This window comes from Oncorhynchus clarkii, unplaced genomic scaffold, assembly GCF_045791955.1.
Source record: "Oncorhynchus clarkii lewisi isolate Uvic-CL-2024 unplaced genomic scaffold, UVic_Ocla_1.0 unplaced_contig_13633_pilon_pilon, whole genome shotgun sequence".
Taxonomy (NCBI): domain Eukaryota; kingdom Metazoa; phylum Chordata; class Actinopteri; order Salmoniformes; family Salmonidae; genus Oncorhynchus; species Oncorhynchus clarkii.
The window spans coordinates 117,546-178,003 of NW_027261082.1; the positions used below are offsets into that span (position 1 = coordinate 117,546).

General features: G+C 41.1%; 2 protein-coding genes across 3 annotated transcripts; both read right to left on the reverse strand.

Annotated features, from left to right (window-relative positions):
• Positions 1–6,312: 6,312 nt before the first annotated feature.
• LOC139404696 (myosin-7-like) lies at positions 6,313–35,042 on the reverse strand. Its single transcript, XM_071147308.1, has 40 exons — positions 34,931–35,042; positions 34,760–34,805; positions 33,057–33,265; positions 31,527–31,670; positions 31,279–31,435; positions 31,162–31,189; positions 30,972–31,077; positions 24,711–24,803; positions 24,263–24,326; positions 24,076–24,174; positions 23,539–23,642; positions 22,792–22,930; positions 22,572–22,690; positions 22,217–22,366; positions 21,955–22,125; positions 21,517–21,826; positions 21,347–21,420; positions 20,953–21,158; positions 20,730–20,853; positions 20,082–20,218; positions 19,737–19,992; positions 19,273–19,515; positions 19,009–19,185; positions 18,769–18,914; positions 18,597–18,687; positions 17,703–18,092; positions 17,471–17,597; positions 17,255–17,373; positions 16,973–17,169; positions 15,056–15,239; positions 14,526–14,691; positions 10,715–10,839; positions 10,319–10,627; positions 10,008–10,211; positions 9,610–9,906; positions 9,354–9,458; positions 9,159–9,254; positions 8,927–9,061; positions 7,330–7,378; positions 6,313–6,440 (listed from the first exon to the last, which is right to left on the reverse strand). Exons 3-39 carry the CDS (start codon positions 33,255–33,257, stop codon positions 7,358–7,360), a joined length of 5,814 nt encoding a protein of 1,937 aa, XP_071003409.1. The 5' UTR covers positions 33,258–33,265; positions 34,760–34,805; positions 34,931–35,042; the 3' UTR covers positions 6,313–6,440; positions 7,330–7,357.
• A 10,445-nt stretch (positions 35,043–45,487) lies between these two features.
• On the reverse strand, positions 45,488–60,216 carry LOC139404695 (myosin-6-like). Of its 2 annotated transcripts, none has more exons than XM_071147305.1 (40): positions 60,112–60,216; positions 59,940–59,981; positions 58,721–58,929; positions 58,231–58,374; positions 57,983–58,139; positions 57,866–57,893; positions 57,670–57,775; positions 57,428–57,520; positions 56,944–57,007; positions 56,757–56,855; positions 56,241–56,344; positions 55,924–56,062; positions 55,705–55,823; positions 55,352–55,501; positions 55,090–55,260; positions 54,615–54,924; positions 54,445–54,518; positions 54,067–54,272; positions 53,844–53,967; positions 53,169–53,305; positions 52,824–53,079; positions 52,354–52,596; positions 52,090–52,266; positions 51,850–51,995; positions 51,684–51,774; positions 51,202–51,591; positions 50,968–51,094; positions 50,752–50,870; positions 50,470–50,666; positions 49,505–49,688; positions 48,683–48,848; positions 48,289–48,413; positions 47,898–48,206; positions 47,587–47,790; positions 47,189–47,485; positions 46,933–47,037; positions 46,738–46,833; positions 46,485–46,619; positions 46,109–46,157; positions 45,488–45,616 (listed from the first exon to the last, which is right to left on the reverse strand). In XM_071147305.1, exons 3-39 carry the CDS (start codon positions 58,919–58,921, stop codon positions 46,137–46,139), a joined length of 5,814 nt encoding a protein of 1,937 aa, XP_071003406.1. In that variant the 5' UTR covers positions 58,922–58,929; positions 59,940–59,981; positions 60,112–60,216; the 3' UTR covers positions 45,488–45,616; positions 46,109–46,136. The 2 variants fall into 2 exon arrangements, with proteins under 2 accessions (XP_071003406.1, XP_071003408.1); XM_071147307.1 differs by having other exon boundaries at positions 59,940–59,978; positions 60,112–60,209.
• Between the last annotated feature and the right edge of the window lie 242 nt (positions 60,217–60,458).

Sequence of the window (60,458 nt, forward strand, 5' to 3'; positions counted from 1 at the left end):
CCTCATAATCCCCCTTTTTACACCCCCAAGGGGTGTAACCACACCATCCGATATACTAGGTTGCTGATGAACCCAGGAACTTTAAACCTTTATTTTGTGAATATATGAAGTGATGCACGTCCCTTTGTTGATTAACATATATATAAACTGGAGTTTTTGATTCCCCCTTTTGGTGTCACTCATTATCCTTTATTTCAGCGGTCCCAACATAGTAATATGTTAATAGCATTTCATGAAAATAATAAAAAGTTTATTATTAATAAAACATTATTATTATTATTTATTTTTTTACAGAAAAACAGAAAAGAAAAATCAACCAAGAAAAATAGGGAAAAAAAATCAACAAATGATATATGCTTTTGTCTCCCCCTTTTGACACCCATAAAGGGTGTCACTTATCAAAAACAGGATAAAACTTTATTGTTTATTGACATGTAAGATATAGGATAACTTTGGTCATGGAAAACAGAGTAAAGCAGAGCAAAGCATTATTATAAACCATCTGGTCCTCTCAGCTACTCCTATCCTGCACCAGGTGGGCTCCTTGCCACCCAGGGACTCTAAACCTTCACATAAGAGAGGACAAGTTATATCGTACAAGTTATGTATTTAAGAAGTTATCATTCCACGACCTCACCCACAGCAAACCAGGGGTCATCCTCAGTCAGCCCCATCCTCCCCTGAAAGCATGATTCAGTATCAGCATCTCCAACTGGAGCATCAAGCAAAGGCATCATGCCTGAAGCCTTCACCACATCTGTAACAGACTTCTTAAAACACGGTATGATGCAAGCAGCACAACACATCAATAACAAAAATACAAGAATTAGGGTCAGAAATCCAGTAACCACCATACTAGTGTACTTACCAAACCAGGCTCCCAACCAAGAGAACAGTCCAGACTCCTCCACCCCCGCCATGGTCCTCATCTCAGCAGATAGTGCATCAAGCCCATTAAGGGCCTTAGATATACTACCATCTGGACTGGTGTTATTAGGAATAAACATGTAACATTGTTCACCGAACATCTTACAGACACCTACCTGACTGGCAATAAGCATATCCAAAGCAAGTCTATTCTGTCTGGCAACCCTAGATGTGGCCTCAAGCTGTTCAGACATACCAGTGAGTGCATCACGGGGGTAATTCACAAAACGCTGTTGATCATAGTAGATGTAATTAATCCATGCAGTCTGTCTAGCATCCACTATGGCTGGACCCATAATAGGTAGTAAGTGTCAGAGTCCATCATTCCTACCCAAGGCCTGAAACTCATGAGGAACCCCCACTGGCACCCCCAACAGGTTAGTGTGTATGTCAACTACATCCTCTGTCCATGGAGCACTACGTCAATGTCTCCCATGGGATGGAATGTTTTCAGGTCCCCTGGATACAGAACCCAACAGCTGCTCAGCAGTAACATCAACAATGGTCAGTGGAATTATCAAACTGGTCAGAGCACACGTACCTTGCCAGTATCCTTTAAGAATGGGTCTCAGCACTCTTTTGGGTCCACAGATCCACCACACATCAGCCAGACCACTAGTTTGGTTTAGGCCTGTAACTGGCCAAGTGGAATTAATGGTTATGTTACTACTGCAATCAGCTTCAGGCAATCTCCCATAATCAATGCCATTACCTGTACCCGTGAGGGGCCCGATGAGGAGATACTGTAGGAAACACAAGGCTCAAAGAGGAACAGAGAGTTGAATTGGGCTGAACCTGGTAAAAAACCTCTCAGAATACACAACCACCCCTCTCCTTCTCCTATAGCAAATGGGTGTGTAGCCAGAACAGGTCTAGCATGACTACAAATAATGCAGTCATTCTCAGGGTTTTAGCTGTATACCTCATATAGGACAGCCACAAATTGTCACTACCATCAAAACCAGTCTCAGTGCCTAATTAATCAATAGCTGAATAGTCTCTAACATTAATTACCTGAATGGGATTTAACACAGTGGTGGTAGGTGGCAGGTTCGGTCCAGGGGTGGTAGAGGAGTGTGTCTGGCTCTGGTTCGTCTGGGACCTCTGGTTTTGGCAGCAACTTAATAAAAAAACACACCCATCGTGTCTGTCCCAAGTGCCTGCATCAGAGAGCTTAATAGTTTTGATGGTTAGTAGGATTTCATCACCTTTACAAAGTTCAACAGTGCTCCCAGGTTTCCCCCATATCATGGAAAACCTATCCACCTTTGTGGGATCCCCTATGCTATAAGGATACCCTCTTCTCCAATCCCAGAACTGTCCCAAATTGGTTATCATGTAATCCCCATACGGACATCCTCCCCCATTACACAGGTACACTGACACTCCTGTAAAGCCCCACCCTCTCCCCGAGAACACATCACTAGCAAGAGCCAGACACACTCCTCTACCACCCCTGGACCGAACCTGCCACCTACCACCACTGTGTTAAATCCCATTCAGGCAATCTCCCATAATCAATGCCATTACCTGTACCCGTGATGCAACTGTAATTGCCCCCATATACCTTAACACCCCAAGGGGCCCGATGAGGAGGTGCTGTAGGAAACACAAGACTCAAAGAGGAACAGAGAGTTGAATTGGGCTGAACCTGGTCAAATTTGGCAGCATTTTCACTTTTGGATGAATAGCGTGCCCAGTGAACTGCCTCCTACTCTGTCCCAGATGCTAAAATATGCATATTAGTATTATTATTGGATAGAAAACACTCTGAAGTTTCTAAAACTGTTTGAATGATGTCTGTGAGTATAACATAACTCATATGGCAGACGAAAACCTGAAAAAAATCCAACCAGGAAGTGGGATATCTGAGGTTTGTAATTTTTCAAAGCTTGGCCTACCGAATACACAGTGTCCATGGAGTCAAGTTGCACTTCCTACGGCTTCCACTAGATGTCAACCGCCTTTAGAAACTGGTTTGAGGATTCTACTATAAAGGAGGGGCTCATGAGACCTGTTTGAGTCAGTGGTCTGGCAGAGTGTCTCAGGCTCGTGACGCGTGCCCCCGACAGAGTTAGCTCTTGTTCCAGTGCTTTTCTTCAGACATAGGAATTCTCCGGTTGGAAGCTTATTGATGTTTTATGTTAAAAACATCCTAAATATTGATTCCATACATCGTTTGACTTGTTTCTACGACCTGTAACAGAACTTTTCGAGTTTTTGTCTGGACGAAGTGCTCGCTCCTCATGAAGATGGATTACTGGGCTGAACACGCTAACAACAAGTGGCTATTTGGACATAAATGATGGACTTTATGGAACAAATCAGTCATTTATTGTCGAACTGGGATTCCTGGGAGTGCCTTCTGATGAAGATCATCAAAGGTAAGTGAATATTTATAGTGTTATTTCTAACTTCTGTTGACTCCAAAATGGCGGATATTTCTCTGGCTGGATTGGGCTCTGAGCGCCGTTCTCAGATTATGCTTTTTCCGTAAAGTTTTTTAAAATCTGACACAGCGGTTGCATTAAGGAGAAGTCTATCTTTAATTCTGTGAATAACAGTTGTATCTTTTATCAATGTTTATTATGAGTATTTCTGCAAAATCACCGGATGTTTTGGAATCAAAACATTACTGCACGTAACGCGCCAATGTAAACTGAGATTTTTGGCTATAAATATGCACATTATCGAACAAAACATACATGTATTGTGTAACATGATGTCCTATGAGTGTCATCTGGTGAAGATCATCAAAGGTTAGTGATTAATTTTATATATATTTCTGCTTTTTGTGACTCCTATCTTTGTCTGGAAAAATGTCTGTGTGTTTTTTTGACTTGGCTATGACCTAATATAATCATCATATGTTGTGCTTTTGCTGTTAAGCATTTTCGAAATCGGACACGATGGGTAGATTAACAAGAAGTTTATCTTTCATTTGCTGTATTGGACTTGTTAATGTGTGAAAGTTACATATTTATAAAAAATAGGAGGGAGCCTTTTCAGCGGAATGTTGTTGAGGGGTTCCGCTAGAGGAACGCCTGCGCTAGAAAGGTTAATTAGTAATGCAGTCATTCACGAGGCAAGAGGGGGACTGCCTGGAGTCAGTTCGCTGAGGCAATAGATAATCTTTGGGAGAGGTGAGAGACCGAGTAAGTGAAGGAATAAAGTTTTGGTGGCAATAAGCTTTGAAATATAGCATAATTTGCATGTTATCATAAACAAAGTACCAGGGTAGTGAATTGATGATAGCTTCAGCTGTAAGCTAGCAAGACAAGTTAGCCTACAAAGCTGGAAGTTACCGGCATCTTCTTGCATTGTAAAGTGTTCTAGCCTGTATGGACATTGTTTTGTGAATAGTAATGAACAGTTTCAACATTCCTACATGTTGTGTCGCATTATTCAAATGTGGTACGGCGATTTTGCACTATAAGGGGGACATCGGCTGCGCTGATAGACAGAGTGGAATTTTATTTTACCCCTTTTTCTCCCCAATTTCGTAGTATCTAATTGATAGTTACAGTCTTGTCTCATCGCTGCAACTCTCATACGGACTCGGGAGCTTACAAGCATACAAGTATCTAAGTATCTGACTGAGCGGTGGTAGGCAGAAGCAGGCGCGTAAACATTCATTCAAACAGCACTTTCGTGCGTTTTGCCAGCAGCTCTTCGTTGTGCGTCAAGCATCGCGCTGTTTATGACTTCAAACCTATCAACTCCCGAGATGAGGCTGGTGTAACCGAAGTGAAATGGCTAGCTAGTTAGCGCGCGCTAATAGTGTTTCAAACGTCACTCGCTCTGAGCCTTCTAGTAGTTGTTCCCCTTGCTTTGCATTGGTAACGCTGCTTCGAGGGTGGCTGTTGTCGTTGTGTTGCTGGTTCAAGCCCAGGGAGGAGCGAGGAGAGGGACGGAAGCTATACTGTTACACCGGCAATACTAAAGTGCCTATAAGAACATCTAATAGTCAAAGGTATATGAAATAAAAATGGTATAGAGGGAAATAGTCCTATAATTCCTATAATAACTACAACCTAAAACTTCTTACCTGGGAATATTGAAGACTCATGTTAAAAGGAACCACCAGCTTTCATATGTTCTCATGTTCTGAGCAAGGAACTGAAACGTTAGCTTTCTTACATAGCACATATTGCACTTTTACTTTCTTCTCCAACACTTTGTTTTTGCATTATTTAAACCAAATTGAACATGTTTCATTATTTACTTGAGGCTAAATTGATTTTATTTATGTATTATATTAAGTTAAAATAAGTGTTCATTCAGTATTGTTGTAATTGTCATTCTTACAAATAAATAAATAAATAGAAATTGGCCAATTAATCGGTATCGGCTTCTTTGACCCTCCAATAATCGGTATCGGCGTTGAAAAATCATAATCGGTCGACCTCTAATGTGTAGTAGGAAACACTGTACACCAGGCGACCGTTACAGTGTGAATGCGTCCGGCCCGCCACACGAGTCACTAGAACGCGATGGGACAAGGACATCCCTGCCTGGCCAAACAAAAAGTGTGGTTGAGAGAATGCCATGAGTGTGCAAAGCTGGCATCAAGGCAAAGGGTGGCTACTTTAAAGAATCTCAAATATAATACATTTGTATTTGTTTACACTTTTTTGGTTACTACATGATTCCATATGTGTTATTTCATAGTTTTGATGTCTTCACTATTATTCTACAATGTAAAAAATAGTAAAAATAAAGAAAAACCCTGGAATGAGTCGATGTGTCCAAACTTTTGTTTGGTACTATATGTCAATAGATAGATAAACCATTTTTATATAATGTGAGTGCTAGTGGGAAAGTCACTTTCTGTCCAGCATGCCACTGGGCCATGTGATTAGAAGTCAATTTGAATTAAACAACCAAATTAGATTATAGAACATACCAGAAATATTGAAATGGAATCAACACCAACCCTGACAGATGTCTATACCAGTGTCACGACTTCCACCGAAGTCGGCTCCTCTCCTTGTTCGGGCGGCGTTCGGCTATCGCTGTCACCGGCTTTCTAGCCATCGCCGATCCATTTCTCATATTCCATTGGTTTTGTCTTGTTCCATTACACACCTGGTTTTCATTCTATAATTACTGCATGTATTTATCCTCTGTTTTCCCTCCATGTCTTTGTGTGTATTGTTTGTTTGTGATGTGGATTATTGTCGGGCGCTTTACTTTTGCCATGTTCTGTGTTTTTGGCACGTTATTGTTTTTATGTGCTGTATTTTGTGGAATGGAATTAAAGTGCGCATGTTTACTACACTCTGCTCTCCTGCACCTGACTTCGCCTCCCGTACACACCTTCGACAACCAGATATGAAAAACCGTTGTCATACAGGTAACATGTTACAAGGAATACACAGAGGGGCTATTTTAAATTGAGTTTATTCTTTATTCTGCTCATGTTACATGGAGAATATAGAAAACTAAAGCACTACAGTCAGGACATTTTCAGAAAGGTCCATCTGAGAGCTTCACTCTTCATCATGTTCTTTCTGTGACAAAGAAGATAAAGGTTGAGAAAATGTGCTTCTGAAAACGTTATTATTAAATACTGTTCTTCATTTATGTTTAAATCTTACAATCAAATCTTATAATAAATAATTTACAAAAACAGTTTTGCTTGCCATTGCACAGAAAGTGACCACTGAAACCATTATGCTTTAGAAATAATGTTTTAAAATTGTTAAAAGTAAACAATAATCCAATTCATATTTGATTCTGTTTTATAATGAGTGTACATAACATTAGGAATACTTCATAATATTTAGTTGCAACCCCTTTTGCCCTCAGAACAGCCTCAATTAATCTCATTCCACAGGGATGCTGGACCATGTTGACTCCAATGCTTCCCGCAGTTGTGACAAGTTGGCTCGATGTCCTTTGGCTGGTGGACAATTCTCAATACACACAGGAAACTGTTGAGCGTGAAAAACCCAGCGTCGTTGCAGTTCTTGACAAACTCAAACTGGTGCGCCTGGCACCTACTACCATACCCCGTTCAAAGGTACTTAAATTTCCGTCTTGCCCATTCACCCTCTGAATGGCACACATACACAATCCATGTCTCAACTGTCTCTTGGCTTTAAAATTATTCTTTAACTGGGCTCCTCCCCTTCCTCTACACTGATTGAAGTGGATTTAACAAGTGACATAAATAAGGGATCATAGCTTTCACCTGGATTCACCTGCTTAGCCTATGTCATGGAAAGCGCTGGTGTTCCTAATGTTTTGTACACTCAGTGAGTATAAAAATATGTCATGTCAATGATAGTATAGCTGTTTGACATCAAATACTTACAAAGCTATTGAGGTGGAAGCTGTTGACATGAGGGAATTTGAAAATTATAATCAATATAATTATTTTTGATGGAAAGAACTGACCTGAGAGCTGGCATCACAACTCTTGGTCTCACTCTTCATCCTTTCCTTTCTGTGACAGAGAAGATGGATTGATCATGAGCATTTTTTTTATATTACTGTGTGAAGGAAAACATTTGATACTGCCATATACTGTGTGCTTAAAATTATATGGTTGGAAACTTCAACAGGTATATACAGTATGTATATTATGGTAAATGGTTTGTGTTAGTTTTTAGAAATCTGTATTTTTAAAACCATCAGACCATCAAAAAAATGTTTTAAACCATTTAGTTTTGCGTTTTATATTGGAAGTCCACAGGTTTCTTTTGCTTCAATAGAGTGATCAGGGGCATGCAACTATAGTTTTCCTTTCCTACACATTCAGCAGAAAAAAGCTTCATTTTCAAGCTCCCGAGTGGTACAGGGGTCTAAGGCTCTGCATCTCAGTGCTAGAGTTGTCACAACATACGCTGGTTCGATTCCAGGCTGTATCACAACCGGCTGTGTTTGGGAGTCCCATAGGGTGGCGCACAATTGGCCCAGTGTTGTTAGGGTTTGGCTTGTGTAGGCCGTCATTGTAAATAAGAATTTGTTAACTGACTTGCCTAGCTAAATAAAGGTAAAAAAAAAAATGATGATGACAACAGAAGTGCAATGCTATTTTAGAGCAATTATGTGCAATTAAATAATTCAATGGTCCCAAAAAAATAAGTTATGAAATCTGTTACATTTTTTGCCTAATTCAGTTTTTTTCGAAAATCATTTTTTCCCATTTTGTCAATCCAGGTTTCTGTTTTTTGCCCAGTTTTTTTCTGTTTTTTGCTCTCAAAATTGCACATTTTTAATAGAAAAACAACTAAATTGGATGTTCTAAGTCCACAGCAATGGTTTAACTACATCAGGAGACCACTTTTGAGGTCTGGGAAAAATCTAATACATTTTCATTTTTGGGTTCAGATACCATTTAATTAAACTGGGCACCAGCAAGAGACTTGTTTGGTTAGTGGTGTTTCTGTACCACACATGTAATTACGGAGTTTGCTAAAAAAAAATTGCCACTGGATTGATGCAAATTATTATATTATATACCAGGTAGGCTTACTTTGTAGTTAACATTTAATTGATAACTCTTTTGGGAAACCCTTTCCATCTACCAGATGACGGTTATCATTATTAGCATCATCGCTAACAGCTACACAAAGTGGTAAACAAACACGCACACAAAGAAAGGGGCATTCCTGCGTTGCCTCTTCAGAAAGTTTAAGGAAAATACGAATCACTGATGGATTTTGTTAATGTATTATGATAATCTTGGGCAATACATTTATTTGATTTCCTACTAAGTTCAATAGATTGCTGCTCTTCAACTACAGGATGTACTGCAGAAAATTGTTAAACCTGTTTGTGGCACAAATTCAAGGTGTAATCTAAAACAATTTTAGGATGAGACACAATTAAATTAACGGGGAACTCCTCTAAAAAACAGGAACATAAATAACGATAATGATGTAATATGCCTTAAAGCTATTCCAAGTTTAGTTTTTTGCCATCTACACTACAGTACATGGGATGTTTGCAAATGATCCTTTTAGACTCTTGAAAAAGTAACTTTACTGACCTTGGAGCCGGAATCACGACTCTTGGCTCTCATCTTGTTAACCTGAGACTCAGCAATATCAGCCCTCTCCTCTGCCTCATCCAGTTCATGCTGAATCTTGCGGAACTTGCCCAAATTAGAATTGGCTTGTTCTTCCTGTGAAATGTTTTAAGCATGATTTAAGTTTTTAGAAAACACAACAATTTGAGAATTACAGATGTATTAGTTGGATGATGGAACATTTTCTACTTACAGCCTCCTCTGAAGTTCTCTTGTAGGATTTGACCTTCAGCTGCAGTTTGTCCACCAGGTCTTGAAGACGGGACAAATTCTTACGGTCTTCCTCAGTCTGTCCCCAAAAATAAAGGAAATAATTGTCATTGGTGTGTCTTACATTTGATTCTTAGCATGTTAATAGTGCACTGTCAAATTAAAATATATGATGTACCTGGTAGGTGAGCTCCTTGATGCGTCTCTCATATTTACGGACACCTTTCACAGAATCACTGCTCCTCCTTTGCTCCATTTCCACTTCACTCTCTAGCTCCCTCACCTAGAAAGAAATTATGAATGTTAACACATTAATTCCATTTACGTTGTTAGTTACCACTGCTTTTAATATTAAAGCTAGAAATATGACTATAAATATGAAAAAATGATTTAGAATTAATAGAAGATTATGTAGCTGGGCCTCAGACACTTACTCTGGACTCCAGCTTCTGGATCTGCTTCTTGCCACCTTTCATGGCAATTTGTTCAGCTTCATCCAGGCGGTGCTGCAGGTCCTTGATGGTCTGCTCCATGTTCTTTTTCATGCGCTCCAGATGAGAACTGGTGTCCTGCTCCTTCTTCAGCTCCTCTGCCATCATGGCAGCATCAGTAATGGCCTTTTTGGCCTTTTCCTCAGCATTTCTGCACTCCTGCACAGCCTCCTCCACTTCATTCTGAAGCTGGGATGTGTCACCCTCTAGCTTCTTCTTCTGGCTCAACAGGCTGGTGTTCTACACATATATATGACAAATTCCTTTTAATATAACCTCAGCAAATCTCAAATCGCAGACATTTTGAGGAGAACACAAATTGTTATCTATTACCGTCTTACCTGTGAGTGCAGCAGCTGAACTCTCTCACTAACATCCAGCAGTTCCTGCTCAGCCAGTTTGCGGCCTCTCTCAGTCTGCTCCACCATGGCTCTCAGCTCATCCAGTTCAGCCTGCATCAGGTTGTTGCGTCTCTCTACAATAGCAATGTTCTCCTTCAGATCATCATTGCCACGAAGAGCATCATCCAGCTGCATTTGAGAATCCTGTAGAGAGAATTTATGATTTTACTATATTTTGTTTCACAGTGTGGTTTGGCTTTTTGTGAAGGCACAAGCAATGTTTTTAATTCACAATGGTGTGGAGGTGTTACCTTCAGATGGGAATGAAGACCCTTAAGTTGCTTCTGGGCCTCTGCTGCCTGCCTGTTGGCCTGGCTGAGCTGGATCTCCATCTCATTGAGATCTCCCTCCATCTTCTTCTTCAGCCTGAGAGCTTCATTCCTGCTGCGAGTCTCTGACTCCAGGGAGCTTTGCAGGGTATCCACCACTCTCTGCTGGTTCCTCTTATTCATCTCCATCTCCTCATCCTTCTCCACCAGCTTCCGTTCAATGTCAGCTTTGACCTGATTGAACTCCAGCTGTGCTCTCAGGATCTTGCCCTCCTCATGCTCTAGGGAGCCCTATGAGACCACAGCCACCCATAGTTTAGAAGATTTTACAATTCAATTCTGGTACTTTCACTATCAGTAAATATTTTCTATTCTTACCTCAGCTTCCTCTAGAGCAGACTGTATCTCAGCCTTCTCCTGCTCCAGCTGTTTACGGATTTTCTCCAGCTCATGGATGCTCTTTCCTCCCTCACCAAGTTGCTCAGTCAGGTCAGAAATTTCCTCTGTGGAAAAATTTAATTGTTCATCAGAATATTTGTTATCTCTGATGTTGTTGTATTTTCCATCTTTAATTGTCTAGGTTATGCTATTTAGTGATAAGAAGGAGAAGAAGACGAAGGATAATAAAAATAAGAAGAAGGATAATAAATTGACCCAGTTTCCCCAAGTGTTATTCCGCTACCAAATATGTTTTATTATGATCATTTATATAAACTCAATTTAATTATACTTATTCTCTTTTACAGAAAGTGAATAGATTTGATAGTGACAGAGTCACACATTGTATAAGATACAGGGATGCAAACTAGTCACCTTTAGGCGAAATTAGTTTTGAATCCAAAATAGGTAACATACTTGATTCGTATAGATCCGATGATCATTTTTTATAAATGTTTTTGTCTAATATGGACGTTTTGATCACTACTGACTAGAGGTCGACCGATTATGATTTTTCAATGCCGATACCGATTATTGGAGGACCGAAAAAGGCCCATACCGATTAATCGACCAATTTTTATTTATTTATTTATTTGTAGTAATGACAATTACAAGAATACTGAATGAACACTTTTATTTTAACTTAATATAATATATCAATAAAATCAATTTAGCCTCAAATAAATAATGATACATGTTCAATTTGATTTAATTAATGCAAAATCAAAGTGTTGGAGAAGAAAGTAAAAGTGCAATATGTGCCATGTAGAAAAGCTAACGTTTAAGTTCCTTGCTCAGAACATGAGAACATACGAAAGCTGGTGGTTCCTTTTAACATGAGTCTTCAATATTCCCAGGTAAGAAGTTTTAGGTTGCAGTTATTATAGGAATTATAGGAATATTTATCTCTTTACCATTTGTATTTCATATACCTTTGACTTTTGGATGTTCTTAGAGGCACTTTAGTATTGCCAGTGTAACAGTATAGCTTCCGTCCCTCGGCTCGAACCAGGAACACATCGAAAACAGCCACCCTCGAAGCATTGTTATCCATTGCTCCACAAATGCCGCGGCCCTTGCAGAGCAAGGGGAACAACTATTTCAAGGTCTCAGAGCGAGTGCCGTCACCGATTGAAACGTTATTAGCTTGCACCCCACTAACTAGCTAGCCATTTCACATCGGTTACACCAGCCTAATCTCGGGAGTTGATAGGCTTGAAGTCATAAACAGCTCAATGCTTGAAGCACAGCGAAGAGCTGCTGGCAAAACGCACGAAAGTGCTGTTTGAATGAACGCTTACGAGCCTGCTGCTGCCTACCACCGCTCAGTCAGACTGCTCTATCAAATATCAAATCATAGACTTAATTATAATATAATAAAACACAGAAATACAAGCCTTAGGTCATTAATATGGTCAAATCCGGAAACTATAATTTTGAAAACAAAACGTTTATTCTTTTAGTGAAATACGGAACCGTTCTGTATTTTATCTAACGGGTGGCATCCCCAAGTCTAAATATTGTTTTTACATTGTACAACCTTCAATGTTATGTCATAATAATGTACAATTCTGGCAAATTAATTACGGTCTTTGTTAGGAATAAATGGTTTTCACACACTTCGCAACGAGCCAGGTGGCCCAAACTGCTGCATATACCCTGACTGCTTGTACGGAACACAATTTGACACAATTTCCCTAGTTAAAAGAAAGTCATGTTAGCAGGCAATATTAACTAAATATGCAGGTTTAAAAACATATACTTGTGTATTGATTTTAAAGAAAGGCATTGATGTTTATGGTTAGGTACACATTGGTGCAACGACTTTTTTCACGAATGCGCTTGTTAAATCATCACCCATTTGGAGAGGTAGGCTGTGAATCGATGAGAAATGAACAGGCATCGCATCTATTATATGCTACTCAGGACACGCTAGATAAACTAGTATTACCATCAACCATGTGTAGTTAACTAGTGATTATGTTAAGGTTGATTGTTTTTTATAAGATAAGTTTAATGCTAGCTAGCAACTTTCCTTGGCTTCTTGCTGCACTCGCGTAACAGGTAGTCAGCCTGCCACGCAGGCTCCTCATGGAGTGCAATGTAAGGCAGGTGGTTAGAGCGTTGGACTAGTAACCGGAAGGTTGCAATATCGAATCCCCGAGCTGACGAGGTAAAAATCTGTCGTTCTTCCCCTAAACAAGCAGTTAACCCACAGTTCCTAGGCCGTCATTGAAAATAAGAATGTGTTTTTTAACTGACTTGCCTAGTTAAATATAGGTTTAAAAAAATTATACATTTGGCCACAATCGGTGCCCAAAAATAGATATAGATATAAACTAATGTTTTCCCTCTATGTGGTTAATTTTCAGAATGAAAGAATTTGGTGAAAATGAGGCGTTGCTTGTTAAACAAGTGGTTTCAGGAATCAAGTGTAGCTGGAGCTGGGCCTGGCTTAAGTTGGATGCCACTATAGTGGTGAAAGGAACACCATACACTTTCCCTTTTTCTCACATTTTGTTGTGTTGAACTTCACATACTGTAACATTTTGTGAGTATTTTACTTTTTACTCAGTGAATGTTATATATTTCTTTTGTTTTGACTTGTTATCCCTTTTTTGTGATATCCAATTGGTAGTTAGAGTACTGTCCCAACGCTGCAACTCCCATACGGACTCGGGAGAGGCGAAGGTCGAGAGCCATGCGTCCTCAAGCAGTGCGAAACTGCACTGCTTCTTGACACACTGCTCGCTTAACCCGGAAGCTAGCCGCTCCAATGTGTCAGAGGAAACACCATACAACTGGCGACCAAAGTCAGCATGCATATACCCAGCCCGCAACAAGGAGTCGCTAGAGCGCGATGGGACAAGGACATCCCGGCTAGCCAAACCCTCCAAATAAACCCAGACGACGCAGGGCCAATTGTGCGCCGCATCATGGGTCTCCCTGTCGCGGCTGGCTACGACACAGCCTGGGATCAAACCAGGGTCTGTAGTGACACCTCTAGCACTGCGATGCAGTACCGTAGACCACTGCGACTATAATCGTAGTCACTGTAATAGAGCAGAAATAGAATGGATGTTTGTTTTTTCCCAAGTGCAATATTTAGTGTGTGTTTGTGGTCACATGCGTTCTATTATAAAGGCTGTCATGGCTAACTGCAGTATCAGTTGTTTATTCTGTGGACTTGAGTGTCATTTGCAGTAAAGCCTAGGCAACAAATAACATTTGATAGCTTTCCTTAACATTTTTAGCCATGAGTTAGGTTCACATTAACCACGTTTTAGTTTACACAGAGACTGATCATGTCGATAATAATCTTTGTGGTGTAATTAGTACACAGTTTAAACCTGCATTTCAAGAAGGGATCAAGCCTGAAAGTCACTAGAAATGTTCACTTTAAAGCAGCAAGTTTCTTTGCAAAAAAAAACGTGTCACCTTTTTGGGCCCTCACTGAAGATGACTTCCCAAACAAAGTACAATTGTTTTAACTCCTCGACTTTAGAAGGTCATGGCTCAGCTTCTGAATGTCATAGAGACAACCAAATACATTCCCGTGTTCATCAGAGTTGTGCCTTTCTCTGTCAGTTTGCTGCTTGTTTTCTATCCTAAAGCATCGCGGATGTATGCATTGTTTTAGATCAGTGTAACAATTGTGAATTGTGCCCTTCAAATCAAGGAAGGTCCCGCCCCCCCCCATGAAACGTGGGCTCCCCCTATGCCATGCATCTAATAATGCATATCCTCTGACCTTGAAGGTTCTTGTTCTCCCTTTTCATGGACTCCAGATGATCCAGAGATTCCTCATAAGAGTTCTTGAGTTTGAAGAGTTCAGTGCTGAGAGATCTGGCCTCTTTCTGGGAGCTCTCCAGCTCAGTCTGAGCCTCTTCAAACTTCTGCTTCCACTCAGCCAGGACCTAGAAAGATAAGTGGTTTCAGTACAGTATATGATTAGGACAAGATGTACTTTATTGTCCATTAACTTACAGAGGAAAGACGGTCACAACCCAAGCCCCCGAGACACACAGTTGCAAGAAGCAATGGGTCAGCCGCAGTTCTGTGCCCCTGAAGCAATTATAGGGGGTTAAGTGCCTTGCTCAAGGGCACAACTGCAGGCTATGGTAGGATGATGTCAGCAAACCTCCGGTTACTGGCTTACTCTGCACCAGGTTTTCCAGTCTGAAGTTGCTGGCCTACTTCTCTAACCACTAGGCTACCTGCTGCCCCTATCATGTACTATAATGAAGGTTAATTGGACTTGTCTACAATTAATTGTCTTACCTTGTCGAAGTTCCTTTGCTTTTTGTCCAGAGCGGCAGCAGCTGCATTGGATCTCTCCACATCCACCATGAGATCTTCAATCTCATTCTGGAGTCTGTGTTTAGTCTTCTCCAGGGAGGAGCATTTAGCATTAACAGCTTCCACAGCCTCCTCTGCATCCTGCAGACGCTGAGCCAGCTTCTTCCTGGATTAACATAGATGAGAAATATTTAAGACATCTGCCTTTTTTGTACGGTGCATTCGGAAAGCATTCAGACCACTTGACTTTTTCTACATTTTGTTACTTTACAGACTTATTCAAAAATGTATTAAATTATATATTTTTCTCATCAATCAACTCAATACACAATAATCAATCCACACAATAACCCATAACGACAAAACAAAAACAGGTTTTTATCAATTTTAGCAAATTTCTTAAAAAAAAAAAAAACTTATTTACATAAGTATTCAGACCCTTTGCTATGAGACTCGAAATTGAGCTCAGGTGCATCCTGTTTCCATTGATCATCATTGAGATGTTTCTACAACTTGACTGGAGTCCACTTGTGGTAAATTCAATTGTTTGGACGTAATTTGGAAAGACACACACCTGTCTATATAAGGTCCAACAGTTGACAGTGCATGTCAGAGCTGAAACCAAGCCATGAGGTCGAAGGAATTGTTTGTAGAGCCCTGAGAGAGGATTGTGTCGAGGGACAGATCTGGGGAAGGGTACCAAAAAATATCTGCAGCATTGAAGGATGCCAAGAACACTGTAGCCTCCATCATTCTTAAATGAAAGACGTTTGGAACCACCAAGACTCTTCCTAGAGCTGGCCGCCCGGCCAAACTGAGCAATCGGGGGAGAAGGGCCTTTTGTAGGGAGGTAACCAATAACCCCGTGGTCACTCTGACAGAGCTCCATAGTTCCTCTGTGGAGATGGGAGAACCTTCCAGAAGGACAACAATCTCTGCAGCACTCCACCAACCAGGCCTTTATGGTAGAATTTCCAGACGGATGCCACTCCTCAGTAAAAGGCACATGGCAGCCTGCTTGGAGTTTGCCAAGAGGCACTTAAAGGACTCTCAGACCATGAGTATAAGATCCTCTGGTCTGATGAAACAAAGATTGAACTCTTTGGCCTGAATGCCAAGCGTCATGTCTGGAGAAAACCTGGCACCATCCCTACGGTGAAGCATCGTGGTGGGATGTTTTTCAGCGGCAGGGACTGGGAGACTAGTCAGGATTGAGGGATAGATGAACGGAGCAAAGTACAGAGAGATCCTTGATGAAAACCTGCTCAAGAGCACTCTGACCTAAAACTGGTGCAAAGGTTCACCTTCCAACAGGACAATGACCCTAAGCACACAGCCTAGACAACACAGGAGTTGCTTCGGGACAAGTCTCTGAATGTCCTTGATTTGCCCAGCCAGAGCCCGGACTTGAACCTGATCGAACATTTCTGGAGAGACCTGAATATAACTGTGCAGCGACGCTCCCCACCAAAGCTTGAGAGGATCTACAGAGAAGAATGGGAGACACTTCCCAAATGCAGGTGTGTCAAGCTTGTAGCGTCATACCGAAGAATACTCAAGGCTGTAATCGCTGCCAAAGGTGTTTCAACAAAGTACTGAGTAAAGGGTCTGAATATTAATGTAAATCGGATGTTTCAGTAATTTTTTTGCTATTCATTTCTAAAAACCTGTTTTTGCTTTGTCGTTATGGGGTATTGTGTGTAAATTGATTAGGGAAAAATACAATTTAATCCATCTTAGAATAAGGCTGTAACGTAACAAAATGTGGAAAAAGTCAAGGGGTCTGAATAATTTCCGAATGCGCTCTATGTCAGGTAATACAAGTATCATTCATGTACATATGTGTGTCACTAATTCAGCCAAGGTTGAATAGCCTTAAAAGTAAGAAAACGTCCTTACTTTGCATCTTCAAGCTCCTCGGTCTTCTGGATGGCATCAGTTTCATACTTGGTTCTCCACTGAGCCACTTCAGCATTAGCCTTGGACATGCCACGCTGCAGTTCAGACTTGGCCTCCTGCTCCTCCTCATACTGCTCCCTCAGCAGATCTGAGTCATGGCGAGCAGACTGCACTGCATGGGCAAGTGCGTTCTTTGCCTGGTAAGGACATTTTGTAAAGAATCAAATTATGCCGGAGGTTAAATGAAGTCGATTATTGACACTGCATTTTTAGTATAAATACCTTGACTTCCTCCTCCAGTTGTCTCTTGAGGTCTTCAATCTGCTGAACGTTGGACTGCTTACCTCTGGTCAGTTGGGAGACCAGAGAGTCCTTCTCCTCCAGCTGTCTGGCAAGTTCACCTGTTTTAATGCAATTCTAATTATTTAAAATTATATTTCTTATTTGGTTATTTGTTGTTGCTGTTCATGTGAATGTCCAGATTTTTAGTTAATATACCATTCTCAGTTTGAAGCTTTGCTTTCTGCATGGTGAAATCATTGATGGATCGCTGTCCTTCCTCAGCTTTCGTCCTGTATTCACTCATCTGGTCCTCGAGAGTGCGGCACATTTTCTCCAAGTTTGTCTAAAAACAGATTTGTTTTTTGAATGACAGAACACCGTCACTAGATTGCATCATTTAAAAGCATGTGCAGATAACACGTTTTGATTGCTTAGTGATACCGCATACTTTAGACTTGACAATCTGCTCCATGTTGGAGGCCACATCGTCCAACTCCAGCCTGAGCTCACTCTTCTCCTTCTCCAGCTTCTGCTTCACTCTCTGAAGGTTGTCAATCTGCTCTCCCAGGTCAGCCACACTGTCAGCATTTTTCTTCCTCAGAGTGGCAGCTGTAGCCTCATGCTGCAGAGTAGCCTCTTCAAGGTCTCTGCGCACCTTCTGAAACTCAGCCTCCCTCTTCTTGTTCATCTCAATCTGGGCAGCAGTGGCTCCACCTGCTTCCTCCAGTCTCTCACTGATCTCTTCCAGCTCTCTGGCCAAGTCTGCCCTCTGTTTCTCCACCTTGGCACGGGCAGCTCTCTCAGCCTCAAGCTCTTCCTCCAACTCCTCAATGCGGGCCTGCAATGGAGGGAATTACGATTTACAGAACAAGTGTCAAGTGTACAATGGTGGAAAGAGTACTGAAATATCCTTCTCAAGTAAACGTAAACGGTCAATAATTTAAAAAGTACTTCATTAAACTTGATAACCTTAGCAAAAGGAGCTAATTATCTGAATGTTGTTACACATATTTTCCATGCATTAAATTGAAAAAGTACTCTAGGAAATGAATGTACAGTAGGATCTAAGTTAGTTTATTTTATGAATTTCAACAAGGCAATATTTTAAAATAAATTAAACATTCAAAGCAATTAAAATTGGGGGTGCAAGGATTACTGAAATATTTTCCTTAAGTAGAATACTGTTACAAAACATTTTCCTCAACTAGAATAAAATGACTGACTTTGAAAAATACTCGGAAAAGCTACTAAATTACATTAACGAGAGTAGTTGTAATTTGTTACTTTACCACTCTGCAAGTGTAACAGAAAGATTCCCTTTTCAATAACGCTATTGAAATACCTGCAGCTCCTTCAGTTTTTTCTGGAGTTGGGCACCCATGGCCTGCTCATCCTCAATCTTGCTGTTGAGTTGGCTCATCTCAAAGTCCTTCCTATTGAGAAGAACATGCTTATTGAGAAAGCATTTTCTACTGAATAATATTCTATAAGCATTTTTTGATTTGTGATCTTACTTCTTCATTCTCTCCTCCATTTGCTGCTTGTCGTTCTCCAGGTCCATTAGGCTCTCCTGGGTCAACTTCAAGTCTCCTTCCAGCTTTCTTTTGGCTCTCTCAAGGTCCATCCTCACCTTCTTCTCTTGCTCCAGAGACCCTTCAAGCTGATAAAGGATATATTAAACAATATTGTGCTGTAGGCTATTTTAGGATTTTACTTATTTTGTTGTAATTTTTTATTTCCTATTTGGTACTCACATCATCAACTTGCTGTTCCAGTTTGGCTTTGGCCTTGGTCAGCGTGTTGACCTTGTCCTCCTCACTCTGCAGGTCATCCAACGTTTGCTGATGAGCCTCCTGCAGAGCCTTCTTCTCCTTGGTCAGCTTAGCAATGATTTCGTCCAGAGCTGCCATCTCTTCAGTAAGATTTTTAACCTAAGGAAATGGATCAATGTCTTTACGTTTTCATCCAAAACAATCAATTGGAGTTTTAACAATACAATAATGAAGAACAACTTTTACCTTGTTCTCTGTGGCATGCTTTTCCTTCTCCACTTTAGCCAGAGTGAGCTCCAGATCATCAATGTCCTTCTTGAGTTCTGAGCACTCATCTTCCAGCTTCCTCTTCTTGGCAGTCAGCTCTGAATTCATCTCCTCCTCATCCTCCAGTCTTTCTGTCAGCTCTTTGGCTTTGGCCTCAAGCTGGATTTTGCTCTTGATCAGACCCTCACATCTCTCTTCAGCATCACCAATAGTGTCTTCTGACTGTCAATGTGTCAATATATTTTAAGTGTATCAAATTCTCCAAAGCTCACTAGTTTGTTTGGTGGCAAAATATTTGGAGACTACAAATGCTCCGCTGATTGTACATACCTATTTAGCAAATCATGTCTCCTCTTTCTCTGTTTTTACATTTCTCTAGTTAGCTAAGGCAATTTTGACAAAGGATTTGAGTGCAGCAATGTAACGGTAGTTCAGTTACTCACAGTTTGGACAGCGATCTGCAGGTCATTCTTCTCTTGGATAAGGGAGACCATCTTCTCTTCCAGCTCCTTTCTACGGGCTTCACTTTTAGCATAAGCCTCTTTAAGCTTCAGGAATTCTTCCTTCATGTTTGCCATCTCCTTCTCAGTCTCTGCTGACTTCAGCAGAGGTTTAATCTTGAAGTACATCTTCATCCAGGGCCAATTCTTGACACCCATGAAGGCACGAATGTTCCATTGGATCACAAGCAAGGCGTCCCTGTGAAATGGAACAGAAGTAGCTTCTTATACACCCTTTTCCACCTCCACCATATTGTCTGCAGAAGTTTTATCTACTCTTATTCCAACCTGCGTTCAACAATTTTCTGGAACTCAATTCTGGCAAGTAGACCACGTGATCGGGCCTGCATTCCAGTGATGATAAGAGCGAGACGGTCATCTCTCATCTCCTCAAGGGTACCCAGGAGACCAGCCTTGAAGAACACCTAATGAGACACAAAGGCCATAATGTGGTGGTTGGATCATCTTGTATTCGGTAGGATTGTATTTTTCTGCCAGTTGACCACAAATAACTTGAATGTGTTATCCCCCATGTTTATAGTCATGTTTAGATTGTTGATGTCTTGCCTCTGTGCGAAAAAGGCACAAATTGACCACAAGGTGGCCTTAGAATGAGAAATGTATTTTACAACCAGCATGTTGACCAAGATTTAAAACATTTGGCATGGTTTATCTCAACCAGTATGTGCACAATGCTTTTAATATCTTATATGTAGCCAGATCTGGATTTACTACATGGTGGCGCTACACCAAGTATATATTTGTATCTCTTGACTTGATCCATTTGGCCTAGAGACAGATGATATGTAGTAAGCATGATCAGTGGTATATCAGCAAGTGGCATTGCGCCGGTCGACCTGATGGTGTTGTATTCTTAATGTCATGCTTGGACCCCATAATTGCTGCTGTTGTTTTTCATCTATTTAGAGAACGTACCTTCGTGTGTCCTAATCTGTACTGGGTGTGGTCAATGTCCAGAGAGCCCAGCAGTTTTTCTGCTGCCTTCATGTTGTCCATGAACTGACCCTCAGGGATAGCATTTGGATTGAGGATGCGGTATCTGAATTTAAATCAGAAAGCAATTATCTTCAAAAATGGAACACTTGAATAGGTAAACAGGTGAATTTATTTTGGACAGGAAATGCATAATGGTTTGTACCTTTGTTTGAAGTCAGCATACAGGATCCTGTTGGGGAAGCCCTTTCTGCAGATCCTGATGCCTTCCAGCACACCGTTACAGCGCAGCTGGTGCATGACCAGAGGATTCTCCATGGCCCCAGGAGTCTTGGTCTCGTTGGGGATGAGGCAACGCACAAAGTGAGGGTGAGTAGACCTCAAGTTGGTCATGAGTTTACCCAAGTTCTCCTGTAAGTATGACAAATGTAGAATTTTCCATAAATGACTCCCAGTACCTCACGAGTCATAACGTCATTTAATGCTAACATGCCAATCCACAACAAACTGACATGTCAAATTTGGCACAAATATAGTACATTTGTTATTTTCTGCCATTTGAAAACATCAGAAGTATATTGATTTAAAGTCAGATCTACCCTGTGCAATGCAGACACAGTCTGGAAGGAAGAGCCTTTCTTCTTCTTTCCTCCAGCCGCTTTTTCTTCAGGTGCTGTATGATAATGACATCAATTAAATATACTATTGTCATGTACATTTATATTTATTTCTGTGGTTTGTAGTCTTTGCCGATAAAAACACATCGTACCTCCTTCTGCACCAGCATAGCCCACAAAGAGGTTGGCCAGGAACTTAAGACTTGACTTCTGGAACAGTCCGACCACAGTCTCATTCAGCGGGTCCTTGTTCTTCACCAGCCAGTTACCAATGTTGTAATCAACAGTGCCAGCATAGTGAACCAGGGAGAAATGTGCCTCTGGTCTACCCTTAATAATCCTAGGCTTCTGGAAGCATGCATTCTTTCCCAGATGGGTGTCATACAGCTTAGCTTTGAATGTAGAATCACTGGCCTTGGGGAACATGCACTCCTCTTCAAGGATGGACATGATACCCATGGGCTGAAAGGGGAAAATAAATTAGAATAATTTGTTGTTGAAGCACATTTATGAAGATTGCCCGTGTAATGTTTGAAATCCTAAAGATTCAATCATATAAATTAAACTACTGCAAAACTGAAGACACCAACCCTTTCAATGAGGTCAATGCAGGCAGCCAAGTCCATGCCGAAGTCAATGAACTCCCAGACGATACCCTCTTTCTTATATTCTTCCTGCTCCAGCACAAACATGTGGTGGTTGAAGAACTGTTGCAGCTTCTCATTAGTGAAGTTGATGCACAGCTGCTCAAAGGTGTTGAACTGAAATAGAAGTTTACAGTTACTTTATTTTGTCAGCTGTAATGTTTTAGATGAATTGTTTCATGACGTGGCCTTTTGTCAAATCACTCACATCAAAGATCTCAAAGCCAGCAATGTCCAGCACACCAATGAAGTGCTGGCGAGCGTTCTTCGTGTCCAGTGAAAGGTTGATTCTTATCACCATCCAGAGGAACATGTTCTCGTAAATTTTCTTTGCCAGTGCACCAATGGAGTAGTTAACCTAAAAAAATATTGAGAAAATAATTTACCAAAACATAGACTCCACATAAACGCATAGGGATAGTTTCCCTGACGTATATCAGGCCTTGGACTAAAAGGCATCATCAATGGGGAATCACAGGCATGAACATTTTAGCAACTCTAGACCGAAGTTTTATGCTCAAAATTATTATCTCCTGGAAATGTACAACTTTTTTGAGACTCACCTGGTCGACACTCTGACCTTTGGTGACCCACTCATTTCCTACTTTGACCCTTGGGTGACACAGCCCCTTGACCAGGTCAGCAGAGTTCAGGCCCATCAGATATGCAGCTTTGTCAATATCTGGAAAGGCAAAGTTTTATGGTTGGAGGAGGCACTCTTGAGCGTCAGATTTTTCAGATAATACTTTATGTTAAAGTGAGAGGTTTTTAATCAGTGCTCACCCTCAGTGCCATCTGCCTCTGCTTGCTCCTCCCGCTGCTTATTCTTGAACTTCAGGTTGCCGTAGTGCATGATGGCCCCAGTCAGCTTATAAATGCCATTAATCTCTTCTTGGGAGAATCCAAGCACATTAAAGGCATCCTAGTTTCGAAATAAAAGCCATTGTTTTGTATTGGAGAAAGAGTTGGATACAACTGGATTATTATCACATACAGTACGTGTACAAAACATTAGGAGCACCTGCTCTTTCCATGAAATAGACTGACCTGGTGAGTTCAGTGAATGATTTCATCCCTTATTAATGTCACCTTCAATCGGTGTAGATGAAGGGGAGGGGATAGGTTAAAGAAGGATTTGAAACAATTGAGGCATGGATTGTGTATGTGTGTCATTCAGAGGTTGAATGGGCAATACAAAAGATTCAAGTGCGTTTAGAACGGGGTATGGTAGTAGGTGTCAGGAGCACTGGTTTGAGTGTCAAGAACTGCAACTGCTGCTGGGTTTCTCACGCTCAGCAGTCTTCCGTGTTTGTCGAGAATACCCAAATGACATCCAGCCAATTTGACACAATTTTCAGAGGCATTGGATTCAACATGGGCCAGCATCCCTGTGGAACGCTTTTGACACCTTGTTGAGTCCATCCTCCAATGAATTGTAGGCTGTTCTGAAGGCAAAAGGGGATGCAACTCAATATTTGGAAGGTGTTCCTAAGGGTTTGACGCTCAGTGTATACAGTATGTTTTACTCACATCAGTAGCCATTAGCTCATCTGCATCATTAATGGAAGTTACAGCAATCTCTCCTTGGGAGATGAAGGCGTAGTCATAGGGATTGCTGGTGATGAGTAGCATCTCTGAAAATATTTGAACAGCACAGTTTAATTTCTGTTCAGGCTGTAGAATAGGACATAACATACTATTAGGAAAATTGGCGTTGTACAAAAGTAACAAAACAACAGTAATATTAGAAATAGACAGGACGGCAAATTAGTCTTAATCAAGTTTAGAAAAACTGCACCTGGAAATTGTTTTTCGTGCATCAAAATGTCAATGTTGTGTGCTTAAATGGCATTTAAATAATTGCAACTTTCTCATAGACAACGGAAATATTAAGGCATAAATCACAATACATTATGTTGTGAGTTTTACAGTTGGGAATGAGGGGTAGCACACTGCATGCGCTGGCTGTACCATAAGAATTTAATTGGAATTCATCAGAAATGTTCAGTTTAATTCAGAATGGACCTCAAGCCTGCTCAGTACACAGTTTGATGATTTAATACTCACCCAGCAGTTCTGGTTTCTTTTGGGACAGGATCTGGTAGAAGATGTGATAATCTCTCTCAGCCTTGAGCTGGAAAGTTACACGTGACTTCTCCAGAAGATCTGATCAGTATGGAAAAGTGCTTTTGGTATTAATGTGTTTCCTGTCAAAGAGACCTTCAATTCTGAGCAAATATACTATTGTACTCACAAGTCTCAATGTCAGCAGACGAAAGCTTCCCACTGACTCCAAAATGAATTCGGATGAATTTACCCTGTAAGTTATTGTCAACAGCAGAAATGAATGAGCACACCAGATCTGGGAGTAGTAGTTGTTTTCTTTTTGAATACCTTCGGTGTGCTTGATTGAGCTTGAATGGGTTTAAATCCCACCTATCTGGTAGGCTCAATTAAACACTGAAAGTATTTGAAATAAAACAAATAGTATTTAAACCCAGGTCTGTTGCACACATACAGTCCCAAAAGGGAAGATTAGCTGATGGACCCGAGGAAGATTAGCTGACGTCATGACATCAACTAATGGGGATCCTAATAAAATTCTTATCTTTATAAAATTCAAATCGAGAAGATAACAGATAAGATTAAAATATAGGATAAGATATGAATGGTCTTTGACTGCAAACAAAGACCAAACTTACGAATCGAGAGGAGTTGTCATTCCTGATGGTCTTGGCATTACCAAAAGCCTCCAGGGCAGGATTGGCCTGGATGATTTGATCTTCCAGTGTCCCCTAGAAACCAACATCCATACAGTGTGAAAATGCTGCAATGAACACCAATACTACATTAATAAAATGGGATCTAATCAAATGGCTTTTTTTGCATTGCCCCTTTTACAACCCTGCTACTCTCTGTTATCATCTATGTATAGTCACTAATAACTACCTACATGTACATATTACCACAACTAACCAGTGCCCCCGCTAATTGACTCTGTACCGGTAACCACTGTATATAGTCTCACTATTGTTATTTTACAGCTGCTCTTTAATTACTTGTTACTTTTATTTCTTATTTTCATCTGTATTTTTTTTAAACTGCATTGTTTGTTAGGGGGCTCGTAAGTAAGCATTTCACTGTAAAGTGTTGGATTCTGCGCATGTGACTAATAAAATTTGATTTGATTTGATATGCTCAACCAGCCATGAATTTTTTTAAATTTAGGATAGATATTGATGATCACAGGGCTCGACATTAACGCTTGGACAAGAAGAATGTAGATTTAAGTTGTCCGACTGGACAAGGAAAAAGAATCACAGAATAACCACAATGTGTGTCATCAGTGGATCAGTGTCCTCTGGATGCAATGTGTTGCACACTGTTCTCCCAATCTCTGCAGAGCAAATCAGAGTATAATTATTGTAGGCCTTCATTGACGGGCATGAGCGGTCTTTCAATCATGCAGTTGCGAGAAAGCCACATTGCTAGTTAGTGAGTTATTTCCGCAATTATACCAACATTTTGATCAGCAATGAAAATCCTGGAAAATGTCATGTTGTTTCTTACTTCCGGCGCCGACAGAGATGGCCGCCTCGCTTCGCGTTCCTAGGAAACTATGCAGTTTTTTGTTTTTTTACGTGTTATTTCTTACATTAGTACCCCAGGTCATCTTAGGTTTCATCACATACAGTCGAGAAGAACTACTGAATATAAGATCAGCGTCAACTCACCATCAGTACGACCAAGAATACGCTTTTCGCGACGCGGATCCTGTGTTCTGCCTTACAAACAGGACAACGGAGTGGATCCTATGCAGCGACCCAAAAATACGACTCCGAAAAAGAGGGAAACGAGGCGGTCTTCTGGTCAGACTCCGGAGACGGGCACACCGTGCACCATTCCCTAGCATTCTTCTTGCCAATGTCCAGTCTCTTGACAACAAGGTTGATGAAATCCGAGCAAGGGTAGCATTCCAGAGGGACATCAGAGACTGTAACGTTCTTTGCTTCACGGAAACGTGGCTTACTGGAGAGACGCTATCCGAAGCGGTGCAGCCAACAGGTTTCTCCACGCATCGCGCAGACAGGAAAAAACATCTTTCTGGTAAAAAGAGGGGCGGGGGCGTATGCCTTATGACTAACGTGACATGGTGTGATGAAAGAAACATACAAGAACTCAAATCCTTCTGTTCACCTGATTTAGAATTCCTCACAATCAAATGTAGACCGCATTATCTACCAAGAGAATTCTCTTCGATTATAATCACAGCCGTATATATCCCCCCCCAAGCAGACACATCGTTGGCTCTGAATGAACTTTATTTGACTCTTTGCAAACTGGAAACCATTTATCCGGAGGCTGCATTCATTGTAGCTGGGGATTTTAACAAGGCTAATCTGAAAACAAGACTCCCCAAATTTTATCAGCATATCGATTGCGCAACCAGGGGTGGAAAGACCTTGGATCATTGTTACTCTAACTTCCGCGACGCATATAAGGCCCTGCCCCGCCCCCCTTTCGGAAAAGCTGACCACGACTCCATTCTGTTGATCCCTGCCTACAGACAGAAACTAAAACAAGAGGCTCCCACGCTGAGGTCTGTCCAACGCTGGTCCGACCAAGCTGACTCCACACTCCAAGACTGCTTCCATCACGTGGACTGGGACATGTTTCGTATTGCGTCAGACAACAACATTGACGAATACGCTGATTCGGTGTGCGAGTTCATTAGAACGTGCGTTGAAGATGTCGTTCCCATAGCAACGATTAAAACATTCCCTAACCAGAAACCGTGGATTGATGGCAGCATTCGTGTGAAACTGAAAGCGCGAACCACTGCTTTTAATCAGGGCAAGGTGTCTGGTAACATGACCGAATACAAACAGTGCAGCTATTCCCTCCGCAAGGCTATCAAACAAGCTAAGCGTCAGTACAGAGACAAAGTAGAATCTCAATTCAACGGCTCAGACACAAGAGGCATGTGGCAGGGTCTACAGTCAATCACGGACTACAGGAAGAAATCCAGCCCAGTCACGGACCAGGATGTCCTGCTCCCAGGCAGACTAAATAACTTTTTTGCCCGCTTTGAGGACAATACAGTGCCACTGACACGGCCTGCAACGAAAACTTGCGGTCTCTCCTTCACTGCAGCCGACGTGAGTAAGACATTTAAACGTGTTAACCCTCGCAAGGCTGCAGGCCCAGACGGCATCCCCAGCCGCGCCCTCAGAGCATGCGCAGACCAGCTGGCCGGTGTGTTTACGGACATATTCAATCAATCCCTATACCAGTCTGCTGTTCCCACATGCTTCAAGAGGGCCACCATTGTTCCTGTTCCCAAGAAAGCTAAGGTAACTGAGCTAAACGACTACCGCCCCGTAGCACTCACTTCCGTCATCATGAAGTGCTTTGAGAGACTAGTCAAGGACCATATCACCTCCACCCTACCTGACACCCTAGACCCACTCCAATTTGCTTACCGCCCAAATAGGTCCACAGACGATGCAATCTCAACCACACTGCACACTGCCCTAACCCGTCTGGACAAGAGGAATACCTATGTGAGAATGCTGTTCATTGACTACAGCTCGGCATTCAACACCATAGTACCCTCCAAGCTCGTCATCAAGCTCGAGACCCTGGGTCTCGACCCCGCCCTGTGCAACTGGGTACTGGACTTCCTGACGGGCCGCCCCCATGTGGTGAGGGTAGGCAACAACATCTCCTCCCCGCTGATCCTCAACACTGGGGCCCCACAAGGGTGCGTTCTGAGCCCTCTCCTGTACTCCCTGTTCACCCACGACTGCGTGGCCACGCACGCCTCCAACTCAATCATCAAGTTTGCGGACGACACAACAGTGGTAGGCTTGATTACCAACAACGACGAGACGGCCTACAGGGAGGAGGTGAGGGCCCTCGGAGTGTGGTGTCAGGAAAATAACCTCACACTCAACGTCAACAAAACTAAGGAGATGATTGTGGACTTCAGGAAACAGCAGAGGGAACACCCCCCTATCCACATCGATGGAACAGTAGTGGAGAGGGTAGCAAGTTTTAAGTTCCTCGGCATACACATCACAGACAAACTGAATTGGTCCACTCACACAGACAGCATTGTGAAGAAGGCGCAGCAGCGCCTCTTCAACCTCAGGAGGCTGAAGAAATTCGGCTTGTCACCAAAAGCACTCACAAACTTCTACAGATGCACAATCGAGAGCATCCTTGCGGGATGTATCACCGCCTGGTACGGCAACTGCTCCGCCCTCAACCGTAAGGCTCTCCAGAGGGTAGTGAGGTCTGCACAACGCATCACCGGGGGCAAACTACCTGCCCTCCAGGACACCTACACCACCCGATGTCACAGGAAGGCCATAAAGATCATCAAGGACATCAACCACCCGAGCCACTGCCTGTTCACCCCGCTATCATCCAGAAGGCGAGGTCAGTACAGGTGCATCAAAGCTGGGACCGAGAGACTGAAAAACAGCTTCTATCTCAAGGCTATCAGACTGTTAAACAGCCACCACTAACATTGAGTGGCTGCTGCCAACACACTGACACTGACTCAACTCCAGCCACTTTAATAATGGGAATTGATGAGAAATGATGTAAATATATCACTAGCCACTTTAAACAATGCTACCTTATATAATGTTACTTACCCTACATTATTCATCTCATATGCATACGTATATACTGTACTCTATATCATCGACTGTATCCTTATGTAATACATGTATCACTAGCCACTTTAACTATGCCACTTTGTTTACATACTCATCTCATATGTATATACTGTACTCGATACCATCTACTGTATCTGCCTATGCTGCTCTGTACCATCACTCATTCATATATCCTTATGTACATATTCTTTATCCCCTCACACTGTGTACAAGACAGTAGTTTTGGAATTGTTAGTTAGATTACTTGTTGGTTATTACTGCATTGTCGGAACTAGAAGCACAAGCATTTCGCTACACTCGCATTAACATCTGCTAACCATGTGTATGTGACAAATTTGATTTGATTTGATTTGATTTGGTTGCATCACCTACATGTGCCAGTGGGCATTTGCCAGAGGAGAGAGAGAGACAACAACAGACAGTGGCAACCCATCATTCAATGCAGGTGGGGCAGAGACCCACCTGTTTTGAGCCCTACATGTTTAGCTAATGTATTTATTTATTTTCCCATTTTGAGTGTCATTTTGGAATTAATTCACGTTACATATTAGTTTGCAAACAATGTTAAAAATAAAATAAATAATTTAGTTAATAAAGCCGGATACAAACATGTTCTCTTGAGTAAGACAGGTCCAAATAGTTTCAGCCTAGCTCAGTGCTTCCTGTGGTGGAGGGGCAGCCAGCGAAAGCACAGAGCATAGACGTTGGTCATTTTCTCTAGTTGCGCTGTGATTGGCTGTGTTCTGTCACTCATGGGGACACTAGCTCATCGCAGAATCTTCAGGGAGAGCTAGGTAGTTCAAGCCCCCCCCTAGGGTGCTGCCATAGATTTACATTAGATGTGCCTGTCCAAGAAGGCTCAAGGTCAAGATAAAATGATGTCAAATCACGTTATATCTACAGTAGCTTTGATTGGACTGTTGTCAACATCATACTTTCAAAATCTTAGCTAGCTAGCTAGGCAAGTAGTCACCATCATGAATCACGTCGACAATCTTTTCAATCTCTGTCATATGAAGATAAATTATACACAAAACGTATTGGTGCTCATCGGTCATTGGACATAAACATTACACAAAAGTCATACATCGCAAATTCAACAATGGAAGGAAGGAATTGGAAGGAATGAGTGGCTAATTGCGATGCAAAACAATTAACTATTTTGCTTCCCCTGCCTGCAATTCATTGGAGAGGGTGTGTGGTCCAAGTCTGGGTTTAAGGGTTGAAAACATCTGTCTGAAATGGTCTCTTTTCCGAGCTTAAAAGGATAAACATTCACAAGCAACACCATGGGCCAGAAATGGTTGAATACATTTGCCACTCTGTCAATCCATCATGGATTCTGCCTGGTTCAAAACCACTCGGAACTCAGAACTGGGAAATCTCCGACTTCAGTGTGTTCAAGACAACTGGGAACTCTGGGCGAAAAAATGAATTCTGACTGGGAAATTGTGTTTTGAACAGTCGTCAAACTCGGAACTCCAGTCAGGAACTTGGATCTCTTTCTAGAGCTCTGACTTCCAGACCTAAAGATCCCTGATATCATGATTCAACCCTGTTTTTTCAGAGTTCCCAGTTGTCTTGAAAGCACTGTAAATCCAGAGAATGACAGTCTTTGATGACAATCTACAGAACAAAAATTTACTAATGTTCAATAATGGCTAAAAAGTCAAAACGGCATTTGTCATTATTGAAGAAGAATGCTTTTTATCGAGTTACACAAATCCACAAGGAGTCAGTAGAAGAAACCACATGTATTTAAGCAAGTCAGCCATATCAGCTATGTTTTTTTAAAATGAGGCTAAATGTAAGAAACCTCCGCAGCTTTATGTAGGCCCTAACAGTTTGTGGGCACTGTTTGTCACCGTTTTAGTGCAATTAATGTATTGTGTTGTGTAGTGGCTTTGCTGGCATATATCCCAAAACATGTTATAGAGTTTGCCCACCAAGATTTACATGCTAACTAGATAACCAGCCAAACTACACAATATGTTTTGAATTGGCTATCTCGCTAGTTAACTATTTAGCAGGTATTAATGACATTGTCATGTCCGATGTCCTAAAATAACTTTCCACCAGCACTCCTGTGTCACCGCAACTGGCTCGACAGGTCATAGACAGGCCACCTGTACCCGCGCACATTGACTCGGTACTGGTACACCCTGTATATAGCCTCGTTCTAGTTATTTTATTGTTACTCTTTTCAAGGACAAGTGACTTGAGCTTTCGGACAAGTAAAACAAAAGTTTTACTTGCATTCTATTTTCTGTTTACCTTTTTTTCTTCTGCAGCACTTTTCTTTCCACTGACAGCAGCAATGCTGGCAAAATACTGGATGACCCTCTTGGTGTTCACAGTCTTTCCAGCACCGGATTCTCCGCTGGGATTGAAATACAAATGTCTCAGAATTTATCTTAATTTTAAATAGCCTCAAATCAATATAACCTTTGGTTGATGTACTTACGTGATAAGAACAGACTGGTTTTCCCTGTCTGTTGAAAGAGAAGTATCAGTAAATGTGTCATTATATAAAAATGATTTGATATGCCAATGTAGATGAAAAGGAAAAGTGATATTTTACCTGACAACATGTACTGGTAGGCATTGTCAGAGATGGAGAAAATGTGAGGAGGAGCTTCTGTCCTCTTCTTGCCTCTGTATGCATTGACAACAGACTGATCGTACACTGGCAGCCACTTGTAGGGGTTGACAGTGACACAGAACAACCCTGAGTAGGTCTGTGGAAGACGAGAGAGATGCAGATTTAGTTTCATTCATTTGAATGAATGTTTGATTTAATGGAGATATTAGCAGTCAGGCTTGACTTACATAGATCATCCAGGCTGCGTAACGCTCTTTGAGGTTAAACAGCACAGCAGGCTCGTGCAGGAAGGTGAACATCGCCATGTCCTCAATTTTATCAAACTTTGGCGGGTTCTGGGGGTGAACGTCATCCTCCTTCACAGTAACAGTCTGAAAGATGGGCAAATTAAATGATTTTGTTTCATTTTCAAGGTGAAGAAGTATTCACTTTTGAGACAAATCCTATCTTGATTTTTCACAAATTATCAATTGACATGTAATGCCTGATTTGCATGAAAGTTAAAGATCTCAAGTCAGGATTCTGCACTTAGTTTTAGATATATAGTGTACAACAATGTGGACACCCCTTCAAATGAGTGGATTCAGCTATTTCAGCCATACCCGTTGCTGACAGGTATATAAAATCAAGCGCACAGCCATGCAATCTCCAGTAGAGCTCTGTGACTTTAAACTTGGCACTGTCGTAGGGGATGCCACCTTTCCAACAAGTAACATTTTTGCCCTGCTAAAGCAGCCCTGGTCAACTGTAAGTACTGTTATTGGGAAGTGGAAACGTTTAGGAGCAACAACAGCTCATCGCGGAGTGGTAGGCCACACAAGCTTACAGAACGGGACCGGCGAATGCTGATGAGGGTAGCTCGTAAAAATGGTCTGTCCTCGGTTGTAACACTCACTACCGAGTTCCAATCTGCCTCTGGAAGCAACGTCAGCACAAGAACTGTTCGTCTGGAACTTCATGAAATAGGTTTCCATGGCTGAGCAGCCGCACACAAGCCTAAGATCATATGCATCGCCAAGCGTCAGCTGTAATGGCGTAAAGCTTGCCGCCATTGGACTCTGGAGCAGGGAAAACACATTCTCTGGAGTGATAAATCAGGATTCACCACCTGGCAGTCCAACTGACGAATCTGGATACCAGGAGAATGCATTGTGCCAACTGTAAAATTTGGTGGAGGAGGAATAATGGCCCGGGGCTGTTTTTCATGGTTCGGGGTAGGCCCCTTAGTTCTAGTGACTGGAAAACTTAACGGTACAGCAAACAATGTCATTCTAGACAATTTGGCGCTTCCAACTTTGTGGCAACAGTTTGGGGAAGGCCCTTTTCTGTTTCAGCATGACAATACCCCCGTGCACAAAGCGAGGTCCATACAGAAATTGTTTGTCAAGATTGGTGTGGAAGAACTTGGCTGGCCTGCACAGAGCCCTGGTCTCAACCCCGTTGAACACCTTTGGGATGAATTGGAACTCTGACTGCAAGCCAGGCCTAATCGCCCAATATCAGTGCCGATTTCACTAATGAGTGCCCGACCTCACTAATGCTCTTGTGGCTGAATGGAAGCATGTCTCCGCAGCAATGTTTCAACATCTAGTGGAATGCCTTCCCAGTGGACTGGAGGCTGTTATAGCAGCAAAGGGGGGACCAACTCCATATTAATGCCAATGATTTTGGAATGAGATGTTCGACAAACAGGTGTCCACATACACTACATGACCAAAAGTATATTTTAAGAAGATTTTTAATAGTAAAATATTTACCTTTCCAAACTCAGTATCAACGGTGACTTTAGCCCCATCTCTGCTGGTGATTGTGGCCTTGACGTACTCAACCTCAGGGTCTGGCACATAGCACTCTCTCTTTATGTCAAAGGGTCTAGTCTGGCATTCCATACGCTCCTTGTCTGACTTACGCAGATAGGAAGCTGCGGCACCAAACTCTGCCATCAAACTGTCCCCCATTCTTAAACCTGTGCAGACAGAAACAGAGCATTGAATGCAGTATGGATATTATTTACACACAGTACCAGGTTGAAATTAATGCCAACCCCAAACTCTGCCATCAACATGTCACACATTCTTAAATTTGTGAAACAGAGCTTTGAATGCGTACAGTGGGGTTCAAAATGATTGACACCCTTGACTGTAGAAAATAAATTGTATTATTTTATACTAATACAATTACATAGAGGAAGAGATTTTTGTTTTTTTTCCTCAAAAAGGTAGGGATCAAAATGATTGACACCTAAAGATTCTTATAAATGAAGTAGTCAAAAGTTTAGTAATTGGTCCCATATTCCTAGCATGCAATGATTAAATCAAGCTTGTGACTCTACAAACTTGCTGGACGCATTTGCAGTTCGTTTTGGTTTTGTTTCAGATAATTCTTTGCCCAATAGAAATTAATGGTAAATAATGTATTGTGTCATTTTGGAGTCACTTTTATTTACAATAAGAATAGAATATGTTCTAAACACTTCAACATGTATGTGGATGTTTTACAGCCCTTTGATTTTGCCTTAATACTTCACTAAATTAATTTTAAAAAGTCGGTCCCAAACATTTCCCCCAAAGACCTAAATTAATTGGAATATTGGATATTAGTATCACTTTATGTCTGTTTTGTATATGAACAGTATACTGTACCAGCATGGCAGACCAATAGAACTTTAAAATATATGGAGTGGCTGTGGATCCGACTTTTTCTGGATTTTTGTCCGCTGTGCTAAAACATCCGGAGCTTCCCGAAGCCTCTGCGCATGTGCGGATCACGTGCTGCACGTGTTCATATTCTCACCTTTAGATGCAGCGAACAGGCTACTCAGGCGAATGGTCACGGTGCTTGTTATGTGATCTTGCAGACACTGATTCAGCTTTGATCTAATTTTATTATTAAACAAGCGCCATTCGCTTGAGTAGCCTGTTCTCTGCTCATAAAGTAGAGAATATACACTTTCGCAGAACGGGATCTGCGCATAAGCTTCGGAAAGCTCTGCATCTTTGAGTGAGGCCGAAAAAGTTGGATTCGCAGCCACGGTCCAAAATAATAGCATAAAAAAGACATGAGGGTCGAGGCAGAACACCGGTGGGCTACCAGATTTAGAACCCTAGATTGATAAGACTTTATCTGAACAATATGAAGGTCAGCAAACCAATAACACATTGAAAATAAACCAAAACGTGTGAGGTTCACACCAGACCAAAAGTAGCTAGGTCCACTGTAGCTCAAATCTACAGCTTGTGTTAGTGATGACACTGACTACATGTACGGAAAGACGTATTGTGCATCATATACAAGTTGACTAGATTGATGAGTAGACAACAAAATAAAACATTAGTATAGTAATATATAGTTGTCATGGAACACATTGAAAGTCTTCATGCAAACCACTAAGAGGCGGGTTGTAAAACCTATATTTAAAAACCTATATACCTATATACTAATAGAAGACTATTAATCTTACCTGTCCTTGGTCACACCTTGAATACGTTTGGTGGAAAGGATCTCGACTGAGAATGAAATAGACGAATACAAAGACAATATCAATCAACTGAACACATATGTGTGGTAATGACAATTGTTTGGTCCTGTGATGATTATCTTTGCCCTCAGCAGACTGCCTCTATATGCTTACCTTCAGGATGTCCAGTGCCTTGTGTCTCCCCCTAGTCTGTCTCCCCTGGTCTCCATCACTCTATATAAAGAGTGTTACTCAGCCCTATATGGAGATGGGCCATCTATTGTAATAAATGAGTCTGATTATTTTAGAAGATCTGTATTTGGAAGTAGAGGGTGTGTTTCTCAGACCAATGAGGTGGGAGGAGGGGAGCAAAATCCCAAGGTGCATGTACAGCATCACCCTTTGCTGTAACTCCTTTTTTGGATTGTCACTTTACGAGATGGCTACATGACGACGTTAGGACATTTCAGAGACTATTTTAGCACCCTCCTTTATAGAGCAGTTTCAGGCACCATGTATATCCAACACTTATCAATCTGGTATGTTTGAGCATTGGAAATCCCTTGCATTTAGTGTTTTGGTGCAATATGTCAGCAATGCCAGTAAGGGGGAGTAGTCATTTTTTGAGTTTTGCATTTTATGTTCTAGTAAATGTTTGGCAACAAACTTGGATGTCTCTTATGAACACTTTTGTTGTTTGCGTGTTGTGATCGCTTAAGGTCATTGAGATGACATGATAGTCTTCTTGCATGGTGTGAAATCATTGCAAGACAACTGCAGCTGTCCTCATTTGTTCACAAAGGCAAGGTCACTGTCCTTTGCATTGTCGCCGAGATTCCCATCTACTGTAAGCATAACCCTAGGCCCCATCTTGTTGACGTGGCATTGTCTACTTTTTATCCTTGAGGACAAATATAAACCTGTGAAATTCTTATTGGATTCCTTCTCCTGTGACCCTCACCATGTGACATTGTAATAGCTGCAACCTTTTCATGTAAATATTTCCAGGCCACAAATGGAAGAACACAAGCCACCTTCCTCAAGCAACTCATGTTGGGGGACTCAACATCAAATAAAATGTTATTTATCACATGCTTCGTAAACAACAGGCGTGGACTAACAGTGAAATACTTACTTACATGAGTTGTTAACAAAACGTACACCCAGGGCGTCAAACTTACACCCAGGGCGTCATACCTAAGTTTGAAAGAAAGAAAGATATTTTTTTATTTTACAAATAATTATTTAGTGCTCCTTCAAGAAAAAATGTGTCCAGCAGGCCAGATACTCATAAAGCTTTCACTTTCAAAGACAATATCACATTTAAATGTTGGAAAATAGCCTTTTATAGTTTTACCCCCTTATTTATTAGCATCTTTCGTGTAAATGATGGTTCAACTCAGTCTTAATACAATTCTATTCTCACAAAAACATTTCATTCTATTCCACTCTCTCCCTTTAAATTTCCATTAGACTAAGTGGATATCTGATAAGGTGCTGAGACAAGGGGCATGGGGTCTTAGATTTGTAAGTGCCACACTGTTAAAGATCAAGATAGCTGTCAGGGCATCATGTACAATATGGGGAAAGTCAAGCTGTTAAGGTGATGCTGTAGGGGTGACTAATCTGGAAAATGTGTTACCTCCTTCAAGACCTGTGCATTATAGTATACTGGAGGCCTTTAGACTCAACTTCACACCTTGTGCCTCACTTCAGCCTTGAGGTTCTGCAATAGCTTCCAAAGCAGAACATACCATCTCCTGCCCTTCAATGACTTGCTAAGGGTCCCATTCCCAGCTGTCGTGTGTTTGTGTGGAGGGGAGAAGGGGTGGCTGTGCCCTCCACTATTGTCTCAGTGTGTGTGGCCTGGTGGCTGGGTAAGTGTGTGTGGCCTGGTGGCTGGGTAAGTGTGTGTGTGTGTGTGTGTGTGTGTGTGTGTGTGTGTGTGTGTGTGTGTGTGTGTGTGTGTGTGTGTGTGTGTGTGTGTGTGTGTGTGTGTGTGTGTGTGTGTGTGTGTGTGTGTGTGTGTGTGTGTGTGTGTGTGTGTGTGTGTGTGTGTGTGTGTGAGGTCTCGCTATATGGTGTCAATTCCTAACCTATTCTCCTGTCATCCTTTTTCTCCATAGAATGACAGACTGCCAGTCCATCTCCATGGCTCCCCCAGGCTGAGACCATCTCTTTCCTCACCAAGGCACGTGGGCTCCCTGACAGGGAGTGAGTGAAGGAGGTAGGCTAGTAATGCAGGAGCAGCCTCCAAAAACCTTCCTCTAGCAAGATAATCAGCACTGACCAAGGTAAGTCATAATGACATTATCTGTAACTCGTACATAACTGTCAGTATGTGGTATTCAATGTGTAGGTGCAGTGATTTCATCTTTTAAGAAATAAGTGTGGCTATTATTATCAAATTGGAAATTAGTGAGTGACATGGTCTGTATCCCAAAGACGGAACGAAAAGCCTTTATTTTACAGGACCTTACTCCCAATTAGTTTTTGGTATAGATCATTTGTTGTGAGTTCTGATAACTTACCAGTAGTGGCATTAGAAGCCAGTAAAGAGGTGGATAATAGTTCAGTTTATTTTCTACCTTCCCCAAGTGGACAAAATTGGAAGTACAGGGAGAACTGCAGCCCAGGAGGTCACTTCACAGTCCCTGTACTTTCACCCTTACTGTAGGAAGGGTAACAGATGAAATATGACCTTCTTTTAGTTATTATTTTTTAAAGATTTTTTATTAAAGGTAAGTATAACACTTTTCAAAACTATACTGAACAAGAATATAAAAGCAAAATGCAACAATGTCAATGGTTTTGTTGAGTTCAAATAAGGAAATCAGTCAATTTAAATAAATTCATTAGACCCTAATCTATGACATGACTGGGCAGGGGTACAGCCCACCCAGTGGGGAGCCAGGCCCAGCCTCTCCAAACAAAAGGGCTTTATTACAGACGGAAATACTCCTCCGTTTTATCAGCTGTCCGGGTGGCTGGTTTCAGATGATCCCGCAGGTGAAGAAGCCGGATGTGGAGGTCCTGGGCTGGTGTGGTTACACGTGGTCTGAAGTTGTGAGGCCGGTTGGACATACTACCAAATTCTCTAAAACGATGTTGGAGGTGGCTTATGGTAGAGAAATTAACATCAAATGATCTGTCAACAGCTCTGGTGGACATTCCTGCAATCAGCATACCAATGGTACGCTCCCTCAAAACTTGAGACATCTGTAGCATTGTGTTTTATTTGACACAAGTACACATTTTATGGTTGCCTTTTATTGTCCCCCAGCACAAGGTGCAATTGTGTACTGATCATGCTGTTTAATCAGTTTATTGATATGCCACACCTGTTAGGTGGATGGAATTTCTTGACAAAGGAGAAACGCTCTATAATATGAATGTAAACAAGTTTGTGCACTAATTTTCAGAGAAATACGCTTTTTGTGCATATGGAACATTTCTGGGATGTTTTATTTCAGCTCTTAAAACATGGGACCAACGCTTTACATGTTGTGTTTGTATTTTTGTTCAGTATATTTCATGTAAAATAAATTGTATATGAATTATCAAAACATTTACTACCATGAAAGTCCTTAAAATATGGTTAAACATACACGCAGAACCAAGGCTACTATAAAATAATCAATTACTTAACAGCTTTCCAAAATACAGGGTATTCATCAGAACTGCTCTGTGATGTATTGATATTATCCTGTGATTACATTATTGGTGGATTATTAAACAAACTAATTGGTCAATTAAACTTTTGCAGTTCACCGTCAATAATAAAGTTATTGAATACCAAAACTGTTTTCAGTGAGAAGTTAGGGCTGGTCAAAAGCCAAAAAAGCCAGGAAATTAAAATAAACATCACAGTTCAACCTCACCCATGCAATACCAAGGTTTTCCAGCACTCAGCTGTGATACTTGCTACATTAAAGTGTAGAATACTACTACTAAATTATTAGAGTAGGGGTTTTCAAATCCATCCTTCCCTGGAGGTCTGCTGGTTTTATGTTGTACCTGATAATTAATTGCACCCACCTGATGTCCCAAGTTAAAGGGAAGAATATATATATATATTTTTTTTAAGTAGAGGATCTGGCTATGAAGTCCAGATTTGAATTAGAATGTAGTAGAGCATACTACATAAAGAAGGAATATTACATTAATAGACATGCATAATAAGTTTAAAGGTCCAGTGCAGACATTTTTATATCGCAATATCAAGTCATTTCTGGGTAACAGTTAATGTAACGCTTTTCTTCCGTTGAAGGAGAGGACCAAAGCTCAGCGTGGTTAGTGTTCATCTTATTTAATAATAAATTCAAACTGAACACTTCAAGTTACAAAAACAACAAATGTGTTAACCGAAAACAGTACGGTGTGGTGTAAAACACAGACACGGAAACAATCACCCATAAAAACACAGTGAAACCCAGTCTGATTCTCAATTGGGGCGGCAGGGTAGCCTAGTGGTTAGAGTAAGTAACCGAAAGGTTGCAAGTTCAAACCCCCGAGCTGACAAGGTACAAATCTGTCGTTCTGCCCCTGAACAAGGCAGTTAACCCACTGTTCCTAGGCCGTCATTGAAAATAAGAATTTGTTCTTAACTGACTTGCCTAGTTAAATAAAGGTTAAATAAAAAATCAGAGACAACTAACGACACCTTCCTCTGATTGAGAACCATACAAGGCCGAACACAGAAAAACAACCTAGACACACAAAACATAGAATGCCCACCCAGCTCACGTCCTGACTAAAACAAGGAAAACACAAAAGAACTATGGTCAGAATGTGACAGTTAAACAAACAACAAACTATTAAAATGGTCAAAAATAGACAAATAAAGCTTCTTAGAAAATAGTAATTTAAAGCAAGAATTTTGCTAGGACTGTCTGGGAATGGTCTGAGTGGGAAGGGGAAAACTGAAAACTAGCTGTTATTGGCAGAGGTTTGGAACTCTCTTTCTTATTGGTCTATCAACTAATTTACTGTTGCCAATGTCAACAGGCAGGCCAAAACTCCATCCCACCAACAAAATGGAATATTACGTTGCTGAGTGCTTTTCTCTGATTGAGATGGACAGATTCTGAGGTACATTGATATCTGAGATAAATAAAGCAATTTAAGATCATTAGTAATAATAATTACTACAATGTTCGTCCTTGAACGAAAGCATCACTAAAGGTGAATGGAGGGAATGTATTCATTATTTCAAGTTTACTATAACCAAATGCATGCTTGTCAAGGCCATAGAGAGTAAACATTTCTGAGAAGCATTCACTTGGAGAACCAGCTGGTGCGTGTGATTGAACCGTAGTTGAGGATGGGAATGCGGATGCTATGCTTGAGGGCAGGAGGCTACAACAGCAAGCAAATAGTTAAGTTTTAGGTCAGGGGTCAATAGCTGCGTTGCCACCTTTTAGCACCATCTAAAAGGAGGGACTGCTCCAAAGTAAGTCGTTGAAGCCTTAGAAAGGGAAAGGGGGATACCTAGTCAGTTGTACAACTGAATGCGTCTTGTGTCTTCCGCATTTAACCCAACCCCTCTGAATCAGAGAGGTGTGGGGAACATCCACGTTAACTGCCTTGTTCAGGGGCAGAACGACAGATTTTTACCTTGTCAGCTCGGGGATTCGATCCAGCAACTTTTCGGTGACTGGCCCAACGCTCTAACCACTAAAAGACCTCTTCACTGAGTAAATGTTGTTGTTTAAAAACAAAAACAACTTGGTCTTGTAATGTACGAAAAAGAGACTGTAGTTTCAATGGGACCCCGGCTTAAATAAAGGTTCAATTAGGTCCCTTGCCTTGTTTGAACCTACTGTAAGAATGTCTTAATATATCTTAAGTCATTAATGGTGCTGTCTAAAGTGTTCACGCAACAGTAGTATACGGCTTAGGGAATTGGAAACAGCCCCCAGCTGTTCAGATCAGACTCGTATTCCAATCAATCTGCCTTACCACACACACTAGTCACACTCTGTTGCAGCGCTCCGTAACTTCATGCTTGTGTGGCCTTATTCATCTGTGCTTCCCTTATTGAAGGAGCAAGATGGCCTGCTGCCCCACTCTCACCTTTCTTTTAATGAATATGTCTGATCTGATTCCATTCCTGTAGGTGCAGCTCCACTGAGGACCGGAATTCTTATTGAAATCCTTATCATGAGGTGGGTCAACTTTACAAATCCTGTATTAGCCTGTTAATATGGATAGTAATACATAATGTGTGTTATTCCCTTTTTTGCTCATAAAGAAGGCGCTATACATGGTATCCAACATTTTTTTATTGAATTCTGGGTGGGATTAATTCGGATTGCTTTGGCTGGACTGACAGAATTATTAAAGTACCTTTTTCCATTACTTCCATGCTTCTCTCTACTAGTGTTACAGTGTATACTGGTAGCACGGTAATATCACGGTACCAAAACGTCATGATACTTCAAACATTGCAGAATACCTTAGTACCGTTTCATATTTTTCAGCCCTACCGATCTAAAGAACATGCCTGGTGCCTTTTATAAAATATTTACAAAGTCAGTTTTGTTGATAAATTCTGTTGAATTTAAGCAATAGCCACTAGTCCCCCACACATTGACTCGGTACCGGTAACCCCTGTATATAGCCTCGCTATTGTTATTTTACGGCTGCTCTTTAATTATTTGCTACTTTTATTTCTTATTTTTTTACTTATCTGTTTTTTACTTAGCACATGTTTTTTTCAAAACTGCATTATTGGTTAAGGGCATTTATTTATTTATTGGTTAAGTAAGTATTTAATTGTAAGGGCCACACCTGTTGTATTCGGCGCATGTGACAAATAATGCGCAGGTCGCATTCCCTACCAGCCCTCACTCACCTGCTTCTCTCCACTCTTCGTGCGCATTTATTCCTCCGTCAGTTAAAAAAATATTTAATTTAGCAGCGGGGATGCAGATCCAGACCCTGCTGAGTTTTCTGCTGTTAGATTTGTACATGTGTTACATTGGAGCAGCGTGCAAAGCAAGCAATGTTGATACATTGTATAATTTCATCGCCTGTTTAACCAAGAGCACAGGCCAATCTGAGTAGACTTTGCAAGTTCACTGTCGTGCAGCCTCTGAGTGCCAGAGAAGGACAATGGAGCACTGCTTCACAACAGCCATGCTTCCAGCTTTACAGCAAAGAAGATGGCTTGTCTCTAGTCTAAACAGTTAAAGAAATATGACCCATATGACAAAAATATGCCCCATAATAGCGGAGATGACTTTTTTTTTTTTTTTAAATCTAGCGGCATTTGCACGCATTTATGAACATTTCACAAACCATGTTGCGGGCCGTTTTAAACTAATCCCGGGTAGATAATTATGGGTTTAATAACAAACAACGTTGTTCAGTCATGTTACCTAGCTAACAACCTGGTAACTTGTTGGTTGACACAGGAAGAAAGGAAAAGTGTCTGCTAGTCATGAGATGTGCTTCAAAGGTAGGATTCATATACAGTGCATTTGGAAAGTATTCAGACCCCTTGACTTTTTCCCCAAAAAATTACATTACAGCCTTATTCTCAAATTGATTAAATATATTATTTTACTCATTAATCTACACACAATACCCCATAATGATAATGCAAAAAAATGATTTTAGACAACAGAAATGCCTTATTTACATAAGTATTCAGACCCTTTGCTATGAAACTCGAAAAAATTGAGCTCAGATGCATCCTGTCTCCATTGATCATCCTTGAGATGTTTCTACAACTTGAAAGGCACACACCTGTCTATATAAGGTCCCACAGTTGACAGTGCATGTCAGAGCAAAAACCAAGCCATGAGGTCGAAGGAATTGTCTGTAGAGCTCTGACACAGATCTGGGGTAGGGTACGAAAAAATGTCTGCAGCATTGAAGGTCCCCAAGAACACAGTGACCTCCATCATTCTTACATGGAAGAAGTTTGGAACCACCAAAATTCTTCCTAGAGCTGGCCGCCCGGCCAAACTGAGCAATCGGGGGAGAAGGGTTTTGGTCAGGGAGGTGACCAAGAAACCGATTGTCACTCTGACAGAGCTCCAGAGTTCCTCTGTGGAGATGGGAGAAACTTCCGGAAGGACAACCATCTCTGCAGCACTCCACCAACCAGGCCTTTATAGTAGAATGGCCAGGCGGAAGCCACTCTTCAGTAAAAGGTACATGACAGCCTGCTTGGAGTTTGTCAAAAGGCACCTAAAGGACTCTCAGACCATGAGAAACAAGATTCTCTGGTCTGATGAAACCAAAATTGAACTCTTTGGCCTGAATGCCAAGTGTCACGTCTGGAGGAAACGTGTCACCATCCCAAAGGTGAAGCATGGTGGTGGCAGAATCATGCTTTGGGGATGTTTTTCAGCGGCAGGGACTGGGAAACTTGTCAGGATTGAGGGAAAGATGAATGGAGCAAAGTACACAGAGATCATTGATGAAAACCTGCTCCGGAGCAGGGCGAAGGTTCACCTTCCAACAGGACAACGATCCTATGCACACAGCCAAGACAACGCAGAAGTGGCTTCGGGATGTCCTTGAGTAGCCCAGCCAGAGCCCGGACTTGAACCCGAACGTACATCTCTGGAGAAACCTGAAAATAGTTGTGCAGCGACGCTCTCCATCCAACCTGACAGAGCTTAAGAGGATCTGCAGAGAAGAATTGGAGAAACTCCCCAAATACAGGTGTGCCAAGCTTGTAGCCCAAGAAGACTTGAGGCTGTAATCGCTGCCAAAAGTGCTTCAACAAAGTACTAAGTAAAGTATCTGAATACTTATGTAAATGTACAATTTTAATACGATTGCAAAAACGTATAGAAATCTGGTTTTGCTTTGTCATTATGGGGTATTGTGTGTAGATTGAGGGGGAAAAAATATTGAATCCATTTTAGAATAAGGCTGTAACGTAACAAAATGTTGAAAAGATCAAGGGGTCTGAATATTTTACGAATGCACTATAGGCCTAATGTAAGCCTAAACAAAATAACAATTATAAATATATAAATGTGTTTCTTGTGCTCCTTAAATTCTGTTTGTTGCTTAATGTTTTAAAAGTTTGGAGTTGAGTAATGTCATTGTTGTGTGTGTGGGAGAGAGAGAGTGGTGTGGGTGTTTGGGAGGGAGAGAGAGAGAGAGTGGTGTGTGTGTTTATGAGAGGGAGGGAGGAAGAGAGAGTGGTGTGTGTGTTTATAAGAGGGAGAGAGAGAGAGTGGTGTGTGTTTATAAGAGGGAGAGAGAGAGAGAGTGGTGTGTGTGTTTATAAGAAGGAGAAAGAGAGTGGTGTGTGTGTTTATGAGAGGGAGTGAGAGAGAGAGAGTGGTGTGTGTGTGTTTATGAGAGGGAGGGAGGGAGGGAGGGTGGTGTGTGTGTATATGAGGGGGAGGGAGGGAGGGTGGTGTGTGTGTTTATAAGAGGGAGAGAGAGAGAGTGGTGTGTGTGTTTATAAGAGGGAGAAAGAGAGTGGTGTGTGTGTTTATGAGAGGGAGTGAGAGAGAGAGAGTGGTGTGTGTGTGTTTATGAGAGGGAGGGAGAGAGGGTGGTGTGTGTGTATATGAGGGGGAGGGAGAGAGAGTGCGTAAGGTAAGGAGGGAAAGTGTGTGTCTGAAGAGAAAATAAGCTTTCATGCAATTTTCCCTTACTGACAATGACATGCAGATCATGATGCATATATATTCATTCCTCCAGCCAAATGTTTTTTTTAATTTTTTTTTATTTTTAACCTTTATTTAAATAGGCAAGTCAGATGAGGACAAATTCTTATTTACAATGACGGCCTACCCCGGCCAAACCCGGACGACGCTGGGCCAATTGTGCGCCGCCCTATGGGACTCCTAATCACGGTCGGATGAGATTCAGCCTGGATCACAGGTAGGCCTTTGCAAATATGAGCAAATCAGCCATTCTATGCAGCATTCTATTACACAGTGAACAGTGGGAAGTTAAATTAAATGTGTTGTATTGAGTAGAAGTATGAATTTCAGTGACAGATTTTTTGAGAACGTTTAGAAAACGGGAACAAGTGTCAGGGGACGTAGCCAACAGGATGCTAAGCCACTGATCTTTCATGATTTTATGTTGTGTAAATTCACTTGCCACATAATTGTCGCTGTGTTGATTTCTTTCAAGAGAAAATCAACAAATGACTAAAACTCTAGCGCCTTTTTGTCAGTAGATAAAGATACTCCATGGATGTAATGTTGGGTCACATACAAATATGATCTAATATTAATCAAATTTTCATGAAACCTAACAAATCCTAAGTTTTAGGCAAACAAAATACATTGTTCATCGGTGTGGGTAGTAGTTTCACTTTCTGTCTAATTAGGTATTTTCTGAACAATGTGCCTGTCCATTTAGGGCAGTTCCCAACCTTTTTCGATTACTGTACGACAAACTGAATTTTGCTCTGCCAGAATACCACTGAAGTACCTGCTCCTGCATTTGAAAAGTAGGCCTATGGTCTCATGAGTCTTCCCAAGTACCCACTGTGGATGGGCTAAGTACCCCCAGGGGTCCTAGTACCCCTGGTTGGAAGCCACTGATTTAGGGGACACAATTTGGCCCAGGAGCACCACCAGAGATGTTTGTCTATTTTCCTGATTCTCTGTGGGGTCCCCTAAATCTCATTATATTCTATGAAAACCAGTGTTTACTTAATTTTGTTAAATAACGGTTGATTTCATGCTAATAAAATGTCTATAATTCCTGTTTGTAATAGAAACAAGCAAAACACAGAAGGCCTATTTTAAATTGACTTTATTCTTTATTCTGCTCATGTTACATGGAGAATATAGAAAACTAAAGCACTACAGTCAGGAGATTTTCAGTAAGGTCCATCCAAGAGCTTCACTCTTCATCATGACATTTCTGTGACAGAAGATGGATAAAGGTTCAAATTGAATTAACTATCGTGAACACTAAAAACATTCTTAGAATATTCTGTGGATCATCAACTATAAATTAAACAATGGGGCACCTTGTTTGAGTTTACAGAGTACACTACAAACATCATGCATTACACAAACTGTTTACTAGTAAATTAAAGATTTTACAAAAATAATTAAAGAAGCAACGATGTCTAGTGTTTATCTTAAGTAAATGTCTAGTATTTATAAGTAAATAAAAATGCGTTGCTTGCCATCACAGTAAGTCACCACTTAAACCAATAAATATTATGCTTTTGAAAAAAAAAATTTAACCAATGACAGGAAATATTATTCAAATGTATAGAATATAATAGAATAAGACTTTCTTTATAGGTAGTTGTATGGTTATTGGACATCAAATACTTACATACAAAGATATTGATGTTGGGGCCGTCGTCATACATGACAAATGAAAACCAATAAAAGAACTGACCTGGGAGCCGACATCACAACTCTTGACCTCACTCTTCCTCCTTTCCTTTCTGTGATGGAGAAGATGGATTGATTATGAGAAAATGTTTTATACTGCCATTTTATACTGTAACCTCTGGTTGAAATTTTACAGTTGGGAACTTCAACAGGTATAGTTACTTAGTAACAATTTAACAAATAATGAATGTATTACTTCTTTTCTTCAGGAATCAATGGGTGAATATAGAGAATTGAAATGACCATTAAACAGAGTCCCAGATCCCAGACTTTAGCATTGAAGCTATTTAAGGTTGAGGATTTTGCCATACATTACACCTGGGAATCTGCTTAATTATAACCATTACAACTATGTACATTGAAACAGCAACTTCACTGACCTTGGAGCCGGAATCACGACTCTTGGCTCTCATCTTGTTAACCTGAGACTCAGCAATATCAGCCCTCTCCTCTGCCTCATCCAGTTCATGCTGAATCTTGCGGAACTTGCCCAAACTGGAATTGGCTTGTTCCTCCTGTGAATAATGTTAAATATGAATGTTAAAAATCCTGTGAATAATGTTAAGTTTCTTGCAAACAACAATTTGAGAATTACAGCTGTATTAGTTGGATGATGGAACATTTTCTACTTACAGCCTCCTCTGAAGTTCTCTTGTAGGATTTGACCTTCAGCTGCAGTTTGTCCACCAGGTCTTGAAGACGGGACAAATTCTTACGGTCTTCCTCAGTCTGTCCCCAAAAAGAAAGGAAATAATTGTCATTGGTGTGTCTTACATTTGATTCTTAGCGTGTTAATAATGCACTGTCAAATTAAAATATATGATGTACCTGGTAGGTGAGCTCCTTGATGCGTCTCTCATATTTACGGACACCTTTCACAGCATCACTGCTCCTCCTTTGCTCCATTTCCACTTCACTCTCTAGCTCCCTCACCTAGAAAGAAATGATGGATGTTAACACATTAATTCCATTTACGTTGTTAGTTACCACTGCTTTTAATATTAAAGCTAGAAATATGACTATAAATATGAAAAAATGATTTAGAATTAATAGAAGATTATGTAGCTGGGCCTCAGACACTTACTCTGGACTCCAGCTTCTGGATCTGCTTCTTGCCACCTTTCATGGCAATTTGTTCAGCTTCATCCAGGCGGTGCTGCAGGTCCTTGATGGTCTGCTCCATGTTCTTTTTCATGCGCTCCAGATGAGAACTGGTGTCCTGCTCCTTCTTCAGCTCCTCTGCCATCATGGCAGCATCAGTAATGGCCTTTTTGGCCTTTTCCTCAGCATTTCTGCACTCCTGCACAGCCTCCTCCACTTCATTCTGAAGCTGGGATGTGTCACCCTCTAGCTTCTTCTTCTGGCTCAACAGGCTGGTGTTCTACACGTATATATGACAAATTCCTTTTAATATAACCTCAACAAATCTCAAATCGCAGACATTTTAAGGAGAACACAAATTGTTATCTATTACCGTCTTACCTGTGAGTGCAGCAGCTGAACTCTCTCACTAACATCCAGCAGTTCCTGCTCAGCCAGTTTGCGGCCTCTCTCAGTCTGCTCCACCATGGCTCTCAGCTCATCCAGTTCAGCCTGCATCAGGTTGTTGCGTCTCTCTACAATAGCAATGTTCTCCTTCAGATCATCATTGCCACGAAGAGCATCATCCAGCTGCATTTGAGAATCCTGTAGAGAGAATTTATGATTTTACTATATTTTGTTTCACAGTGTGGTTTGGCTTTTTGTGAAGGCACAAGCAATGTTTTTAATTCACAATGGTGTGGAGGTGTTACCTTCAGATGGGAATGAAGACCCTTAAGTTGCTTCTGGGCCTCTGCTGCCTGCCTGTTGGCCTGGCTGAGCTGGATCTCCATCTCATTGAGATCTCCCTCCATCTTCTTCTTCAGCCTGAGAGCTTCATTCCTGCTGCGAGTCTCTGACTCCAGGGAGCTTTGCAGGGTATCCACCACTCTCTGCTGGTTCCTCTTATTCATCTCCATCTCCTCATCCTTCTCCACCAGCTTCCGTTCAATGTCAGCTTTGACCTGATTGAACTCCAGCTGTGCTCTCATGATCTTGCCCTCCTCATGCTCTAGGGAGCCCTATGAGACCACAGCCACCCATAGTTTAGAAGATTTTACAATTCAATTCTGGTACTTTCACTATCAGTAAATGTTTTCTCACCTCAGCTTCCTCTAAAGCAGACTGTATCTCAGCCTTCTCCTGCTCCAGCTGTTTACGGATCTTCTCCAGTTCATGGATGCTCTTTCCTCCCTCACCAAGTTGCTCAGTCAGGTCAGAAATTTCCTCTGTGGAAAAATATAATTTTACATCAGAATCTTTTTGTGACAACTAGTAGGGTTGGGCTGTATCCAGATGTTCATACCGGGGTATACGGTATTACCGTTGGTGCATATTTATTTGGAACATCTTAGATAGTTAAATTTACAGTATTGAAAATCATACCATCGGTATGAAAAAACACGCAAGCCTAATAACTACAATATTTTTGTGATCTCTATAACCTATCAATCTTTAATTAACTAAGTTATATAGGCAATCATGCACATTCTCTGACCTTGGAGGTTCTTGTTCTCTCTCTTCATCGTCTCTAGGTGATCCAGAGATTCCTCATAAGAGTTCTTGAGTTTGAAGAGTTCAGTGCTGAGAGATCTGGCCTCTTTCTGGGAGCTCTCTAGCTCCGTCTGAGACTCTTCAAACTTCTGCTTCCACTCAGCCAGGACCTGGACACGTAAGGGGTTTCAATACAGTATATGATTAGGATAATATGTACTTTATTGTCCATTAACTTACAGAAGAACGATGCTCACAACCTAAGCCCCCGAGAAAACACGGGCAGAATGCAATGAGTCAGCCGCAGTGCAACTCCCCTGGAGCAATTATAGGGGTGAAGTGCCTTGCTCAAGGGTATGTAGGATGATGACAGCAACCTTCTGGTTGTCGGCGAATTCAACGCCAGATTTTCTCATCTGAGCTGGGATTCAAGGCCTGCTTCTCTAACCACTAGTCTACATGCTGTCCCTATTATGTACTATAATCAATAAAATGTATTTATAAAGCCCTTCTTACATCAGCTGATGTCACAAAGTGCTGTACAGAAACCCAGCCTAAAACCCCAAACAGCAAGCAATGCAGGTGTAGAAGCAGGGTGGCTAGGAAAAACTCCCTAGAAAGGCCAGAACATAGGAAGAAACCTAGAGAGGAACCAGGCTATGAGGGGTGGCCAGTCCTCTTCTGGCTGTGCCGGGTGAAGATTATAACAGAACATTACCAAGATGTTCAAATGTTCATAGATGACCAGCAGGGTTAAATAATAATCACAGTGGTAATGAAGACTAATAGGAAGGCTAATTGGACTTGTCTACAATTAATTTTCTACCTTGTCGAAGTTCCTTTGCTTTTTGTCCAGAGCGGCAGCAGATGCATTGGATCTCTCCACATCCACCATGAGATCTTCAATCTCATTCTGGAGTCTGTGTTTAGTCTTCTCCAGGGAGGAGCATTTAGCATTAACAGCTTCCACAGCCTCCTCTGCATCCTGCAGACGCTGAGCCAGCTTTTTCCTGGATTGACATAGATGAGAAACATTTAAGACATCTGCCTTTTTTCTGTCTGATATTTAATGGTTCTATATCAGGTAATCTATGTATCATTCATCATGTACTTTTGTGTGTCACTAATTCAGCCAAGGTTGAATAGCCTTAAATGTAAGACAGAAACCTTGCTTTTTTTTGTAAGCTTCAATATTGCAAATAGATTGTGGCTTCTATCAATGTAATTGTCTGCATACTTTCCATTCCCCCATAAATATTTTTTTTAAAGATATATTATTAAATGTATATTTTTTTTAAATATGTGTTTGTTTATTATTTTCCCCCAACCCTACCATCCCTCCCCTTATTGGAGTAAACTAATGGACGACAACAACAAGACTTAGGCTCCTACTTCCATCTTATACATACTATATACATTTTACAGACACAGTATATTTTACATTAGTTATCTTTTGTTTGTTTTCAGTCCCATCTTTCAGCTACCCTCAACCCCACCCATCTATCTCTGAACACCATACAGTTGTGAAGTTTCACAAAAGTTCTGAACCTTTCTTTCTATTCTCTTAGTTCCTACAGATTGTAAATTAAAAATAACAATTTTTGCTAAGTGTGTTATTATTTTATTGATCGATTGACTATGACTTTTCAGATCACCCAGTAGTGCTATTTGCAGAGTTAACCAGGTAAATGTTGCAATCCTTCAGCCATTCCTGAATCTGTATCCCCCATATATATAACATTCTATTGGTTACAATACTTTTGTATAATAATTTAAATTAAGCGTCCTTACTTTGCATCTTCAAGCTCCTCGGTCTTCTGTATGGCATCAGTTTCATACTTGGTTCTCCACTGAGCCACTTCAGCATTAGCCTTGGACATGCCACGCTGCAGCTCAGACTTGGCCTCCTGCTCCTCCTCATACTGCTCCCTCAGCAGATCTGAGTCATGGCGAGCAGACTGCACTGCATGGGCAAGTGCGTTCTTTGCCTGGTAAGGACATTTTGTAAAGAATCAAATTATGCCGGAGGTTAAATGAAGTCGATTATTGACACTGCATTTTTAGTATAAATACCTTGACTTCCTCCTCCAGTTGTCTCTTGAGGTCTTCAATCTGCTGAACGTTGGACTGCTTACCTCTGGTCAGTTGGGAGACCAGAGAGTCCTTCTCCTCTAGCTGTCTGGCAAGTTCACCTGTTTTAATGCAATTTTAATTATTTCAAATTATATTACTTATTTGGTTATTTGTTGTTGCTGTTCATGTGAATGTCCAGATTTTTAGTTAATATACCATTCTCAGTTTGAAGCTTTGCTTTCTGCATGGTGAAATCATTGATGGATCGCTGTCCTTCCTCAGCTTTCGTCCTGTATTCACTCATCTGGTCCTCGAGAGTGCGGCACATTTTCTCCAAGTTTGTCTAAAAACAGATATGTTTTTTGAATGACAGAACACCGTCACTAGATTCCATCATTAAAAAGCATGTACCGATACCGCATTTTATGATTGCTCAGTGATACCACATACTTTAGACTTGACAATCTGCTCCATGTTGGAGACCACATCGTCCAACTCCAGCCTGAGCTCACTCTTCTCCTTCTCCAGCTTCTGCTTCACTCTCTGAAGGTTGTCAATCTGCTCTCCCAGGTCAGCCACACTGTCAGCATTTTTCTTCCTCAGAGTGGCAGCTGTAGCCTCATGCTGCAGAGTAGCCTCTTCAAGGTCTCTGCGCACCTTCTGAAACTCAGCCTCCCTTTTCTTGTTCATCTCAATCTGGGCAGCAGTGGCTCCACCTGCTTCCTCCAGCCTCTCACTGATCTCTTCCAGCTCTCTGGACAAGTCTGCCCTCTGTTTCTCCACCTTGGCACGGGCAGCTCTCTCAGCCTCAAGCTCTTCCTCCAGCTCTTCAATGCGGGCCTGAAATGGTTAGAATTGAAATGTTTTGGTAAGAACAGAACATAAACAAGTGTAACACAATGATTACCTTTTCAACAATACTATTAAAATACCTGCAGCTCCTTCAGTTTCTTCTGAAGTTGGGCACTCATGGCCTGCTCATCCTCAATCTTGCTGTTGAGTTGGCTCGTCTCAAAATCCTTCCTGATAAGTAAAGCACACATTTTAGAGCTTTCTGTAAAGGAATTATTCATTAGATTTTGTGGGTTGTGATCTTACTTCTTCATTCTCTCCTCCAGTTGCTGCTTGTCGTTCTCAAGGTCCATTAGGCTCTCCTGGGTCAACTTCAAGTCTCCTTCCAGCTTTCTTTTGGCTCTCTCAAGGTCCATCCTGACCTTCTTTTCTTGCTCCAGAGACCCTTCAAGCTGATAAAGGATATATTAAACAATATTGTGCTGTAGGCTATTTTAGGATATTACTTAATTTGTTGTAATTTTTTATTTCCAATTTGGTACTCACATCATCAACTTGCTGTTCCAGTTTGGCTTTGGCCTTGGTCAGCGTGTTGACCTTGTCCTCCTCACTCTGCAGGTCATCCAACGTTTGCTGATGAGCCTCCTGCAGAGCCTTCTTCTCCTTGGTCAGCTTGGCAATGATTTCGTCCAGAGCTGCCATCTCTTCAGTAAGATTTTTAACCTAAGGAAATGGATCAATGTCTTTACGTTTTCATTCAAAACAATCAATTGGAGTTTTAACAATACAATAATGAAGAACAACTTTTACCTTGTTCTCTGTGGCATGCTTTTCCTTCTCCACTTTAGCCAGAGTGAGCTCCAGATCATCAATGTCCTTCTTGAGTTCTGAGCACTCATCTTCCAGCTTCCTCTTCTTGGCAGTCAGCTCTGAATTCATCTCCTCCTCATCCTCCAGTCTTTCTGTCAGCTCTTTGGATTTGGCCTCAAGCTGGATTTTGCTCTTGATCAGACCCTCGCATCTCTCTTCAGCATCACCAATAGTGTCTTCTGACTGTCAATGTGTCAATATATTGTAAGTATATCAAATTCTCCAAAGCTCAGAAGTTTGTTTGGTGGCAAAATATTTGGAGACTACAAATGCTCCGCTGATTGTACATACCTATTTAGCAAATCATGTCTCCTCTTTCTCTGTTTTTACATTTCTCTATTTAGCTAAGGCAATTTTGACAAAGGATGTGAGTGCAGAAACGTAACTGTGTTGCAGTTAAAGTTACTCACAGTTTGGACAGCGATCTGCAGGTCATTCTTCTCTTGGATAAGGGAGACCATCTTCTCTTCCAGCTCCTTTCTACGGGCTTCACTTTTAGCATAAGCCTCTTTAAGCTTCAGGAATTCTTCCTTCATGTTCGCCATCTCCTTCTCAGTCTCTGCTGACTTCAGCAGAGGTTTAATCTTAAAGAACATCTTCATCCAGGGCCAATTCTTGACACCCATGAAGGCACGAATGTTCCATTGGATCACAAGCAAGGCGTCCCTGTGAAATGGAACAGAAGTAGCTTCTTATACACCCTTTTCCACCTCCACCATATTGTCTGCAGAAGTTTTATCTACTCTTATTCCAACCTGCGGTCAACAATTTTCTGGAACTCAATTCTGGCAAGTAGACCACGTGATCGGGCCTGCATTCCAGTGATGATAAGAGCGAGACGGTCATCTCTCATCTCCTCAAGGGTACCCAGGAGACCAGCCTTGAAGAACACCTAATGATAAACCAAGGCCATACTTTGGTGCATGGATTGTCTTGTATTTGTACGATTGTATTTTTCTGCCAGTTGACCATAAATAACTTGAATGTGGTATCTCCCAGATTTACAAAACGTAGTAGTCATGTTTAGATGGCTAATTTCTTGCCTCTGTGAAAATGGCACAAATTGACCACAAGTTGGCCTTGTAATGTGCAATTCATTTTACAACTTCTGTCCCAGCATGACCGAGAGTGAAGAAAATTTGCACGTTTTCAAAAAACATGTACAGTATCTCAAACAGTATGGCCACAATGCTTTTGATATCTTATATATAGCCAGATATGGATCTACTACATGGTAAATATTTGCATTTCTTGACTTGATCCATTTCCCCTATAGACAGATGATATGTAGAAAGCATGCTCAGTGGTATATCATCAGTTATTTCAACAGGCATTTCTCAGGTAAACTTAGTGGTGATATACTGCTTGGACCCCGTAATTGCTGCTGGTCCAACAGGTCTTATTGCTTTTCATCTATTTAGGGAACGTACCTTAGTGTGTCCTAATCTGTACTGGGTGTGGTCAATGTCCAGAGAGCCTAGCAGTTTTTCTGCTGCCTTCATGTTGTCAATGAACTGACCCTCAGGGATAGCATTTGGATTGAGGATGCGGTATCTGAATTTAAATCAGAAAGCAATTATCTTCAAAAATGGAACACTTGAATAGGTAAACAGGTGAATTTATTTTGGACAGGAAATGCATAATGGTTTGTACCTTTGTTTGAAGTCAGCATACAGGATCCTGTTGGGGAAGCCCTTTCTGCAGATCCTGATGCCTTCCAGCACACCGTTACAGCGCAGCTGGTGCATGACCAGAGGATTCTCCATGGCCCCAGGAGTCTTGGTCTCGTTGGGGATGAGGCAACGCACAAAGTGAGGGTGAGTAGACCTCAAGTTGGTCATGAGTTTACCCAAGTTCTCCTGTAAGTATGACAAATGTAGAATTTTCCATAAATGACTCCCAGTACCTCACAAGTCATAATGGCATTTAATGCTAACATGCCAATCCACAACAAACTGACAAATATAATACATTTGTTATTTTCTGCCATTTGAAAACATCAGAAGTATATTGATTTAAAGTCAGATCTACCCTGTGCAATGCAGACACAGTCTGGAAGGAAGAGCCTTTCTTCTTCTTTCCTCCAGCCGCTTTTTCTTCAGTTGCTGTATGATAATGACATCAATTAAATATACTATTGTCATGTACATTTGTATTTATTTCTGTGGTTTGTAGTCTTTGCCGATAAAAACACATCGTACCTCCTTCTGCACCAGCATAGCTCACAAAGAGGTTGGCCAGGAACTTAAGACTTGACTTCTGGAACAGTCCGACCACAGTCTCATTCAGCGGGTCCTTGTTCTTCACCAGCCAGTTACCAATGTTGTAGTCAACAATGCCAGCATAGTGAACCAGGGAGAAATGTGCCTCTGGTCTACCCTTAATAATCCTAGGCTTCTGGAAGCATGCATTTTTGCCCAGATGGTTCTCATACAGCTTAGCTTTGAATGTAGAATCACTGGCCTTGGGGAACATGCACTCCTCTTCAAGGATGGACATGATACCCATGGGCTGAAAGGGGAAAATTAATGAAAATAAATGAATACTAAGGCAAAGTAATAAATATGAGAATAATTTGTTGTTGAAGCACATTTATGAAGATTGCCCTTGTAATGTTTGAAATCTCAAAAGATTCAATCATATAAATTCAACTTATGTGAAACTGAAGACACCAACCCTTTCAATGAGGTCAATGCAGGCAGCCAAGTCCATGCCGAAGTCAATGAACTCCCAGACGATGCCCTCTTTCTTATATTCTTCCTGCTCCAGCACAAACATGTGGTGGTTGAAGAACTGCTGCAGCTTCTCATTAGTGAAGTTGATGCACAGCTGCTCAAAGGTGTTGAACTGAAATAGAAGTTTACAGTTACTTTATTTTGTCAGCTGTAATGTTTTAGATGAATTGTTTCATGACGTGGCCTTTTGTCAAATCACTCACATCAAAGATCTCAAAGCCAGCAATGTCCAGCACACCAATGTAGTGCTGGCGAGCGTTCTTTGTGTCCAGTGTAAGGTTGATTCTTATCACCATCCAGAGGAACATGTTCTCGTAAATTTTCTTTGCCAGTGCACCAATGGAGTAGTAAACCTTCAAAATATTGAGAAAATAATTTACCAAAACATAGGCTCCACATAAACGCATAGGGACAGTTTCCCAGACACAGATCAGGCCTTGGACTAAAAGGCATCGTCAATGAGGAATCACAGGCATGAACATGTTAGCAACTCTAGACAGAAGTTTTATGCTCAAATTATTATCTCCTGGAAATGTAAAACTTTTTTGAGACTCACCTGGTCGACACTCTGACCTTTGGTGACCCACTCATTTCCTACTTTGACCCTTGGGTGACACAGCCCCTTGACCAGGTCAGCAGAGTTCAGGCCCATCAGATATGCAGCTTTGTCAATATCTGGAAAGGCAAAGTTTTATGGTTGGAGGAGGCACTCTGAGCGTCAGATTTTTCAGATATGACTTTATGTTAAAGTGAGAGGTTTTTAATCAGTGCTCACCCTCAGTGCCATCTGCCTCTGCTTGCTCCTCCCGCTGCTTATTCTTGAACTTCAGGTTGCCGTAGTGCATGATGGCCCCAGTCAGCTTATAAATGCCATTAATCTCTTCTTGGGAGAATCCAAGCACATTAAAGGCATCCTAGTTTAGAAATAAAAGCAATTTTTTTGTATTGGAGAGAGAGTTGGATATAAGTGGAATAAATCAAAATCAAATTACATTTTATTTGTTCACATGCCCTGAATACAACAGGTGTAGACCTTGCTGTGAAATGCTTACTTCCAAGCACATACAGTGTTCATTAACGTATTTTACTCACATCAGTAGCCATTAGCTCATCTGCATCATTGATGGAAGTTACAGCAATCTCTCCTTGGGAGATGAAGGCGTAGTCATAAGGATTGCTGGTGATGAGTAGCATCTCTGAAAATAATCGAACAGCACAGTTTGATTTGTGTTCAGGCTGTGGTATAGGCCATTACATAATATAGTGTAAGGGCCCCCCCCCTACCGACCAGGGCGCACCCAACAGTTTGGGAACCGCTGGTCTAAGATCCCTCCCAATGTGTTATCCAATGTCATTTTAGAAAAACGCTCAGTGTCGTTGTCCTCACAAGGATTTTGTTTAACAAAATCTCTTTCTTTGAGCAATTGAATTAGTATAAAATGTATATAATAAAAAAATGTAGCTAAGTATTTGTATTACAGTATTTGTTTTGCTCATCTTTATCATGGGATCCAATAAATCTGTACCCCACTGTAATCAGTAGTTCTCAGTTGAATTCAGAATTAGACCTTAAGCCTGCTCAGTAGTGTTTGATGATTTAATACTCACCCAGCAGTTCTGGTTTCTTTTGGGACAGGATCTGGTAGAAGATGTGATAATCTCTCTCAGCCTTGAGCTGGAAAGTTACACGTGACTTCTCCAGTAGATCTGATCAGTATGGAAAAGTGCTTTTGGTATTAATGTGTTTCCTGTCAAAGAGACCTTCAATTCTGAGCAAATATACTATTGTACTCACAAGTCTCAATGTCAGCAGACGAAAGCTTCCCAGTGACTCCAAAATGAATTCGGATGAATTTACCCTGTAAGTTATTGTCAAAAGCAGAAATGAATGAGCACACCAGATCTGGGTTCAAGTAGTAGTTGTTTTCTTTTTGAATAGGTGTGCTTGATTGAGCTTGCTTGGTGTAGTGGAACTGATGGAATAGTCCCAAAAGTTTAAATCACACCTTTCACACTCTAAGCAGGCTCGATCAAACACAAAGTATTTGAAAGAAACAACAAATAGTATTTAAACCCAGGTCTGTTGCACACATACAGTCCCAAAAGGGAAGATTAGCTGATGGACCCGAGGAAGATTAGCTGACGTCATGACATCAACTAATGGGGATCCTAATAAAATTCTTATCCTTATAAAATTCAAATACAGAAGATAGTAGATCAGATGAACATTTATGCTAAGATATGAATGTTCTTTGACTGCAAACAAAGACCAAACTTACGAATCGAGAGGAGTTGTCATTCCTGATGGTCTTGGCATTACCAAAAGCCTCCAGGGCAGGATTGGCCTGGATGATTTGATCTTCCAGTGTCCCCTAGAAACCAACATCCATACAGTGTGAAAATGCTGCAATGAACACCAATACTACATGAATAAAAATTGATTTTGTCAACATATGCTCATCCATCCATGAAGAATGTTTCATTTGGGATTGATAATGATGAACATTTGCATTCTATTGACCTTTTTTTCTTCTGCAGCGCTCTTCTTTCCGCCGACAGCAGCAATGCTGGCAAAATACTGGATGACCCTCTTGGTGTTCACAGTCTTTCCAGCACCGGATTCTCCACTGGGATTGAAATACAAATGTTGATGTCTCAGAATTTATCGTAATCATAAATAGCCTCAAATCAATATAACCTTTGGTTGATGTACTTACGTGATAAGAACAGACTGGTTTTCCCTGTCTGTTGAAAGAGAAGTATCAGTAAATGTGTCATTACACAAACATGATTTGATATGCCAATGTAGATGAAAAGGAAAAGTTATATTTTACCTGACAACATGTACTGGTAGGCATTGTCAGAGATGGAGAAGATGTGAGGAGGAGCTTCTGTCCTCTTCTTGCCTCTGTATGCATTGACAACAGACTGATCGTACACTGGCAGCCACTTGTAGGGGTTGACAGTGACACAGAACAACCCTGAGTAGGTCTGTGGAAGACGAGGGAGATGCAGATTTAGTTTCATTCATTTGAATGAATGTTTGATTTAATGGAGATATTAGCAGTCAGGCTTGACTTACGTAGATCATCCAGGCTGCGTAACGCTCTTTGAGGTTAAACAGCACAGCAGGCTCGTGCAGGAAGGTGAACATCGCCATGTCCTCAATTTTATCAAACTTTGGCGGGTTCTGGGGGTGAACGTCATCCTCCTTCACAGTAACAGTCTGAAAGATGGGCAAATTAAATGATTTTGTTTCATTTTCAGGTGAAGAGGTATTCACTTTTGAGACAAATCCTATCTTGAGATTGCACACAATGTTGAATTTTCACAAATCAACCATTTACATGTAATGCCTGATTTGCATAAAAGTTAAAGATCTCAAGTCAGGATTCTGCTCCTTGTTATCTCTTGTGAGAAGAATGTTTATAGTCAACAGTAAAGCGCATAACTCAATTCAGTTTATAACTAACTGTTCATCAATCATAGAGTTATCCTAGTAGAAAATGTATTATCTTGTGATTTTCTCCAGGTCATATATTTTCAGAAATGCTTTTCACCAAAATATTTACCTTTCCAAACTCAGTATCAACGGTGACTTTAGCCCCATCTCTGCTGGTGATTGTGGCCTTGACGTACTCAACCTCAGGGTCTGGCACATAGCACTCTCTCTTTATGTCAAAGGGTCTAGTCTGGCATTCCATACGCTCCTTGTCTGACTTACGCAGATAGGAAGCTGCGCCCCCAAACTCTGCCATCAATGCGTCCCCCATTCTTAAATCTGTGCAGGCAGGAAAAGAGCATTGGACACATACATATGTATATATTACACACAGTACCAGGTTTGAGTTGGAATAATATAATGTATTTGTTGTAGATATGTATGTATTTGTGTATATAGTATTAGGTTACATTTACTAAACAATAGATTTACATGTGGCTGTCTTCTCACTGATGCCAAGGTGTGTTGTATGCTAGGATTCTCATAACAAACTGTTCTCAAACTTAAAGCTGCAATATGTCACTTTTTGGGCGACCCAACCAAATGAACATAGAAATATGTGTTATAGATATGTCATGATCATTGAAAGCAAGGCTAGGAAGCTGTTCTATATGCACTATTTCTATGCTTTCCGTTCTTAAGTTTTGTTTTTGTGTATTATACTTTCAGTTTTTTACAGCTTCAAAAAGCTGAAAATATAAAGTTATTTCACATCGTTTTAGATAGTACAATGATTCTCTACACTATACTTGTAAATTAGCCTTAATACTTAAATTATTATTATTTTAAAGACCTAAATCAATTGAAATATTAGTATCACTGTATGTATATACTGTTTATGTGAGTAGTATTCTGTAGCATGGCAGACCAATAGAACTTTTAAATAATAGCTTTAAAAAATGGTGTCGTGTCAGAACACCAGTAGGCTACCCGATTTAGAACCCTAGATTGATAAGACTTTATCTGAACAATATGAAGGTCAGCAAACCAATAACACATTGAAAATAAACCAAAACATGTGAGGTTCACATCAGACCAAAAGTAGCTAGGTCCACTGTAGCTCAAATCTACAGCTTGTGTTAGTGATGACACTGACTACATGTAATTACTATACGGAAAGACGTATTGTGCATCATATACAAGTTGACTAGATTGATGAGTAGACAACAAAATAAAACAAATGGCATTTGAATAAGAATTTGGCAAACTGTCAATAGTTTTCATGAAACACATTAAACCACTAGGAGGCATGTAGTAGAACCTCTACTTTAGAGGATTATGATTCTTACCTGTTGTTGGTCACACCCTGGATACGTTGGAAAGGATCTCTACTGAGAATGAAATAGACAAATATAAAGACCAATATCAATCAACTTGCCAGTTTAAATGTGGTAATGACAATTGTTTGGTCCTGTGATGATTATTTTTGCCCTCCTCAGCAGACTGCCTCTATATGCTTACCTTCAGGATGTCCAGTGCCTTGTGTCTCTCCTGGTCTGTCTCCTCTGGTCTCCATCACTCTTTATAGAGTGTTGATCAGCCCTATATGGAGATGGGCCATGTCAGGACATGAATTAGACTGATTATTTCAAAAGATCTGTATTTGGGGCTAGAGGTGTATACCTCTTTTGACCTATCAGGCTCGTTCTAACAACAGGCTATTCCAGGGTGGACAGAGGAGGGGAGAAATTGGCTGCATTGAAAGCCCACTTGATCATAGGGCAGTCTCAGGCACTGTAGTCATCTAAAAATGCCAAGCATGTATATTTGACCAATGGGAATTAATCCAATGATATATTTTAACATGC

Excerpts from the sequence above, each read along its gene's own strand:
- LOC139404696 (XM_071147308.1), bottom strand. The coding sequence starts at position 33,257 with ATGGGGGACAGTTTGATGGCAGAGTTTGGTGCCGCAGCTTCCTATCTG. Across the intron at positions 31,190-31,278 it reads CTACCAGTACATGTTGTCAG|ACAGGGAAAACCAGTCTGTT; the intron begins GTAAAATATCAC and ends CTCTTTCAACAG. Across the intron at positions 24,804-30,971 it reads GTGCTGCAGAAGAAAAAAAG|GGGACACTGGAAGATCAAAT; the intron begins GTAAACAGAAAA and ends GTTGGTTTCTAG.
- LOC139404695 (XM_071147305.1), bottom strand. The coding sequence starts at position 58,921 with ATGGGGGACGCATTGATGGCAGAGTTTGGGGGCGCAGCTTCCTATCTG. Across the intron at positions 53,306-53,843 it reads ACAGATTAGGACACACTAAG|GTGTTCTTCAAGGCTGGTCT; the intron begins GTACGTTCCCTA and ends GTTTATCATTAG. Across the intron at positions 51,775-51,849 it reads CTGGAGGAGAGAATGAAGAA|GAAGGATTTTGAGACGAGCC; the intron begins GTAAGATCACAA and ends TTTACTTATCAG.